The sequence below is a fragment of the Anser cygnoides genome, chromosome 1 (genome assembly GCF_040182565.1).
Source record: "Anser cygnoides isolate HZ-2024a breed goose chromosome 1, Taihu_goose_T2T_genome, whole genome shotgun sequence".
NCBI classification, from domain to species: Eukaryota; Metazoa; Chordata; class Aves; order Anseriformes; family Anatidae; genus Anser; species Anser cygnoides.
The window spans coordinates 112032402-112092696 of NC_089873.1; the positions used below are offsets into that span (position 1 = coordinate 112032402).

At 39.3% G+C, this 60295-nt stretch overlaps 1 protein-coding gene across 4 annotated transcripts; it reads left to right on the plus strand.

The window, feature by feature from the left end:
• The first annotated feature begins 19034 nt into the window (after positions 1-19034).
• Positions 19035-49484, plus strand: BACH1 (BTB domain and CNC homolog 1). Of its 4 annotated transcripts, XM_013192898.3 has the most exons (6): positions 19035-19191; positions 21950-22070; positions 33725-34022; positions 37868-39250; positions 40908-41114; positions 45930-49484. In XM_013192898.3, the coding sequence occupies exons 3-6, from the start codon at positions 33783-33785 to the stop codon at positions 46389-46391; spliced, it is 2292 nt and encodes a 763-aa protein (XP_013048352.2). In that variant the 5' UTR covers positions 19035-19191; positions 21950-22070; positions 33725-33782; the 3' UTR covers positions 46392-49484. The 4 variants fall into 4 exon arrangements, with proteins under 4 accessions (XP_013048352.2, XP_066833979.1, XP_047927379.1 ...); XM_066977878.1 differs by lacking the exon at positions 19035-19191 and having other exon boundaries at positions 21932-22070; XM_048071422.2 differs by lacking the exons at positions 19035-19191; positions 21950-22070 and adding an exon at positions 22338-22492.
• The last annotated feature ends 10811 nt before the right edge of the window (positions 49485-60295 follow it).

Here is a 60295-nt window from a genome sequence, read left to right on the forward strand (position 1 = left end):
AGAACGCAGGGAAAAGCCATGTCTCAGACGGCAGCAGGAGTTTCTAAATGTCTAAAGCTATACAGATGCAGTCTGTTACACAGAGAAAGTACATTTCTTGCTGTTATTCAGGTTAGCAAACGTAACCGTGCCACTACAATGGCAAATGCATTTGCTTCAGACCGCTTAAGAAAACAGTGAAGTAAATGAATTTAAAAAAACAAGACCTGTGCTATCTATTTCCTATTATTACTAACTTCCTTCCATCGTAACAAATGCTGAACAAGCTTAATTTAAGTATTCCAGTTAGCAAGGATATGACTCATGCAGCCTTGAAACAGCCAAATTCTAGGGTAATTCTGCATTTGAAAAGTCTGGAAGATAAGAACCTGCTTTTTTGAGTTTGGCGGCTTGATTTTTTTTTTTTAACATTTCCCTTTCCACAGTTATCTTCATTCCAGCTGTTATTGCGAATTAATCATCTTTGGAAATGTGTCACCTCCCTCGCCCCAAAGGCTTTATTGCCACCTAGGCTTTTGTGAGCATGACACATGGCTCGTTTTTCCCTACCTAACATTCTTTGCTTGCTCAGAGCTCAGGATGGCAGCACACAGATGTCAGTGGTGCTGTCATTTTGGCAGCACCAAGTTGTGCACTGATAGAAGAGGACTGCGGGGAAAGGAGGTTTGCTTCAGGCAGAGACATAGCAGGAGGACCACTGTCCCTGGCCAGCAGGATTATCAGGAAAACTGGCAGAACCCATTATGGCAGGGCTTTTCTCTCCCATGCACATACTTCTACATGTGCACACCCACAGCCCTGAGGGTCTTCTCCCTCCTGTTAGAGTATCCTTGCACATATATACACAGAGAAGAGGGGAGAAGATGCCAAATTGGCATCAAGCTCTGATTTCCCAAATCAATGAGCATTAATACCTGCTGTGAAGTATGCAGAAGTTGTGCTTTCAATACTTAAAGTGCTCCGTGATGCACCACAGTGCATCTAAGGTGCTCTAAATACTCCAGGCTGTGATACTTTGTGTATCTCTGAACAGGCCCCATTAATGCACCTCTTGTATTTTTATCTGTGTGTGCCTCAGTTCCACCTGAAAGAAGAGGGTGGGAGGGGGCATACAAGGAAAATTAATTTATCTTATCACGGCACAATGTAGGAAAAGTAATGCGGGAGACCCACGGATAATACACTGATGAACATCCTTGCAACATCCATGATGAAACTATTGACTGTCTTCTTGACAATCTACCTTGCTTGGACTAGTATCAGCCACCTACAGGTTCTTCAGTGTTCCTCACAAAGAGTGCCTTGCATTAGTCATAGCCGTATGCATGAAAGATGGCAATCATTCACACAATAACTCATCCCAGGCTTTCTAGACTGCACAGTCCAGTGGTTCAAGCTGTAGAAAGCACAAGATTTAGCATGAGTCACTCAGCATTTCTACACGTCAGTCACCAGTTCCCTCTTCTAAACCTCAGTTCCTTTAATTCCCCCATCCTCTTTACCCCTTCCTGAGCAAGCAGCATCAGTCTAGAGCTCAGATCCGGTTGACTGGTGGTCTCATGACGTGGTCTGATGATTGCTGCATCCTTCATACGGTTTCCAAAAGTTACAATCATACAATGTTTTGTGGCTTGGTGCTGGTACACGACAACAAGATCCTCTGCCAGCTTGCAGGTGCTTGCTGTGAGGTATGATTTCTTTCTCTGAACTGCTTAGGAATATTGAGAACAGTTGCTCCATGGATTTAATTATTTGACTGAATTTTATATTAAATTTTAATACAGAAATTAGGGAAATGAAATGAGGATGTGTGTGCTGATGTAACAAACGTGTGGCGAGAGGCAAGGCTATCTTTTGGGTGCTCAGGATTAGTACAGGGATATGAGAACTGCAAGTGACAGAAAGGAACTAGCTACAGCTGAGAAGAGGAACTGGTGAGTGAGCTGTATGCCTTAAGTGCTTTCTTGCTTGCTCTTTATGGCTGGCATCAGTGGGATGTACAGACTGTTACCCTTAGCTCAAAATTAAAAAGCTTTTGTTTGGACGCTTCCCAAGGCTTTTTTACACAAACATTTTATACTGGAATATTTACTTCATTTAGGGTTATGTTTTTGTCTAATATGCCTAGTACCAGCTGACCTACCTGTGGTATAGATGCTTATAGCGCTGTAGGTGGTTCTCATAAAGAAACAGGAATAACCATTATATGGCTCTGTTCTTCTAGTACAGATGAATCCATGCCAAGGGTTGTATTTGCATTAAAAATACTCAAATCATAGCCTTGATAAATAGCCTATGTGTTGTAAAAACTACACTGAAGCTAGAGCACTTTGGCACTGAAATAAATGCATCGCCACTAATCGGCCTTTACTGCTTTTATTGCACAAGCTGAGTTTGTTGCTTTTATTAACTAGATCCGCAGTTACCCACACGAAGGGGCAGTGATGTGATGTTCTGTGATGAAAAACCTCCCACTTCTGTCTTGTGACTGCTCCACAAGCGTATGGCACATCCCGGTGCGCAACCCAGGCTGCCCTGTGCCTACAGACTTCCTCCGCAGCCCTGTGATTGCTTCAGTCCCTCCTGCTTCTTCCTTTGACTCCTGCTTCTCACTCTCCCCTGCTGTGCCTGGGCAGCTTAAGTAAGTCAACCACTCAGAATTGTTAAGAGTAGCCAGAAGCAAAGACATCCTTTGAAAACACCACCTGCTAAAAACCTTACCTGTCTCATGGTCAGACCCTTCTGTATTCATGTCAGTATATAGGTTTACTTGATTAAATATCAGTATTTCCTATACTAAGAAACTATAGTATTTTCTATACTATGCGTTAATATTCATGGGAGACTGGCACATTCATACATACACATACTCATAAATACAGTTCTAAATGTTTGGCTTATCTGGGGAGCTCAGCCCCTTGTTGAGTGCTTAATCAGACAAGAAGCCCACTGCTCCCATATGAAATAATACCTCCTTTTGAATTTATCTGCATTCAAGGAGAATGTGAACACTAATTTGTGAAACAATTTGAAAAAAGGAGGATTCTTTCAAGGAAAAGATAACTACATAAACGTTCCCAGATAAACTAAGTTACATCCAGGTATGCACTAAAATGTGCTAAAAATGTGCCTAAATCTATTTATGACCCTTTGAAAAGCTCTCATTAGTTTAAGTCTGTGGAAGAGGCTCTTACATCTGACTGTGTGAGCTCCCTCTTGTGGGTAACGTGACATCTACCACTACCGTTGCAAGACATACAGATGCCTCAGTAAATATTTTCAGTATACAATCACATTTTTCCAAGTGGAGTTTTTGTTGTTTAAGTGGTTATAGCTACTCATTCTTCACTTTATCTGGTATAGGATGGTTTACCGATTTCTCACCATCTGATCGTATCTGTGTGAAAATACTAAAAGGGTGATATCCAGTGTTTTTAACATACTAGAAAGACTTGTACAAGGGTGTAGTTTCCAGCAAAGCGTTAGACAACAGCTAACATGAACACCTGAGCTGAGTGAGTTCTGGCACCCTAGAGAAGCTAAAAGAGTTCAACATACTTCCATGTCATATAGAAACTTCTTTATCTGTCCAAAGTTTTTCTGCTGGCTTCAGCTGGATTTACATTGATCTCTGTTGATTCCTGCCTGGAAATCTGGCCTAAACAGCTTTACTTTACAAGCATTACCCAGTACTAATTGATTGCAGACTCTTTATATAAAAAAGATTTATATAATAGCAAAAAAACCTAAGAATCAAATATGCTTTAAATAAGAGTACAGAACAGCTCAGAAATGTTTTTCTATTTATTGGTAAATTTTAAGAGGCCTTAAATCTCATACAGCATGGTCTTCATGAATTACGTTTTGAAATACAATAACAATAACAACAACAAAATGAGAATGCAATGCTGTCTTTCTATTTTTCTCTCTGCATTCAGTCAGGTTAAGTAACCTGATTATCCAAAGTGTTGGACTTTGGAAGCGCACGCTAACGCATGGGAAATTTTCCAGACGCAGTTCAAGTTTCAATGACCCAAAGTGGCTGTACTGGAATATTAGGCTTGTTTTGCAAGCCATGAAATCGGTGGCTCTTGCACAGCCCACAATTTATTTGAACAATCATTTTTTTTTGTTGAAAATTTGGATTCATATTACATTTTTGAAGGAAAAAGAGCAAAAAAAGCATGCTAGTAAGTTTTCTTTGCTACTTTATCTGTTTCAGAATTCCCCTTTAGTTCATAAAAAGAAGTTTCTTTCCTCACCTGGCTGAAACCTGGCAAGACACAAAGCTGTAGTTACATGGTTTTAAAAGTGAGACGTGAAAACGAAAGAAAACATAGGCAAGATTTTACCAAAAGTAGTGGACCACATTTTTATCAGCAGTCTGTGATAGCTGTGTATCTCCTAAGCATGACTGTACATGCAGTGTTTTCAGATGTTTGTGAGGGTCTCCTGATCCTGTAGCTTCTATTCAAGAGACTGTTAATTCAAGGTTTGACCATCAGAGTGCTCTGACGTAAAGCTACCAACATATTGTCATCCAGAAGGTAATCATCACTGGATTTTTATCATGAGAAAGGGGCATTTTAAATGTGCTGAACATGGTTTCTGAAATGAAGGAGTCCACACCTAAGTGAGCGAGGCTGCTGGGTAGGTTAATCAGCAACATCAAGAGCACACTGCATGGTAAACTAGATTTAGGCCCTGGTTCAACACAGCACTTAGTGTGGAGCACTGTTGCCATATCAAACAAATCTCTCAAACACGTACCTGACTTGAAGCGATGAGTAGTTCCCACCCATTGGCAGCGGTAGGGTTTTATTCACGTGTTGAAGTGTTTGGTTGGATCAGGGCCAAAGAGACCAGCACCTCAGCTTGAAACCTGACGGCTAAAAGACCATCTGAATGTAATGACGTGCTAGGAGTGTTTAAACACCGTGCTTGGTCAGTACTTTTCCACTGAGCTGTGAGTGAGCTAAACAGGTCGTCACTGAGCCTGGCACTGGGAAGGGCCTTCATGCTGTGAGGTGTGTACAAAACTCGAGCATCCTGCTCCAGTGCTTGGAGCTGGGTCTAGGCCCAGCTTCAGCTTCTGAGAAGCCAGCCCCAGGTGTAAGTCAAAGTAATGAAGAAAACATTCTCTTTTGTCATCCCTATTAAACATATTTGTTCCTACTTGCACAGCTACAGCCATGCCAATGCTCATGGAGTGGCTCTGTGGAGTCATTATATGGAACTATATGACTTTAAAGAAAAGCAAGCAAACATAGAAAAAAGGTCAAATATTTACAAAGAACTATGAAACGCATCTAGAAACTGCTGTTGACTAAAAGATTGACAGTATAATACTGTTAAACAATTTTAGAAATACTCTGCCAGCTTTTCTTTGGAAAAAAATAGCAGAAATACAGGGCTAGGAGGAAAATCCCATGGGTTTCTACGTTAGATACATCCCATTCCTCCTTTCTTCGCCCTTTACATACCCCTTCCAGTTCTTCCAGTAAGAGGAGATCTCAGCTGCTTCAAAGATGTGACAGATAAAAAACGTTTCTTGCAGTTGTGACAGTGGCACCCGTGTCTCTGAGAAGCTCTGCATGCCTTCTGCTTTGGAGGCAGGCATTAGGCAGGGGGGGAGCTCCTGGGTAAAGGCGTGTCCTCTGCCTTCCACATGAGTGCCTGATCAAATCCCAGTGTGTAATAAGCATGGAAAATGTTCAGTTTGCATGTGGTAAGCAGAGACTTGGAGCTAAACTATTTCCTAGTTGAACTTATTCCTTAACCCAAGAGCATTGATGTGTATATGACTGTTCGGCACATGGATTACTCTCCCCTGCAAATGCATACTTCAGACAGGGATATATGACCACTTCCCTTCCCTTCCCACTCAGGAGTATTAAAGCATATGCTCAGAAAAGATAAGCAGTTTAAAGTAGAGTGCCTTTATAAGATAGATAGGCAGTGAGCTCAGACCTACAGTGATATGTACAGCTGAACAAACAAAATGACTATTTCAGCATGATCTTAAGCATTTGGAGCTTTTTGTCTGATGACACACTTTCCTAATTCAAGAGTAAAAATTACTTAATCTCTGTCTGAAGTACCAGAGGATTTATGAAACACACCATCTTCAGCTAGTCTCAGCCTTACTGGAGCATTATTGAGGACTTTTATTTAAAAACAATGAGTAAAAACTTTCAACCCCATTTAATTAGCCATGCTTTTATAAATATCATTTTAGTTACAAGAGTCAATACCAACTGAAGGACGAGATTAGAAGAGGGGGACTAGTCCACAGTGGGCCCAGATTGCTCACTATACAATTTAAGTCAAGTTTTCAAAATTAACTAGTGTTTGGGTAGGCAGCATGCAGCAGTCTCTCAGGGCTTCATTATCAGGAACTAGGCAATAGGACTTCTCGAATGTCAGATTTCTTTAAATAAATCAAAATTGACACATCACAGCAAGCCAGACTTCACCTTTGGCAATTAAGGCTGTATTAAGACCTCCGCTAACATCTGACAAGGCTTTGGACAGCAGAGATAGTGCCCCAGTTCAAAAAAGATGTGAGCAATTCATATTGTGTGTTATCTGGGGCTGGGGCTATTCTGGGAATGCAGTCAATAGCAAGGAGCAGGCATCTATCCAGAGCGTAAGTGCCTCCTGTAGCAGTCTTTTTATTTTCCACTGACTACGTAGGGACCGCGGGGTCCAGTCACCCACCAGCTGGGTCTCCAGGGGGCTCTTATTGCATCTTGAGTCCGTATGAAAGAGCCATTCATTCACTTAAAACTTGGCTCTCACCACTTAAGGCTTCTGGGAATATTGTTGAGAATGAGACTTTTGGTATTCTGAGTCATGCTATGTGGACGTAAAAAGTACCTAAAACTCAGATTCTGAGTAGCCTTAGTGCCTAATTGTTTTGTCTTCACTTGAAAACCCCCTCTCAGAAACCAGACACTTGCAAAAGAAGCTATTCTGCCAGCCCCACAGAGGCAGGTATGGCATGGCTACAAACTGAGCACACGCAAAAGGTAGCTTGAAATACTTATCTGCAGCTACAGTCATTGCTCTCTTGAATTTAGGGGTCTGACGTAAAGCCCTGTTGTGTGCCATGAACATCGTACCCGTTTGGTGTGTCTCCTTCCTTGTGGAGCCACCTCCAAGTTTTACAGGGGAAGGGGGAGCCAAAGGAGCTGTTCCACTCCTTGCCTGGCTCATTCCAGCTGCTGCTCTTCATGCAACTGGCAAAAGGCAGAGAAGCACCATCAGGTGGCAAAGAAGCAGCCAAAAAGTCTTCAGACCTGTAGATCAAATGCTCCTGAAGCTTCATAGAGGCTCTAGAGCACTCCAAGAGGAGATAAAACAAATGAGACAATGGAAACTGTACTGTTAAAAAGTAGTTTTAAAAAATAATACTGTGGAGCTGTGATGAAGATGTGTGAGAGACAAATAGACCACTGAGAGCAGGAGACAACTATATTCAAGAAGTTGAGCTTTTTCAAGGTTCATCCTGAAGATTCTTTGAAGTGGAACAAGATTAACTAGCAAGATTAATTAGTACTTATGTAGTCTGTGAAAGAAAAAGAAGGAAAAAAGAGATAGATGGATAGATGCTGCCTCTGTAATGCTCCTGGTCTGAAGCCTATAATAAGTGGAAATCCTGGAGGCAGACAGCTGGCAAGTGGTATCAGACACTGCTTTTTTAACATACTGAAAGAAGAAATTTCTTGCTGGTTGGAGATTAGAAATACAGGAAATATTACCTAAGACCTTTGCTCATCTGCACTCTTTGACCTTCAGAGGGTTTTGACAGTTTAAAAATAGACTTTTTATTGTGTCTTGTTAGAGTAAAAAAGCTCTGGAAAGAAGGCCAATATTCACTGTAAGACTTGTGGCAGTGTATGTGGGTCTTCGGGGGCTTCCTTGGAAAGCCCTCTGGGACTGTTTCCTTCATGTGTGGAGGACAAGGGGAGAACAGCATGCAGTGATGTCTTAACACCTCACCCTAGGTTTGTGGGACCTAAAAGCCCAGGACATGCCACCTGCAGCCCACTTTGTCCATTCACTCTCAACAGCTGATGAGCTGATCTGGATTGTTCTTTTTTTCTGTAACTATTCCAGGTTATTCCTTCCTAGATCTTGTTATGAATTTTCTTTAAAGCTGCGCTACACATTCTGTGAATTCAGCTCCAATTTTGTCCTTCCTTCTGCCTATTTCTGGAAAGTCAGTGTGCAATTTATCCATATATCGGTAGTGTGAACTAGCAATCCATTTGGATTAAATGAATGAATGTTAAACTGTAGTGGTGTTTGTAAGCATTCTTGTGACTGACCTCTTCTGTTACCTGTTCATCCTGCTAAAAATCTGTCCCTTGTTTCCTTTTGAGAACTGAACCAATTCACTGTATTTTTTGTTAGAACTGCTCCAACCTGCTGTCAGGTGGCTTTTTTTACAAGAGTTTCTTCCTCTCTGTAGAAAAAATAATTTTATGTCCAGACTAAAACTGTTAGAAAAACAGAATTTATTTGTAGCAACATAATAAGAGGCGATTAACTTTTTTGGTTGGTGGCTTTTCCCGATCGTAAGAGTCTAGTTCTTTTATGAATATACTAGTATTTATATATGTATATATGCTAATTGCACAACTAGTGTTATGACATATGTTAGCTGTTTTATGAATAATTCTGCTCTCCAAATTAACGTGCTTCCCTTCATGACTCGTTGATTTCTTTTTCCTCATTGCTCTTTTGAGCCCTTTCTGTACTTCTTTATTCTTTTGAAAGAACAGCAACAACCTTTCTCCCCGGTTTGTTCTTATTTTTCTCTCATTGCCTGTCGGGTAGCATAGCTGCTTCGGCACTGATAGTCAAAGGCACCTTTCCTACCTGGAACCCATTTTCCTAGAAGTTTGCTTCCTGCCCTTATCTGAAAACATAAATGTCTTGCTTTAACAGAAGTTGTTTGCCATGCTCCAGTAAAATCCTAACACAAACACATGGCTGCAGTTACTAAAGCAAGTCTTACATATTGAAATCATTGAAAATACATTAAAAACACAGTCTTAATATGCAAAATACCTTAACTGCTTCTATAAGCAAGATGCCTTTAAGTTCAGCAGGCAGCAAGACAAATTTCCTCAGCAGTTCTGATTTGTTTTCCAGAGGGTTTGTTGGTTAACTAATTCTACTTAATTCTATCAATGATTAAATTTTATGCTTTCATTATAAGGGTTTCCCAGGGCATTATCTACCTAAACAACATTTTTTTTCCTAGCATGAAGCTTCTTTTTTAATATATGTATCCCATAATACTTGCTCAACTATGGTGGTTTTCTAGCCAATAAATGAAGTACATCTCGTTCCCAGCAGTTATTTAGCATATTTGGCAATGTGTCTTATATTGCTGTTTGAAACCTCAACAGTATCTGAACGACTTCAGTTTAGTCCAAGCTAATTTTCACATTTTTAATGGCCTGTTGCCTGTTTTAATAACCCATCAATTGGACGCTTAAAACACTGCAAATAATTGTGATGTGTTCGGGAGAGAAGCTGCTTGAACAACACGAACAGGCTGACATCTTGAGAACTGATGAAAAGAGGATTCCCTGAAAACTGGTGAGGGCACAGTTTTGTTATCCATGACTCTGTAGTAATTTCTGCCAAAATCATTCCAAAAGCGTTCAGAGGAAAGAACCGGAAAGCCTTGGCAGCTTCCAGGCGGTGTCCCCATCGGCAGTCTGGGAGCTGGAGGTCCAGGCAGGGATGAGGCACTACCTTACTCAAGTGCTTGAAAAGCACAGCCAGAGGCACCGAGAGGATGTCCTGGTCAAACAGGGATGCAGGGAGCAAACAGAGACATGTTCAGGAGGAGAAGCAAGGAACATTTGGCTTGGTTCATCATTTTGGACGCAAGTGGACTTCAGTTTTAAATACCTAGGTATATTTACATACCTCGATGTACCCAGGTGTATTTCCAAACACCTCCCACACTCCAGTATTTGCAATTGCAAGCTCATGATTGCTGTTTTAGCTGCTACACCAAATGCAGTGTGTTTAAAGCACGTTAGCTATTTGCTTTGTGAAGCTGCCTCCGTCCCCTCATTCTCCAGTTAATATTTTACTTCTTCAGGCCCTCCAGAAGAAACAGCAAAAAGCAATACTTGTAAGTAGAATACAGTTCTTTCATTTTTAGGATAGTGCTTTGCCTGCCAGGGAGCCCCGCTGCAGGCCTCACGTGGTGAAAATGTTATCCTTCTTGATGAAGAGATGTGTCATCTTTATCACCGTGTGTCTGCCCACCTGGCACGGGGGCATGCTGATGTGTAACCCCAGCAGGGTCATGCCCCAACACACGTCAACATGCACATGTCCTTCTGGGGGTTTCCCTGCCCCTGTAAATCCCGGCGATCTGCAGCGGTGGGTGGCTGCTCTACAGTACTCGCTACGAAACTTCATGTAAGTGTGTAACATACAATGTCATTTAAGGAATGCTATCACAAATAAAATGAGTCATTTAATTTAAGCATCGTTCTAATTTTAATACTGAAAATACCAAGGTACAACTTAGAAAGTAGCTCCTAAGGTAGGTTTCTCTATTCTTAGAAGCATCGGCTGTGTAAAAAACTTGGCAGAAGCTGAATTCAAACAACTGCAGCACTCTAGTTTTGTTTCAAAACCAGAAAGTACCTAGAAAATACAACAGACTCTCCAGTCAGCAGTTTTTTGTGCTGCATCATTTCCACTGCAATTGGCAAATAACGAAAAAAACAAGCAAGCTGCTCACGTCCGGACAGAAACAAGGCCTCTGTGGCACTGTACAACTGAGAACTTTTAAAACAAGACCTACAGTGCAACGTGCAGCTGAGAAGTTTCTAGCAATTCAGAAGTGGTTATCTGACAGTATTTCTTGCTCTATGAAACAGCAAATGTTGGTATGCAACAGCACGTATGGATAACAGGGACAGGCAACTTTGTGTTAATAGAAATGTGAAGCTTAGTCCTTCTGCCCTTACCAGTACAGCTGCCAAGAGCAAAAGCAGTTATACACTTCTGGTTGGTACAAGGACGGACACTGATCCAAATAAACACAATTATGCTGACACACGGCCTCTCTCCATTTGCACAATTAGAGACAGAGCTGCTGCAACCTCAACTAGTATTTTATGTATATATCAGCTTATATTTTAGCTGATCTGAATGAACTTTGACAGGCAGGTTTAGAAAACTTGTGTAGGGACCCGTTGGGAAAAAAGTAGTTTTTCAAAGACTATAAAATTGGTCAATATTGATTATTACACAAGAGCATTTTCTCAAAACATCTAGGTCAGTGTCTGGAAGTTTCCTTCCCATTCTGCTGCATCATTTCAGTCTTCCAAACTACAATGTCCCACCAGTGAAATTGCCAAGCAGTATTTAAATAACACAAATGAAAATGATGGAGAAAAAAGAAAAAGAAAAAAAAAAGAAAACAACACATATTTCTTGATATGTAACATAGCAGTATATGTTTCAAACAGATTTTTAAAGGCTTGCTCATTCAGATTGTAGTGGGTCTACTCATCTGCCTAATGACATGTACTCTGTTAAATGTCTTATCAGATGTGCAGGACTCTATGTGTACTATATTCCATTTTGATCTCTCTGGATTATTTCACAGACAACCCTAGACTTGAGCAATTTTTCATAAACAGTCACACATGCTATACATTCCAATCCCAAAGCCTATGTCCTTACCTAGAGTGGCACTTCATCTGTCATCCTGAATGCTCCGGTTTCATTTATTACTTTGTTCCAAAAACATTTTTAAAAACACCCCTGGACTGTTCATTCTTACCTACACCCGACAGTCTAATATTAAAGCAACAGTAACTACCATGCATTTACATGCAACTTCTGCATGTACTTATTAAGTTCACAGAAAAAATAGCTGGAGTGTATTCTACTTTGCCTGAAAAAATGCTTGTTTTTGTTACTTAAACTACTATGTTAAGATTTCTCCTCCGAGCGCTTTGTCAGCTCTACAGCTTCTGCTCCACTTCTCTGTCTGAAAGGAACGTGCGGTATGATATAGCCCACGGTGTCATACAGTAATCGCTGAACAGCACTGTCGCTGAGTGTCTCATTCAGCACATCCTCCCCATTTTCTGAGAGCTCAGATGAGACGAGACAGGTGGTGTCATTGTTTACAAGGCAGTGATTCAGGAGCATTCCACCGGAACCTTAGCACCGTGTTCTTTCTTAGAAGGACTTAGTGTGAGGTAATTACAACAATCTCTGATTTGCAACATTTGTCATGGCGTGTAAGGCGTTTGCATTTTCTTAGGCGAGAGCTTGCTTTCATGTGGTGGGAATGCTTGCAAACAAGCACCGGGAGCCGCAGGCTCCTATCTTATCAGTACCAAACACTGCTGTGCCCTGCCGGGGCTGCACATGGAGATTTAAGCAGCTTGACTGTGACTTGCAAAACTCCGCCTGAACCCCAGGATCCCAAAGTTTTCCAGGTGACTCCTAAGCAGAGGGAGGTGAGAAATAAGTGACAACACACCCCGGAGAACATGGCTCCTGCGAGCAACACACGAACCTCAACCTGAGCCTGGGTGTCCTGAGAGGTCGGTCAACAGGAGGCTGCTTTGCCAGGTGCTCCCTCTGGAAGCCCCAGCAGGAGCAGCAGGCTTGGCAAAAGCAGGTAGAGAAGGTGTTGCCCCAGAGCTGCTATAAGCTGTCACAGCCCTTAGAAAGGCTGTATGAGTTGTGACCTTCACTGGGGGATCACAGAAAAGAGTCTTGCAGAAAGCCCTACTACAGTCAGCTATGAAGCCTTTCAGATAATAAATATAGCCAGAATTTTCTAGACAGACAAAAAGGTCAGGGTTTTGTATAGAAGAAGAAGAAAAAAATTACTGTGGTGTATGAAACAATATCAGAAAATCTCCTAAGCTAAAAGACAAACAGAAAACACCTTACAAGGAAATTTAAGGTCGTGTTTACAATCCTCCTTGTCAGGAAATAAGTCTATGCAAATAAATACCTGCAGGAATTTGATTTTCTCCTGCCTGTCTGGTAGAGTGGCAACTTCTTCCCTCCCTCCTCTTCCTCACCCCTCCAAATGCTTGTGGGGAGGTAGGGCGGTCAGTGTGGAACCAAACCGGTCCCTTCAGGGGACTGAAGACCCTACGTGAGCTCTGTGGACAGGAGATAGGGGCTTGTTTCAGGAAAGACACAACATGTACAAAAGAACCCATCACCAACACACTCACATGCTGTTTTTCACAACCGTGCCCAAGCCTCAGATACAGTTGTACAGCTTGGATTTTGCAGATGGCACAAGGTATATGGGAATGGTAGGCTGCCATGTGGTCTGGGATGTCTGAGCAAGTATTCACTGACTTTTTTCAGGTGTTTTTGCAGAGTGTTTTGAAAACTGGCTGGGATGGTGTCCAGACTCCACCCAATGCCCAAGATTTGCACTGTCACTGTCACTGTTTGGCTGAGTGAAAGCATGTCTCAAAAAGCATTGTAATCATTAGAAAGTAGCAGGAACAGCACTGCAGGTTTTTGCACTGGGTGTCCCTGCTTGAGCAGGGACCAGGGGTTTGACCAGATGACCTCCAGAGGTCCCTTCCAGCCCCAGCCATGCTGTGATTCTGTGAAGGAAAAGGGGAAAAGAAACAGTGTGCTCCTGAGACAAATTCGTTTTGAAAGTGCGTTCAGGAAGCTCCTACTTTCCAGTGTGAGAAACCCAGCTCCAAAATGTTTCTGGAAAAAGCTGTGAGTTGTGGATCATCAGCTGTCCAAAGAAGGGAGAGGAAAAGCAGAAACAACAGGAAACTATCAAGCAGATTACTGTATCCTAGGCAATACCTCATAAGACAAAAGACTAACGCAGAGCTGAGTTATCAGGAAATGACACTACATAATCAATCCCATCATTTCTATAACCAGTTCCAGGTTTGCAAGTACCCTTTCCAATCTAAACCTGCTGTTTTCAGCAATTTTCATCCTCCCAACAGGAGACAACCGCTACTTTGTGCACCATCTAGTATTTGTGCACCATCTGACATTCTAGTTTTTGGGAAGAAACTCCATCCCAGCCAGACCCAACACAGAGACTTGCAGCTACATTTCTCTCTCTCTATATATATATATTTTTTTTTTTTCCCATGTTGATAGTGATACCTTCTGTATCTTTTATGCATTGGATTACCTTTTGCTGCATGTAGCCGTTCTGGACCCTTTTTGACTTTCACAGAATTAACTAAGCTAGACACAAAATTAAAAGTAGAGTTAAAATTGGCCTCCTTTTCCTTTCAGTATGAGCTGTTCGCTTGAACCATGACTCATCATGGCTCGCAGTCACACCCAAGCGAACGATGAACGGACTGGCCAATCGCTCGGGAACGGGAGGAAATCCAGATAGGCACGGCAGATGGGCTAAGATTGGCTGCCTCCTCTTGCTGGATCACCGCGGTGACATACATGTTTGTAATCACTCCAGCTTCTCGACTGAGGCTCCAGCTTGGTAATCACTACCAGAAACTGAACAGCTTCTGTTGTGGGGCATTTAATTTGCAGTTCTAAACAGAAGCAGGCTCTGAACCAATTTTTGTTCTGTTATGACAAATGGGAAAGCACACAACCTCAGAAAAATAAATCCCTTTTTTTTTTTTTCAGAAAGCTGTAGTAACAGTACAGTTAATATGCTGAACAGTCAAACTCTTTTCCTGGCAAGTCATTCTAGGATCAATATAGAAGCAGTAGGTTACAACAAGAACCTTATGTTGTGAAATTGAAACCTAGCCAAGTATTTGAAAGTATGGTATTCTTTCCTAATTTTGGTATGCTTTCCAGTCTTAGCCAAGCCTTCAAATGCATCATTCACTTTTGCAATCATCCTCTGTAACAAAAGCAAGCTGGGTGATCATAATGAAGAACTTATTTAAGCAAAACAGTACTTAGGTACTTAAAAAAAATGTTATACCATACTGCACAAGATCATATGCTTTCAAGTCTTTTTGCCACTGTTAGACATCTCCAAAAGGAAATGCAATTTCAATGTTCACTGTTCTGCTCCTGACATATTTCTGATAGCCTTCAGATAGCCTAAGTGTATGTCCTTCAAAAGTCTGCCATCAAAATTAATCCTTCTTTAGGCATTAGACTCAAAAGGCAAATATGTTAAGATAGACTGGAATGACAATTCATTTCCATATTTTCTTTCAGAGTCCTTGAAATGTTTCTGTCTGATGCCAGAAAACCTAGCCTTTTGAATCATTTAACCAGTATTTTTGTTGTTCATCTGTCTGTCTTGGTTGTGTCTGACCTCTGTAATGATTGTAATAGAAAAAACATTCAGCTTTTCTTTCCTTTCTTCACTATGACTCAACATCCTTCTCCTCTCAGGGGTATGACTACAGTTTTTAGGGAATCAGTCCAAAGTTTTAATGTTTCAAGTATGGCAGAGATTTTTGAATCTGCTGTGAGAGAGAAGCCACTTCTTTCCTACCTTCAAGGATCTCACCCACAAGTATTTTTGTTAAGAACACTCAGGGTACCTCCTTCCACAGATATAGCGAATGTTTCACAGGTTTTCATCTGAGGGAGAGAGTGTGCATTTCTCTAGAAGAGCAGCAAACCGGTGTTCCAGATATCACCAATAATCTAGCACTAACGAGCAGACTCCTCAGTTAGAGCAGTTTAGAGCAAGAGCAACAGAAGAACCCCAAGCTTGACACAGATGGGGAGAGTGATCTACCAGCTCTTAACCACCACCCCCCCCAAAGTACGAGTGCATGGAGGGACCATCAAAGTTGCTAATTCAGGAGATTATCAATAGAGCGTACTGTGTGTTAAAGGAAGCAGACGGGCTGTTGGGCTGTTCAAGGAAAGGCTGGACCTGGTGCCTAGGGACATGGTTTAATGGATGACGCTGGTGGTAGGATGATGGTTGGAGCAGATGATCTTGAAGGTCTCTTCCAACCCTAATGATTCTACGATTCTATGATTCTTCTTTCCCTAGTACCACTAAGGGTGTTTTTTAAGGTGGTGGCTCCCTTTCCCAGCATAATCTTTTCATATAAAAGGGAACACATAACCAACACAGTGTTTTATGCCTTTAGCTTGTGAAGAAGGACCCCACCACGAGGTGTTTCACCAGGTCTTCCTACATCTTCCCAAATACTCAGCAATTCCACGAATCTGTTAGCAAATCTGTATCTGGCTGAAAACAGCTTCTGCTGTTTTCAGGCTTTGTGGTTTTCTGCTGCACTGAACTAATTCATTTAAAATCCACACAGCTGCTATCCCACAGCATTACTCGAGACTGAAAACGCTCATCAAGCTCTGGACAGCATACACTGGCTTTCCCACAAACACCGAAGTTTCCTCCCATGCTTCAAAAGAGCCACTGTGTGATAATGCATGGCCTGGACAGTCTGACTGCAGCAATCTCACCTCACCTCCCGGACATTTCTGGTCTTTTCTCAGATCCCTCAGATCAGCCATTTCTGCCAGACAAAATTACAACTTTTACCATTTTCTTCTCCAGGTTTCTAGGAAAACAAATCCATTTTTTCATGAATAAATCAATTGTTGTCCTCTTTCAAGCAAAGTACCTGGGTGGGTCTTTTTAGTTGTCCTGCTGCAGTTCTCATTTATTGGTCTCTTCATACACCTCCTTCAGCCTATCTAAGCAGACCTCTGGTGTCCCACAAGTAGAAACTTTTAAATATGTTTCTCATCTTTTTTTGCCATTGTTTACATATGGTTTATAACCCCTTTCATAGAATCCTCTCCCTCCTCCCCAAATCATTCTTTTCAATCAAAACAAAATAACCCCCCACTTTCATTTCCCTGTGGAAATATTACTGTTTAGTTTAATGATGCTGTTTTTAAAAACAATATCTGAAAAAAAAAAAAGAAACAAAAGTTTAAACCGAGAGACCAGTTTTCACTTTAAGAAGCTTTGACAAGAATTTGAACCAAATTTACTTCGAAATGATTGCTTTTATAATTGCATTTTTAAAGGACAGTCTAATAGAATAGGATTCACTTCTAGATGAAAAACATTTTCCTCTCTCTCTTTTTTTTTTTTTTTATAAAGAGGGAATTTAAAAATATTTTCCTGTGAGTAATAGTATGCTTTCCCAGAATGAACAAAAGACTTTTGTAAGCAAGAAAACCATGAAAAATAAGCATGTGTATTCTTAAGAATTAGAACAGTACCTCACACATACAGCAAAAGATGGTATGGAAATAAATTTGCTTTGCTCCTTCGCTTACGTACTTGTAAGAAAATGTAGAAAGTCTTCAAAGGCTTTCTAGAAGAATTTGTTTGACGACTTTAAAAATAATTTTAAAGTAAAAGGCAGATATTCAGCTTATACATATTGACATAGCCCTGAGGTTTAAGTCACTTAAATGTATTACATACTACTTAGCTACTTGATAGCTAGATTTACAGTAAGAAAATGCAATCTAAGTGTAGATTAAAAACCAGGTTTTGCGTCTGCGAGGTCACAGGAGGGAGCAGTTTGGTTTTCATTTACCAGAGTGCAAACGGACTGGTCTGCTGCGTGACGACATGGATGTGTGAGCAGCAGGGTCCCCAGCCTCTGGTCCATGAGGGCCGGGAGGCAGACTCCTGCAGGAGATACTGGAATTGCCGTGCGTGCATCCATATTTTTTACTGCTTATGATAGTACGGCGAGTGCTTCCAGGAAAGCATCGGACCTGCCCCCTCTGTAGCATGTTCAATCTATGCATACAAAACTGTTGTGTCTAGGACAAGTCTTTTACACCTGGTTTACTGTATGCTCATTTGGCTTGTGACCAGAAGTACCAGATTCATTGCATATATCTCATCAGTCTGCTACAGTGTAGGTACGGGGCCAAGGGCAGAAACCCTCTTCTGACAGTAAGTGTCCTGCTCAGCCAGAAAAAGCTGGGCACAAAAGGAAGGAGATGGGGCCTTGGCGTTTACTTTTCTCAACGACTTTTGCTGATGTTTTTGATATATTCTGATCCCAGCATCCCACAGAAGGTGCAGATTCAACTCAACCACAGTCCTCTGAGAGTTATCCACTTAGCCTAACCCAGTTATCTGTTCCCACCACAGACAAAGGAGCGAGACAGGCATCTCCAAAAGGAGTTTCATCACACCTGTCTCAGACACCCACCATAGGAAGGGGAAAATTACCCTGTGGAGATGCCTATCTGGTTCCATTGACTGCACAGGAGCCTAAATAAGTAGCTTAGACTAGACAGCTAATATTTAGATGGGTAAAGATAGGTGGGATGAGTCTCACCTTTAGCATTGGAATATGTTGCAATTCAGCTCTGGAGAATTTATTAGCCAAGTTTCTGCTGTATGAAACCAGCTTCAGCATAGGAACTGAGGACAAGGGCAGAAAAGATCAAACACAGTATTAAAGATGTCCCGAATGTTCCTTGGTTTAGGCTGTGCCCGTTTAACACAAAAATTCTAAACTACACCATATTCATCCGTCTGGGCCATTATCCTCATGCAGACTAGTTGGAGCTCAGTGAAATCCAGCCACAAATTAGTACGAGCTGAGACCGAGCTGAGACCGGTGCACCCAGTGTGTCTGATGCAGTAAATGACACTAAGAAAAAGATAACGATATTCATGCTTCTTAGGGAAATAAAAGCATATGATATAATGGGACTTAAAATCCCATTGTCTTCAATGTATCAGAAAAAAAAAATCTATTGCAAAAAAGGGCATTATTCTTCATTTTCTTCTAATTGCATTCTTTTATTATTATTTCTTCTCATACTCATTAATTCTGTGAGCATTTATAATTCCTGTTTATAAACTGTTTAATCTTTAAAACATTCATTATTCATCTGCAGGAAGATTTACTTCCTTATTTTTCAGCTTAGCTCCCAGATCTCCTTTTTGCTGGTTTTACTTCTCCTTTTTAGGAAAAAAAAATGGACTTTTTTTTTTTTTAATTATTTTTCCCCTCTCCAGTTGTGTCTGATTTCAACGAGGAAAGTACTTACTCAGTTCTTCAGTCTGACTATGAGTGAGAAACAAGCTATTACACCATAATTTCTTTCTCTATTGTGTGGGAAGTCAGCATTGCATCATCCCTAGGACCGAGAACAAGAGATGAAGATCCCTTCTTGGTGGGTGCGGTCCAAGGTCTGGTAGCCAACCTTCAAGCCAAAGTAAGAGTTCTTTTTGTTTTGATTTATTTCTTCTCCCTTCTTTCCCTTGCTTCCGCTACAAAAATCTTAAGTGTGAGATCAGAAAAGAAAAAAAAAAGAAAAAAGAAAAACAAACAAACAAAAAAACCCCAACACTTACCCTAGTGGTATTTTAAATTTTCTGCTTATGCTTAAAAACTGAACTAATTCTCTATTTCTGTAACTCAACTTTTACCATTTAAACATTTTGTTAAGCTGCTTGTTTCATGTCTGAGTACTTGGGCATTGGGAATTGTCAACATGGGTAAAGGCATGAAGTGGTAGAAAACATAAAGAACAGCTATAAAAACTGAAATTCAGGATATGTTATTATTAAAAATGTAAGAACAAGCGTTACCCAAATCTCAAGCATAAAGATACTATTTGGATATCATAACCAAATAGTTGTTCTTATAGATATTTGCCAACAAATTGCTTATGCTATTTTGTAATGAAACCCTGGTTGTGCCCGTGGAGTATATTGGGCAACTAATTAATAACTAAAATAAGAACTAAAAATAACTGAATGCCCTCCTAAGGACATGAAAAGCAGTTATCGAACAGTCAAAGAAGGAAAATTGGTATTAGCCTCTAGCAAAACTGAAAGTCTCAGAATTTTGCTCGATACGCTCTTTGTATGAATGGCAGGGAGAACCACACCCTCCCTTCACGATGTGCGATTTTGCTAAATCCCGCATGAGATCACAAACACTGCATATCTTCATTTTACAATACAGTTGCATTTAGCAAATTGGGGCCACCACCAAATTCTTGCTTACTCAAAATACGGGAGCTGTATAAGCACAGGATTAACAGTTCTGTTACACGTGAAGGGAACTGTTAGAGGAGTTATTTCCATTTACAAAGTATTGGGTATAACTTGTTCCTTTAGCAGAAATACACGAGTGAATTTGTCAAGAGAAATTCCAGGGAAAAGTAGGGAGTGGAGAGGCAATCCGGCAATCCTTCCTCCTATCGGAAGATTTTTCTCACCTAAAAGGTATTGTTCTTCCTTCACGGAATGCTCACAAAGTCAATTTGTAAAACAAACAAACAAAGGCTGTAATTATATATATGCACATATATGCATTATATTAGTAATTGAATATCCAATTTGCTTTTCAGTCAGCAAGTACTTTCATGTCTTCCGCTCGTGGCTCAGTACCATACTTTGCACTGCTGCAGTTCTCTACTCTCTTTCAACCATCTCTTTTGACCCAATACCCTCTGCTTCATTAGCTCCAGTGTAACCCACGTGCAGCATTTTCATCTTGGCCATTAGCGCGGACGAACACATGGGTATATAATTCTGTTTGCTCCAGGCCTTTCAGAGAAAGCCTTGCTTGACTAAATCTCATGTACAGACAACACAGTAGGTTGTTTATTCATGTTCTTTTATTTGTTCTGCATAATTGTCAGTTACAAATGACAACTGTTACCCGTCCCACATTAATGACTCTTAAAGAATCCAGGAACTTGTAAAAGTAAAATGAAAGGTGTGTCGCTTTGGAAGATGTTTAAAGTTTACGTGCCTACAGCAGGCATAACAAAAAGCCAAACCAACTTTCACCTGGTGGAAACCTAGACAAGGTGTTAACATCTATCTCAAATGTTGTCAGCTGAGGAAAAGACAGCTTGCGTTCGGCAGACTTTTCCACCTGAATGCAGAGATTACAAAGTAAGTACAGCAGTTCCTCAGGGGCTGTGGTAATCGGGAACCCTTGAATAAACAACCTGGAACTGCTACTCAGGGTCTGGTTGCAGATCTGCTTTCACAGTGCTTCAGGTTGTTATTTTTATTTTGGGTAGTGTTGAAGATGTCTGACTGAAGAAATACTAACAAAATACACCTTTCAAAGCAGAGACTAAAGGGACTTAAAAAATGATCCAAGGAAACATTGAAGCCTGCCTGTGAAATACAGCCACTCCTCACCTAAAAAAAAAATAAAAAATAAAAAAGTCCCATTCAAAAGCTAACAAAAAACAACAAAAAAGTCAATAAACCAGCAGGGATTTCCTGTCTGTTATCAGTTTTAATTTGGTATAATGACTATTGAAGAAAGCTTTTGAAAAATTCCTTTCTAGGTTGCAGTGGAAGTGAAACTGTTCGGTGTACAAGGGCTCCCCAGTTCACTGGGTGGGGGCTGGAATCAGCTGTAGACCCTTCTGACCTCCCATCTGTGTGATTTCTAGCTGCTTTGCCACTGAAAATAAAAAAGAGTTTCATTATCATCCTAATGGTAACTGAAGAATGAGAGTATTAATACATGTAGGAGTAAAGTAATATATATGTATTTTTTGACACCCAGTGCTTTTCAATAAGCATTTTTTCCCCACGGGTTCATCTGTTTCTGAATTATGCAAGGTCAGTCATTATGCGCAGACACGAGGGGAACTCCCTGCCCTTTCATATACACCTATCACTACTACGCCTCACCAGTAAGATTTTTACTCATACCTTCCCCCAAAATTCCCATGAAGGCCAAAAAGAGGAGTAGAACTTCTACTGTAAAATAGCTTGGGAAAGTTACAGGGCACTTAAATACAGGGTAAGAGCGTGTATTTCAAACTTGCTTTTTTAAAATGTAATTTTTATGGAGCGTAAATGGGATTCTGTAACTTGTATGTAAAGAAAATTGTTGACTTTGTTAGAATGTCACAACAATCATGTTCCCACTAGTTGGTATTACTGACAACGTGCCTTTCACAGTTGCCATCACTGATGTTTTGTTTTATTCAGGATATGCAGCTTCTGGAAGGAGACTGCCCTCCGTGGCATCCTTGAACATACAAGCAGATGGAGTTTCCCCCCCTCCCAAGCGGCCAACAGCATTTCCCCAACCTTTTAATACACTACAGAGGTGAGTTCTTTCTGTGTGACACTAAGTTTCCCTCAGCAGTGCCTTCCGGATGATAACTAGAGATATAACAAACAGCCTTTGGCTATTTATTAGCAGAGGAAAGCTTTAACCCGCGCCACAGCCACCCAACGAGGGTCTCTCCTCAGAGCCCGCGGAGCCCGCACGGCCACCGGCGGCGGCCGCGCGCATGCGCCGTGCGCGGGCGGTCGGCGGGGATCGCGGCGTCCAATGGGCGGGCGGGGTGTGCGCGCGGGGGCGGCCCGTGTTGTCGGGGGTCACCTGACCGCCGCCAAGCCGCCGCAGTCGGGCCGCAGCCGCCGGGGCAGCAGCAGCCGGGGCGGAGCGGCGGGAGGGAAGGAAGGGCGCGCGCAGGCGGTGGCCGCGCTGCTGCTGCCCGCGCCGCGGCGGCGGCAGGCGCTGAGGTGAGGTGCGTTGCGCTGCGCGCGCGCGCGCGTGCGGCCGTTGGGCGCCCCTTGGGCTGGGGGGGGGGGGCGCGAGGGCAGCACCACTTCAGCTGGGGGGGGGGGGGGGGTGAGGCTGAGGCGCGTTGACCGCGCTGCGCTCGGGCAGCCGCAACCCGCCTCGGTTCCCTCCCCCCCCCGCTGCCCCGCGCGGTTTGGGTGCCCGGCAGGGGAGGGGAGGGGAGGGAGGGGAGGGAGGGAGGGGGGCGGCAGCGGGCCGGCCCTCCGGGAGGGCTCGCTGCGGGCCGTAAACAAGGAGCCGCAGTGCCCGTCGTGTCGTTGCAAGGCGCCGGGCGGGCTGTGGGGCGCGGTGGGAGCCCGGTCCTGGAGCCTATAAGCCACCCGGAGCCTCTAAATTTTCGTTAGAATTAAAGAGAATAAAAAGCAGCGTTCCGTTAGTAAAGATAACGCTCTGTGTACAGTTCCGTCACGCAGTGACTTTTGACAGACGCGTTGATTTGAGGCGCTTTCAGGAAGGTGTGTGGAAAAACATGCTTAACTGTAGTGATGGAATAGTTGCCATCTGGAAAGAAATACCATAAGTTAGTTGCATAGCTCCACAAATCCTTTATAGTCCTTTAAAGTCACACTGAAGGAAAAAGAAATGGGAATCTCCTTATCAAGCATGAGTGAATTGAAGCAGTTAAGATACGACGTCTTATTTTGTGGGTCGAGTTTCCCCTTTAAAGGTGACTTGCGTGGCATAATTCCTCTTGCGTGTCCTGACACATGAGTAAGCGGCGTGCGCGTTTCCAAGCGGTGAGGCCCAAAGGTAGCAGATGTGCAGAGAGAAACAGCTGCTGAGGGCAGAGTATCCACACTGCATGCCTTTCATAAGGATCGTTTTGAGATGATTCTGCTAGATCCCTTAGTATTTGGACTTCTTTAGGTGTACTTCTAGAGTATATCTTAATATAAAAGGAATCTGCTTTTGTAGGCTGGATCTGTCTTGTGAGGTGAATGGAGGCACAGTAGGTGAGATGTTTGGGAATTCTGCTTCACTGGCGTATGAAGTAACCGAAATGCTAAAATGAGCACTTTAACTTACGTCTGCTGTGTTATTGAGTGTCTTATACTCAAAAACGTCCAAGAACTTAGTGTAATAGGATCTTAGTATCTTAAGGATATTTGAACAATAGCAATTTGATGTTTATGTGAGAATTGTCTGGTATTTGAGGCCATGCTCTTCACCTGATCACTTTGATCAGTTAGCACTATCATTGGGCATAGAAAAAAGGTATTGTTGGGGGTAGAACAGAGACATCTTTGTACTTGAGTGGTAATTTGAGTCCCAAATAACTGCCCAATGGTTTGGGCCCAAGTCTTCTGTTATTTCCTCCCCTCTTCCCCCACCTGATCGGGTGAGAAAAGGTGTTCAGATAAATTTCTCATGTTTCCATTCAGTCATCAACCTGGCTTTCTCCCTTCACTGGGCTGACTGGTGTGAAGGGAAGGATTGGTAGGCCAGTTGAAGGACTTGTGTCTGAGTGCTGGTGTTTCAGTTGCCCCTTTGGGTTTTGACACTGAAAGTTTCATGAGGGAGGTTTTAGGGGCTGAAAAAAACTTGGGGGTATTTATAGCATAAGTCTTGTTTATATGCAGTCCATAGTTAAACAGCGGTAACATGTTGGTTAACGCAAATGTGGGTAGGAACAAAACCTTTAGTGAGCAAAAAATAACTGCTGAAACAACCATGAAGTTGTGTGAATTCAGCTAAGTATGCCCAAACTGGGGATAATTTGTGAGGACTTCCTGCAGCTTTCCCTGTCTTTGTTTCAGAAGTTAACAGTGGGGTGATGTTGGGAGGGAGTGCTCACTGTGATGAAATAAGTCATAGGCTGTGTCGCAAAAGCAACTTCCATCTCCAGCAGCATGCTGTATTTTTCAGTTAAGGCCCTTTTTGTGGTGGGGAGAGGTTTTGTTCTTTGGTAATGTGAAGGGAAAATAGTGTTCTTCAGTGTCTTGTGTAAATGTGAAGTAGCAGGTCAGAGTAAAGCTCAGCTGACCTGTCAGCTACTGAAACTTTGCAAAGAAGGGTGAAGTGTGTTATGGAGGGCAAACTGGCTTTAGAAGCACTAGTGAAACACAAATTCAGTTTAACCATTAGACGTACACTGAAGAGTGGAAGACATAGCATAGGGTCTGCTTAAATGCCTTTAGATGGACTGCATCTTAAAGAATATCCAAGTAATCTTCAGAACCTTGTCCAGATAGTGTTTGTGAGTGACTTCATTTTAACTGTCAAGATAACGCTTAGATTCCAGTCTTGGCCCATTAGCTAATACTTTCATAAGAAATTAAATAACACTTGCTATTCCTAGTACCGTTTGAAGTCTGGTATTCTGTGTTTTCTTCTCTAAACAGAAATATAAATATTGCGAATTCTGATCAAATTTCCATATGCTTTTGTGTTTCTGTAGCAGTGTGTCTGAAGTTCTTCCTGATTCATGCCTAAAATTTCAAAATTTTGTTTGTTTCACGTGCTGTGAAAAAAGGTTGTGGAAGCAAATCAGAAGAGCTAAAAAGCTACCACAAACAATGTTACTTTCAAGATCACTTCCAAAAAAATAGTTACTTTGAATTGCCAATATATTTGCTTCTCAGTTCTTTCTGGGTTGTTTCTTGGATCCTTTGTAAGTTAGGGTAAGATGCATTAGAACTACAGATGGTTAACTTACTATTTGTTATAAATATTTTGACATACATACTTATGAATGGATTCTGACTGTTGTTTAAATGTAATTCATGTGGTTTAACTGTGGCAAGGAGTAGAAATATGTAGATACAAATGCGAAGGTATTTGTCCTTTAAGGCAAGAGTTGACAGTAAGTACTTGTTGAGCAGGCTTTGTTATTCCCTTTACCTTTCATCCTAAATGAATATTTTCAGTCAAGGCATAGGCAACTTCCCAGAGTAACTGTTGAATACCAGCAGAATAGAAGGATTGTAAATGGTGGGATTTTGCTGCAAAAGAGTCTCTGAAATCTCTTCAGTCCTATTTGTTTTTAGCACTGGAACAAACCAAATCCCACAAAGAGATTTTTTTTTTATGCCTGATACAAAATTTTAGTGGTGTAAGGTAATATTAAACTGCAAATCAAAACACTTTTTTTTTTTTTTCTGGCTTTGATACGGAGTGCTTTATATCACCTTCTCAGGGAAGCTGTTCAAACCTTTACTCTGGTGAAAGTTCTGTGTTTATACAATATCCGTGTCTTCTTTTTTCTTTAAAAATCCCAGCCTCTGGAGTATAATGTCTAGTAGGATTCTTAATTCTCTTTCCTTTTCTCCTCTCTGAGTTCTCATACAGACTGCAAATATTTAAAAAAGTGAATCTCTAGGCTTAAAACCTGGAAAACAAATTGCGACTATGAGACTTGTCAGTGGCCTGACTTTCCATGAGTCTTTTTAATTCTCACTTGCGACTTGACAAGAGTCCAAATGCTGCGGTAAGAATTATGCAGAAATGCAGCCTAGTCATTTTTTAAAAGCTCGTTTTGTAATTAAGCTGTGAACAAATACCATCCAGGTGTTTTGACTAATAAAGGATAGCTTAGAATTTCAATTATGAATGTGCTAATCATCTGAAGATGAGACCTACTTTCTTTATAGGAGAAAGCATTGTTTTTATGATCAATGCCAGTTTGCTGTAACCAAAAGGGTTTTTTAATCACTTTGTTCTTTTAAAGTATCGTCGGACTGATGATGGAGAAGCAGTAAACATGAACACTAAAATGCTTGTTCATCCCTTGTCAGCATAACGTGAATCAGCAGCTATTAACTGCTGTAGGCATTCATCTGTAACATAACTTCATTTCCTTAAAAGGCGAGGAAGTTGGGGGCAAGGACAGCTACAAAGCCTTAGAAAAAAGCATTTGCCATGCATTTCGAATAAACTGTCTCTCACCCAAACAGTCTCGTTTTAGCAGTAGTAAACAATAGTTGTCCCTTTGTGCTTTATATTTGTGGATGAGAGGTTTTTTACAGAATGAAATAAATGTGTCTACTCTAAGGGAACTGAGAGGGAGATAAGTGACACGCTTAAAGTTACTTGATACATCAGCATAAGAGGCAGGAATAGCACTTGGTTTTACTTTTCAGGTTATTTTCTTGTCTATAATACCTTTTTTCAACTGCTCAGGTATTTAAGGGGTTTTAAGAGTACAGATAAGTTATGAGCATTGTGATTGCTGAGCAGATGTTTTCTGGCTGCTGCATGAGAAATAGATCTTGCCAGTTTGGTTGTGATGATGATCACAACAGAAAGCTCATCTGGATGTCCAAGTTCAGGTTGTGGATTCAGGAGCGGTGGCCTGCCTGAGCTTTGGAGCTGCTGAAGATGAACTGCACTTGCTGCTTCCTTGTATTTCAGGAACTTTACCCGTGTACTACTGGAAATTACTGCGATTACTACTGGGTATAGATATCCAGCATGCCTTTGGAGGATGGTTGTTCACTAACTAAAGAATAAGGAACAGGTTTTTGTTTACTTTTTCAGTAAATTGAGTAACTCTTTGGTTGGATAATTTACAGGAAATGTATTGTAGCAGAAGGTCTGGGGGGGGAAAACAAAACAAACCCTGTAATTGCTGACAGATTGGTGGTAGAGCAACATAACTGATACCTGAGTCTAGGAATAGATTAGCTCCTTTCAGGAATTTCTGAAATGGAGTTATTGACCGATGGAAAATGAGAGGCTGTTGCTCTTGAGAAGAAAGCATTGACTTGGTAGGTTGTAACTTGTATAGCAGTCTTTTTTTTCCTTGGCTCTTGCTAGTACCGTTACTCTCTTTGTAGAGCTTAAGACCTAAGAACCACGTCAGTTTGAGCTGGTTTATTACCCCTCTTGCTATTGAGTGTATTACAGTTGATCGTAGCGAAGTACAGTCCTGTGTTTTATTTGACAGTCTTTCACAGGTGATCATTAAGCTAGGATGCTCACTAGATTTGCTCAAATGCATGTGCCTGTGGGTTCCCATTGATCTTGCTGAGAATTAGATACTGGAGTTTCTCTTCTGGGTCTTTAGATTTGCCCCGCAGAGTTTAAATTGTCAGTTTGGCAAATCAGCCATCTCTGTTCTGAAAGTGCAAGCCTCCTGAGTAGGAAAGGTCTGACCGTTGTTGGTTTCCATGGATTTGTATGCTCTGATTTGGTATTTTTAAGGACACTTGAAACACTTGGCTCAGAATGTTCAAAAAGTATTTTAGTAAACGTGTACACAAATCATAGGTGTATCCTTCTGTCATTTCTGCTTTTATTTGCATTAGTTTCCATTCTCAAACGTCTTCCTCCGTTCTAAGTGCCATTTTAGTATTTTTTGGCTGTTTTTCCTTTAGGAGTCTGAGAGCCTATGGAGCTGCCTTCTATGACTCATTCATTTTTTCTGGTTGTGAGTTTTCTTCTAATGCTGCCAGTGGATCTTTCCAGCTTCAGCTGGTCTCACATGCAAAAACACTTGCTTCAGCTGTAAAGCATGCCCCTTTGTATGCTGAAATCTCTCACCTTTTTCTTTTTAGTGTTTGTGGTGTTTGAAAGCAAACTGAAGGATGCTGAATTTATTCACCAGTGTGAGAGCTGTCATGCTGTTGTTTTAAGTTACTTAGTAGTGAAGTTCTTGGCAGCTCTTGTAGGCAGGCGAGGACATTTCCAGCTGTTGTTTTTGTCTTCTCTGGTTAGAAAGAATGATGGAAGTATACAATAAACAGCTATAAGCGTACATAACTGGTGTTATTTGATTGTTTCTGAGTCAATGAAAAGCTTTGTGGTAAACTATATGACTTGGGGGGATTTTCCAACATAGATGCAAAATGCAGGCTATTCTGTTTAAAGCTTCAGAGTCCAAAGAAGTTCTTAATATTAAATAGTATGTTTCATTTATTTAGTCAGTTCGGTTGACTTTTATGATCCTGTATGTTTGGCATTCATTATAAATAAAATATTTTGGGCAGAGCATGGAAGTTCTAGAAATTCTCAGTAGGAAAGATGGATTTTTTTGGTAGTTGTTCAGCGGGCATCTAGATGGGCGTTGAGGCGATGACTTGAGGTAATTGCTGCTGATGTTAAAACTTGCAATGAGCTGTTGGGTGATATTTTATTGTTTTAAGGTTTCAAATGCTTTCTTAACATCCACATCTTAGTGCTGTTGCTTTCGGTTAGCAATAGCACTTTCGCTTTGGAACAGGATTTCTGTTTATCTTCCTTGTGCGACTGTAAAGGGCTTGATCATTGGAGCATATCGTGAAGTTTGTGCTGAATGATGCAAGAAAGGTGGATACTCCTTTTGAGTGTACATAAACTGTGTTTTACTATCCTTTGCATAGTGGAAAAGTTACTCCTTAGCATTAAATATTTCAGCTTCATTGATAACTTGATGCTTCAGAGCTTCCTTCACCTCTGGCATAAGGTTCTCCTGTCAAAATGTTCATTTGCGTGTGGGCTTCTACCTGCTGTAGTGGTGCTGCTGAGCGTGAAAGTTACAGTTAATTTACCTTGGGCCAGATTTCTGAATGTGGAGGAGAATTGTATCATGTGCGCTGTTACAAGGTTTTATCCGGGTAATATGTTCCCGCTCTTATGCTATCTGTTCCAAGATAATATTATCTATTATGTTCCTTCTGTAACTTAGCAACTGCAGTTCCTTATAGCTTGACATGGACTCGACCAGAGTGATCATCATCTTTGGAACACATGTAATTAGAGTCAAATGGGGACGACTTAAGGTTTTCCTGAACATCAGCACTGAAGTGACTCTTTACTTCCCTCCCTACCAGTACCTGCTCTGGAGGATTACTTAACCTGCTTTATTCTGCCATCAACAAGCAGTTAAGGAGAAGTTACTTTTACCAATTGTAATCTATCAGATGAGCATACCTCAAGTCTGTTTTAATTTTACTCAAAGTAACTTACACTTTCTATACTGTGCAGTTACCTCCATGTTAGTAATATAAATTAATGAATAACTTCAGTCATGTGAAGAAAAGGAGTCCTGGTGAGATCTCTTATTTCCGGATAAATCTGGACAGGCATCTTGCTCCAAGCTCTACACTGTATCCAAAGAAACTTCTTTCTTAACATTGTTGGCAGTGCTAATTTTCATTAAGATAACAAGTATTTTGTATGTCCTTTGAAAATAAATATGTATATATGAAGTCAATTAAAGCAGAGATGTCTAAATCTCCTGAAGACATAGTAATTTTACAGGTACCTGTTATTCATAATTTTCCTGTTGAGCCCTATGGTAGAAGGGAAGAAAGAAATCAGTATAACTTCGCTTAAAAGGCAGAAAAGCAGAAAAGGGTTTTATAGCCAGTATTTAAGAGATAATAATTTTGCCCTTAAGCAGAATGTTCTTGATCACAGTAGCTGCCTGATAAAGAATGGCAGCTTTACGGTCACATGCTTTGCTGTGTTTTCAAAGTAGAGCTCGATTCATTCAGCTGCAAGTGTTCCTCCAGGTAGCTCTTATACTAGCACTCGTGTTAGTTTCTTTCCTCTCCCCTCAAGCCTCTGAGGTTATTTGGTGCCCAGAATTTCACAAGAGGAATTTAAGGAATGCCTTTGTACTGACAGTACTAGTTTTCTTCCACTGACAGAGGATTCATACTTAGTGACATACGGTTTCTTCTTTAATCCTTTCAACCTGCATTATAAGGACTATTTTAAGTTTGAGATCTCTTTGGATTCTTCTTATTTTTGATGGTGACTGCTCTGTTGAATACCTTAAGCAGTGTTCTTGCCTGTTCTTGTTTCTTAGCTTCTTTTGCATTTAGCAAAATGATTGTTAGGTTATACTGACTGAGTAAACGGGGATTTAGATATAGCCATAGGCTGACTTAGAGTATTTCTACAAGTTTTCTGTGCCTACCTCTAGTTTTCTTTCCTTAAGTGTTCACTTGAAAACAAAGATAGCATGGTAGAATAGGAGACTGATAACTTTCAAGGAAGTAGTTTATCACTGTTTTGAGTGTCCTGCTTCCTTTTTTTAGTTATTTGCATCTGAATTGTCTGAGGGGCGGAAATCTGACAGGTGTTTGTAGTAAATGAAGAGGTGCAAGCTGCACAGCTGTATTGGGGCAGGGAAAGCTTGTGAAGGGCTGTGCTAGAGGAACAGTTGCAGCTTGAGTTTGCAAGTTACACACCTTCTTAAAAAGTACCATCAAATTGCTTTGTCTGCTTCAAACCTCTTACCCCCTTTGGCCATCCATAAGTAGTATTAATTGGAAATAATTTGTGGGTGCTCCAGAAGAATAGTTAGAGTAGGAGGGACACAAAACAGTGTAGAAAAGATTTTTTTTTTTCCCTATTGGAAACAAGAATACAGAGTTTCTGCTAGCGTTGTGTTTGTGGATGTGTATATAATGACACTTTTATGGCCAACAGTATTCTGAACATAGAGTGGAAAATCAAGTTGGCTGTCATGACGTGTTATAATAAATGTGTGGCCTTGCCTTTATTACACAACTGGAAAACAGAATTAAGACACAGATTTGACCTTTGTTAGTACTTCTCTTAAGTATGACAGATTTCTTACAGTGCTTACATTTTTCCTTTCCTGTTTGATACTTAGTTTTCATGAGCATTTTCAGTCTTTTGGTTGTTTTCCTTTTGGTTTCTCTTTGCCATATATGAAGGTTATTAGATTTTTACAAAGACGACAGATTTAGTGCTTTGGTATCTGGTTTTTGCTTTTTAAAGGTTCTTTTAAATTTTGGAATGTTTAATGAAATGCCACATCTTGTATTTTGGACATCTCAAACTTGTCTCCTGTTTAAAAAAAAAAAGTGGGGGCTTAGTTCTTTTGAAATCTTTACATTAGGAAGTACAATATTCTGTCAGATTAAAAATACTAAATCAGGTTATACTCAAATAAAATGCTTTCACCCTTGAAGAAACAGGAGGTGGTGTTTCCATGTAGAAACCTTTTTTTTTTTTTTGGCAGCAACAACATTGGAAATTCGTTATCAGTGCTTTAAGTAGGCTGCACAGGGTTTTGAAAGCACGTTGTGTGCCTTGTAGAGATGAAGTGGAACAGGTTCAGCTGTCCTCCACGCATATATATGCTACTGTTCCTCTTAACCTTCCATGCTGTGAAAGTGTAATGAGCTGGACAGGATATTGGAATGGATTGTTTTATAAGGGAGAACCCAAGGGCAGCACGTTTGCACGGGCTGTCTGAGGGTTGGGAGGACTTGAGGAAAAATAAAGAACCCCTAACTTGTTGCAACTAATCTTCTTATGCATTGTGCCTAGGTGCTCAGCCTAAAATAGGCCCTTATCTTTAATACTGCTCTGTGCTCCCCACCTCCTTGGATTTAGTCTTCCATTTTGTCCTTAGTTCCTCATGTCATTGGTTGTTAGACCTTCTGGTAACAAACAATGCGTGCTGTAATATCTGAGGAATATGGTAAGGATATTGACTTTCACAGTTAAGCTGTGATGTTTATTTAAACAAAAGTTTGTAGTCATTCATTAGGTATATGGAAGAAAGATTTAAAGTGTGTTTTTTTCTTCCAAAAATAAGCTTTTCTGGATTAACTACTCAAGATATAGCTATTGCTTAGTGGGAAAGCTCTGGTTTGTGTAACTCTGTCTTGGAACTCAGATTTCCACTAAACAAAATTTTGTAGTTTTAAGCAAACACCCCAAAATAGACTTACTTTCTTGGTCAAGTCGTGAACTGTAGTTTTGTTAGTGAAGTTGAGCGTGCAGTATTCCATTAGGGAGTGGAAGGTGTGAATAATGTTGACACTGCTTTACTGGAGTCTGGACATTTCAAAAGATCACTAAAAATGCCTGTATCCTGTGAAAATAACTGGAGTCATGAGTAACTAGAAGTATAGCTTGGCAGGGTAGCTGTTTTTTTCTCCCCACTGTGCTGAAAAATGCTCCTGCCCTCTTCCCTCCTTGACTTGTGAAAGCTTCCCATATCTGAAAACTGAGGATTCATATTGGCTACAATTTTATTGTTGTTGGGAGCTGGCATATCATAACAAACCATGTTGTGCAATACGATGGTTGAGTAGTTTTTGTCAGCAACTGTCTACAGTTACAGTAACCCTTGCGTAGAGTAGTCCAGTGTAATGGAAGTGCTTAGTTTGTTAATGTAACGCTATTCCCAGTGACATATTTTCCTTGTAGATCACCAGCTAGTTCCAAATCTGACTTTGTAGCTTCTCGATCTAGCTTTAGGTGTGAAGATGCTTTCTATTATGCCTTTTTTCTATCTTTTTGAAAGAAGGCTCGATCCAAAGAAAGTAGGAAGTTAGAAATGCAGTGTAAAGATTGGACTTGGAAACAGTGTTAAACTTTGCACTCTGTAGGAGGGCTGACTTTTCCTGGCTCTTTATTTCTCAAACTCTGTGAGTTCAGGAATAGCTTCAGGACACTTAAGAGTTTATTTCTGAGATTTTGATATTATATCACGTAGTGTTATTATCCAATAAATACTGTTATTTCAGAACTTTGTTCTATCACACCATTGCCAGGTGATCTGAATCAGTGTACTATTATGAAAGAAAACTCTTGACAAGCATGATCCAAATAGCAATGAGCAAAAGGGCAGGAGGAAGGCTGCATTGGGGAATTAATGCAAGTGGAAAATAAGAGAACTAATGTGCTTAAAAAGTGAAGTATTTGCTAGAGAGAAAATGAAAGTTTTTTTTTTTTTGACTGCTAAAACAGTAAGAATTGTTAAACTACTTTTTAAAGAAGATAGAAAAAAAAATTCCCTCTGTAGTGGATGAATCAGTAAACAAGTAGTTTATGTAGCATCTTGGTGGATTTTAGCTTAACAGGTCTGGGGTTTATTTCTCTTTACATTTTCATAGTGTTGGAGTTACTAACTCTATAACTAAAAATTAATGCTTAAATAATTTCTAGGCATTACAGTTAAGTTATTATTAATGACTTGCTGAGGAAAAACTGTTCTATATCACTGAAGTCAAGGGAAAATGCTTTTTTCAGTCTGTTCAACTATTAAACCAATACCGAAGATGTACATACCAAGGTTTAGATATGTTAAATGCTCATAATCGTGTATTTGTGGTGTCATGAATGAAATATTAGGCGTTAAGCTTAGTCTTCGAGTCAGAACAGGCAATGCCTGTTTAATGCTTTCCTTTTTATGTTCTAGTATCATCAGTATGTTCCTGCTGGGTATGATTTTTATGTACACTATTTTTTTCTCTCTCCAGATTGGAAGAATAGAAGCATGCTTTCCACTGAGACTTACACCAACATTTGTGATACAGAATGTCTCTAAGTGAGAAGAATAGTGTGGTTTTTGCATATGAGTCTTCAGTACATAGTACCAATGTACTTCTCAGTCTTGATGATCAGAGAAAGCAAGATATTCTTTGTGATGTTACTATTTTAGTGGAAGACCAACGATTTCGGGCTCACAAAGCTGTGCTTGCAGCTTGCAGTAGTTACTTCCTTTCAAGAATTGTGGGCCAGTTGGATGCTGATCTTATCATCACTTTACCAGAGGAGGTGAGTGTCGCTTCTGTATTTTACCAGTCCGTTCTTCTGATCTGTTCTGTTCAAATCTGTTTTACAGTAGGCTGGTGCTTAACTGAGATTAGAAGTTAAGGGAAGAGGACTGAGGGGGAAGGAACTTCTGAGTTGTAAAGCTGCCATTGATTTGACGTAAAGGCTAGACAGATCAGAGGGTATGTCACAGATTGAAGATAAGTAAATACTGTGCTGGGGAATGTGTAGGGTAGAGCTGTTCAATTAAGCATATATTACTTTTAAAATTGTGCACCAGATTCAAAGCATATGAGCTTGTCAAAAAACTGTTTAACATAGACTTCAATTGTTGAAGAGGCACTGCAGAACTAGTCATCCTGTACGAAAAGGGAATGCTTCTGGAATAGTAAACAACAAATGAATGGTATTACTGTTTAAAGCTTTACACCAGCATCATCGAGGTTTTGTTTAAGAAGGTTTGAGAAATACAACCATGCTTATATTCATTGCTTGCAGCTTACCATTGTTTTTCTTCTGTTCAGTTCTCCATCTTTTTTGCACACATAATTAGCAGCTCGATCTTTTTTCTACTGTATTTTTGTACTTTTAAGACTGAGAAAATGTATTACAAAAACTTGCTTTCTTTTTTCAGTTGAAATCTATACTCTTAAATCAGACTGAATTCAAAGGCATGCAGTGGAAATGAGCCAGAACCTGTCATCCATTGGAAAGAAAATTGATTATTAGATACCTGAAGCATCCAAGACATTTAAAGATTTCAGTTGGTATTTAGTTAAAAGCATTCAAGACACTTAAAGATTTCAGATGGCATTTGCTTAATAGCATTCAAGGCACTTAAAGATTTCAGATGGTATTTATTTAAGAGGCATGAGGCAAACAAATGATTGGATTTTATATTAACCACTGTGCTTGTAAATGAAAAGTCAAGAGCCTCCAAGTGCTCTGTGCCCGGAAGTAGCAGTAAGCTTAAGAGTTGGTTGGTGCATGATCAATGGCTTTCCAGGAGGAGGGTTTTGGTAATCAACTTGGTGAGGGGGATAGAAATAACACGCCAGTTGTTGGCATGTCAACTGAAATCATTAAAGCAGGAGGAAAGGTGCATGCGAATGAATATTTATAGTGACACAACATTAGTGACTTGTTCACGTAAAAGAGTAAATTGAGTGCTAAATGTAATGTATTAATACATTCACAGTAAGCCTGTATCTCATTAAAATAACCCCTTCACTGTATCCAGAATCTTTCTGATTTGATTAAAAAAAAAAAAGGATCAGATGGTTTCTTTAAAGAGTTTCCGTGATCTTTGCTATTCTCTGATCAATGACTTTGTAACAAACCTATACCATATCATAATACCACTACGTCACTTTTACTCAACTTCCTTACCATGCCTGTGTGTTCTTTTTCCCCTTTTTATTTTTGATAGCCTATCGTCTCTATTAAAAGAAAAGTAATGAAAGGAGCTGATAAGGAAGGGAATTAGGGTGATGGGGACACAAAGTCGTCATTTGGAGTAAAAGAGAAGGGTTAGTGACATGTCAAACTTTTGAAATGATGAAAAATAGGATATTAGAAGAATAAGAAATGTACATCAAAGTTGGAGGGGGGGAGTAGTCTGTTGTAAAGCACTGGTGTTCATTCCCATGGACCTGTGAACTCAACCTGAGTTAAAAGGGAACCAGAGTTTGTAAACAAAATGGAAGAATTTAATAATCCTGATACCATGAGTGAGATGAGTCCTCATAAGTCTACAGCTTAAGAGTATCATTTAGCATTACTGATGTAAGAACTGAATATGCTGAAGTAAGAAGCAAAAATACCACTGATTAAGAGATAAGATTCACTGTTAGATCTCATCATTTACTTGATAAGTTGCTGAATCTGAAAATGTTTTTGAGCTTGTCTTCTGGGAACTGCTGAATACTTTGAAATGAGTCAATTTATGAAGCTGCATATATGAGAGAGACAAATACTAATCACGTGGTTTGGTTAAAAAAATTCTTAACCTTTTTAATCATCCAAAGTACCTGAAATTTAAAAGGAAAGACACCAGTCCATAATCCAAAATGCCAAAATATTTTTGGCTTTAGATTGGTTCATATACATTATATTGTCAAAACAAACCACTGACATGTTGCTGTCTGTTCGTTCTGTTGTTTTCCTACTAATGTTTTTACTAAGAATTGGAATTTGAGCCAAAATGCAAATGAAATTTAATGGCTTCTGCAAGACTTGCTTTTTAGGGTCAATCAGTCCAAGAGTCATTCTAGTCTATCTTGTTTGAGGATAGACATCTAGAAATGTCTAAGAGAAAGTGTAAGGGGTATAGTGTTTTTTTCTCTTACTATTTCATTTTTTAGTGATAAACATATCTACCTTCTGTAGGAAAAACAGTTCTGAAATATCATTGTCCTTGTTTTGTTTGGTTATGTGCATGAGTGCAATTTGTTTGTAAACCTACTATAATGATTTGTTGGCTGTACTAGGTTTCAATACTTGACAACATATGGATGAACTGTCTTTTCCCTGTCCATATTGTTAGGGATGAATTAATGTGATAGTGTAATCAGTATTCTTGTCTCCAGAGAATACTTGAAACACTATTTTAAGTATTCTTTACAATAAGGTCATGAGATTTTTATTTCAGAATGTTTTTTTGCTGAACTGTCTCTGTGCAGATCCCTTCAGCTGCCTTTCATGTGGTATTTATGTTTTTTTAAAAAACGAACTCAACTGATTCCTAAATCAAACTGTATTGTATAGTAAATTTTCTTGCTGGCAGAAGAATTCAGTATAGTTCGTGCATTAATATGGCACTTTATTCAGCATAAAGCCCTGTTCTTTAAAATAAAGAAGGGTACCAGAGTGTGGGCTTGAGTTTGAGTAGTAATAATGAACATACTGCTTCATCTTGTCTTTGCAGAGAGGCTAGTGAAAGTGTCATGTAACTTGTAATATGATGGTCTGTTTACGCTTTCCTACTTGATTCCTTAGTAATTTTTTCTTGTGTAGATCTTGTTCAGTTTGTGATGATACAGTTTCGGTCATCTTTGAGTTCCCTTTTTAGGTAACTGTTCTGCAGTAGAAACTGAGATGATAATGATGGAACTGTTCCAGTAAACCTACGTACTCCAAAGAGGCTTTAAACTGAGAATAACTGCTGTTGGTGTAGGGTTTTGGGTACCGCTCTTTTACATCCATGGGAAGAAGAAAGGAGTAGGATGGATACAGTAACAAATAATATGTGGTCGAATTCCATTGTTTCAAAAACTCTTATATCAGTGATGCATTAAACTGAACAAATAGCAGTAATTGCTTTTCAAAGGAATGATTAATGCCAGCAGCATCTTGATCTTATTGTAGGGTAACTCATGCGTAACTTCAGTTTGAAAGATATTTTTGCAAAACTGGAGTTTGGTTACTGGTTTTCAGTGTACAGCAATATTTTTCACTTGTTAGTACTATTTAAAAGATTCATCATAGTGAAGAAGATAATCACCATAAAATACACAGGATAAAATTGTGTCAGAAGATTTGTTTTACAATGAGTGTGGCCAGATTTCCCCTGCGGAACAAATCTGTTGCATTTTTCTTGTTCTCTGTCTTGATGGCATGGTTTGCTCACTGGTAAATGTGAGTTCTGCGTGTTTAAACCCATTTACAACATTGGAGCTGTAACTGGAAACTTGGCAACTGAACTGTCTGGTGTACTGGAATTGGAAACACGGAACCTTGTTCTCTTTCATACTGTATGTCCTGGTTGAGAGGAGGCAAGTGAGATTTGGTTGTGGTTTCACCAAGAAGGAAGTTGGCCTTACTAATATTCTCTTTTTTCTTTTTAATAGGTAACACTTAAAGGATTTAGTCCCTTGCTTCAGTTTGCATACACAGCTAAACTTATTTTAAATAAAGACAATGTGTCTGAAGTTTGCAAGTGTGCTGAATTCTTGGGCGTACACAACATTGAAGAGTCCTGCTTCCAGTTTCTCAAATTCAAATTTTTGGACTGTAAATCGGATCAGCAGGAATGTCCTAGGAAGAAATGTTGTACGCAACATTGTAAGAAAGCAAATCCTAAAATTGGCAACGTGGATGATGGAGACCTAGAAATAGATGATGAAGCAGAAGAACTTATAGAAAAAGAATATATTCAAACATCTCACACAAAGCTCTGTAAAGATGAAGAAAATCCTAAAACATCACCTGCTCTCCAAGATAACACCAATCAAACGTGTGATCCATCACATTTAGAAAAGGGTAGCGTCTCCAGCTCATCTTCCCAATGTCCAAAGTATAGGAAATTCCAGAAAGCTTTTGGAAATGACAAGGTTCATACTACAGAGTCCAATTCCAGTATTAAAGACACTCAGGTGCCACCTTTTCTTGAGAAGGAAGTATCTGATAATGATGGCACACGAAAAGCTCAGGAGTGTGTACCTATGCAGCTGGTCTCCAAATGTGAAGAGACTCAGGTAAAAATGGAAGAAGGGGAGGAAGACACTGAGAAAAAGGAAGAGTCGAAGAAGGATTCTGTGACTCAGAGTGTTTCATGTCCTGTGGAGAAAATTGATGTTGCTGCTTTCCCTCAAAACACTGCTGCACCTCATGGACTTAATTCTGTGTCTTTTTTGCATACATGTGAGCAATATGGTAACTTGAATTTCAGTGGTGTGCAAAACAACACAGTCTTAGCTGAAAAAACTGTAACAAGTACTGGAGTTGGGAATGACAAAATTGAAGGTCAAGATGATGCACCTTTAAAGGTTGATTTGTGCACTAGAGAAGCCATTAACATTACATCAGCTGGTGATCGAAGCAGTGTGGAGAGAGAGATAGCAGAACATCTAGCAAAAGGGTTCTGGAGCGATATTTACAGTACAGAGCCCTGCCAAATACATTTACAGTCTGCAGTTCTGAAAGAATGCTCGGAGCCTGTATATTCGGGGAAGAAATCAGAGTGTCCATGGCTGGGTATCAGGATCAGTGAAAGCCCTGAACCTTGCTCTCAGCGAACTTTTACAACATTGAATTCTGTCAACTGCCCCTTCATAAGTAACCTTAGTACCGAAGGATGCTCCAACAGCTCTGAAATAAGCAGTGGAGATTATGTTCAGGGACAACAGCAAGAACAATGTCCCTATAATTATGTGATAAGTTTAGGAGAGGATTCGGAAACTGACACTGAGGGAGACAGTGAATCCTGTTCAGCAAGAGAACAAGAATGTGAGGTAAGAACATCCTTGTGTATCCTTTGCTTCCATGTCTTTTAAGGCCCTACTCAGAAGCCCGAGTCCTGTTATTTTGTTGTGGTTGCTTGTTTTAAAAACTTGGGGAATTAAATTTAAAATAACCATTTGAAGATCTGTATGGGAAATCACTATTAATTCAGGGAGACATAAAAGTTTCTAAGTGATAGATGCTTAGGTATTAGATCTCTTCAGATATTTCTCTGGAACAACTTGATCAAAAGATGTTAGAAGTATTTTAAACCACAGCATGTGGATTCTCTTTTTTTGTCTACTTCAGTTGAACACAACTAAATTTCGTGGTCTGTTTTATAGAAACTTAAAAAGTTCTTGTTTTTGTTTTGAGGTGAGAAGGTGGGAGGGAGATAGTACTTCAGTTTTCCTGCAAAACAAAAATCAAGTTTTCAAGCTGCCTACAGTAGCTGTGCATTTAAGACCGCTTTAATAGCGTCACCTTCTCCAAAACTTTGGCTATACTTGTTCCCTTGAAATGCAGAAACTATTTTGTGATTCTTTCCGACATGTCACTGCTTTGGTAGCATTGTAGACAGATGCTGTAAGTAGTCAAATCTCAAAAGGATTTACAGTGTACATAGAATGACTTCTGTCACAGTTCCTAGAATTGTAGAATTGCAATGCAACTCTGTGTATGGTGGGACCTTACTGAGACTTAAAATAAGTGAAAGCTGCCATTCCTGTAGAAGGTTGACAGACCAAAAAGGGCCAGAAATGGCTTAAAAACATTCCTCATCTTTACATTACAAAGAAGAAAATGGCATCATAGCTTAAGGTAATACTTCGCCCATTTGCTTGTCTGCTTATTAACCAGTGATAGCCAAACATAAAAAGGGTGGTGGTTTTTTATTTGCTATTTAAATGAATTCCAGATCTTTAACCACAGCAAGATAACGTTCTACTGTTTAATGTACTCAAATAGAGGGATTAAAATAGTGTCTTTAGTTGTGTGCTTAATAAAACCTGACACTTACTTTGTGAAGATGGTTTTCAGTATTTATCAGGACTGTATGATCTGTGTGTTTCTGATACCTGCTTCCGTATGTAGCTCAGGTGTACATACTGTGTACATAGACTTGACTTAGTAGCAAGAGCCTGATTTTTCTCTCTTCTCCAGCATTAAGAGTTATAAAACAAACACTAACTGCCAGTAACTGCTCTACTTTAAGTAGATGCCTGTTTCATACTAACTTTTCCTACAGTAAAATACAAAAATGGATACAGAATACACTCTTAGTAGCAGGTTAGAGGAAACTTTAGACTGCATAATGATTCTTGACACCTATTTTATGCACAACCTAACCATAACTTAGTTTTAGAATGTATCGCCTAGGTGATTTGCTGTACACAGGGATGAATTTTTGGTCCTCCTCTCTTCATTCTTTTGAAGATCTAGTGTAAATGTGCTCAATTATTTTTCCTGTTCTTGAGCTCATCTGTTTGAAACCCCTGGATTTTATCCACCTCATCTGATGGCTATATTACTTTGCTCTTGCTTCTGAGATTAAGGAAGAAAGATAAGTGTTGTGATAAAGAACGCTTATAATTAAAGACTTGAATTGACCTGTTGGAGTATGTGTAAACCAGTTTCACCTTTGACTTACAAATGTATCTTACATTCTAGGTAAAACTGCCATTTAATGCACAAAGGATTATCTCACTTTCCAGAAATGACTTCCAGTCATTTCTGAAAATGCATAAATTAACTCCTGAACAGTTGGACTGTATTCATGATATCCGAAGGCGAAGTAAAAATAGAATCGCAGCACAGCGATGTCGTAAGAGAAAACTTGACTGCATACAGAATCTTGAATCTGAAATCGAAAAACTGGTATGTATAAATACTCATTACTAATATTGACTTGAGTCTGTCTTTAAATGTCTTCTTTGGATATCTGCCAGTAGCTTGAGGTGGCTTATTATTTTATCCACTTAAGCTCAGAGAACTTTCAGTCTTAAACAGATGACTTCTTGATAACAGTTCTAGATTTTTCTGTGCCTACTCTAAAATGCACGCTTTTCCTCTGTGTTTTTCTGTGGTAAAATTTTATCACAGCATAATTCTTGGTGAAGGCTGTTTCAGAACTGCCATCAGTATTGAGCTTAATTATACAGAATGATTCCCACACTGTCATCTCATCCTGCCAAGTTCTCTACCTCTCTGTACTTTCCTGCTTTGCTTTTTTTTTTTCCTTTGGCTCATATAGTTCATGATCAAGTTTACTGTTACAGTATTGTTGGTATTTGTTCTTGTAACATATCAGCACAGGCTGGTAAACAGTTTCTTGAGTCTTGAATCTTAAAAATGAGACACATGCAGAAAGGCAGAAGATACAGCAGAACTCAGGAAGCTGCTTGCAGTTTTATCAGTTTTATCACGATTGTAGCTGAGGAATTAATGCATCCAAATTTCTCTACAGGCATCTGTTTACATATTTGCTACTCATTTAAAGTGATAAATGTGTAGCTTCAGACAGCTGTGCATGATCTGAAGTTCTTCTGGCAAGAAAGTTATTGTGAATGGCTTTTTTCTAATGTTTTTCTGACCCTCTCATCTCAGTTTTGTTGTTGATTACACCAGATGAACTAAATAGTTAGGTTTACTGTACTTTAATTTGTCTGGTGATTAAGACTTTGTGCTCCATGTAGGTGAACTTAGTATCTGCATCAGGAGCATATGTAGTCATGTAAACACGTCTTTTCCTTCTGACCTTGAAGTGAAAAAGAAAATAAAACCAGAGCAAAGGACCACAGGCTAGAAACTTAGTTTCCAGAAATGCTTCATCTTTCACAAAATGAGATTTTTTTTTCTGCAGTAAATGAGAGACTTTAAGGGAAGGCTGAGAGTGCCATACAACCCTGATGAGTTGACAGAGCAAGTCCATTCAGTGTGCTGAATGAAGATATTCGAGTGGGGAGGGAAATCAGGTGGTTGTGCTAATAAAAAAAAAATTATATTACTCAGGCAAAGCAAGAAGCTGTTTCTGACATTTCAGAACTTTCTGTTTGTTTCTGTTGTCTTATGCGATTTCTGTTTGTTTTGTAACTTTGTCAATATTGTGCAACAGTTTGGGGAGAAAAATTTAAAGACATGATTCATCTGCAAGATTAGACCTGTAGTTGACTAAACGATAATTATAGTGTAATATCCTTTTTTTCTGTGGACCTACACTAGAACAGAATGAATGTCTGCTGTTTGACAGAGATCATTGTGCGAGTGCTAGACAATGAGCATTGAGAATTGTGAGGTAAGGCCTGAGTTCTGAATTGTGCTCTAGGCACAAATGTTTCCTGTCACTTTTTTTTACCCGAGCGGGTAAGTTTCTTCAGAACTTCTTGAGAAAACGTTGTTTGGAGCTGTTGAGAGTGTCTTAGGGCAGCTGATGCTGTGCGCCGTCAAACTTGTGTAAGTTGTGCACAAATACAGAAACTGAGACTTGTCTAGGCATAATTTTTGGGTGGCTGGAAGAAGAGACATCTGAAGAGTGTATGGTACACACCCAGGCTGCTTTGTGCATGGCGACTCCTGCCTCCTTTCTGCTTTTCTGGGTCAGTCTTGGGTCTCAGAAGCAGGTTGCTCTTCTCACGGTATTCTCTGTGATGTGGCTCAGAGAGGATAATGCGGTATAGCTATAGTTGGAAAACTTTGGACAGGTAGATAATACTGTGTACTGTTAGGAAATATTATTTGGCAAAACTACTCATACTGGTTTCCAGTATGTACAGCGTGTTGTCTTGTATTGATGTCTGAGTTGTTGCTTATCAGGTTTTTGTTTTTCTCAGAGTAAAACATAATATTTGTGGTGCATTCTTGAGAAACCACTCTATCTGGCGCAGACATTAACCCCTTGCATGAGTAGAGGCTGGAGACTGGCTGGGGAGTAGCTTTGCTGAAAGGGCCCTGGGGGGTTGTTCTGGGCATGAGCATGAGTCAACAGCTGAGCATGAGTCAACAGCTTGTCCGGGCTGAAAAAAGGCTGTCAGCATCCTGGGTTGTATTAACAGGAGCACAGCCAGTGGTTTGAGGGCAGCGATTGCACTCCTATACATAGTACTTGTAAGACTGAATCCAGAATATGGTGCCCAGTTTCACCACCGCCCTCCCTGTGCTGGAAGGATCTCGACAAATGAATAAGGTTAGGAGAGAGGTCCCCAGGACAGTCAGGGTTGAAGTACTTACATGAGGAGAGGCAGATGAAATGGGGCCTCTTCTGCTCGGGGAGAGATGGCTGTGGGGAGAGCTAATAGCCACCTGCCCACATCTGTGGGGAAGTCATCAAGATGATGTTGGGAATGGGAGTACTCCTGCCTCCTAGCAGGTAGCGTTATTCACAGCAGAATAGCTGGAGACCCTGTCATAAACAGAATTAGGAGGTTTCAACTGGATATATGGAAACCCTTTTACCAAGGGGGATGGGCAGGCAATGGAGGAGGTTACTCATAGAGGTTGTGTGGGCTCTGTCCTAGGAGGTTTTCATGACGCCACTGGACAAACCCCTGAGCAGACTGGTCTTACCCAGAGGTGACTGCTCAGACTGCAGACCTCCTGAGGTGTACCGTCCTATCCAAGTGATCTGAAAGTCTTAAGCTCCACTTACATGCGAACAAGAGTAGTACTCTGTGTTGAATCGAACTGCTCTCTGAGAGAATTAGGTTGAGTCGTTTCTCTTGACCAGCTCTGTACAGAAGATCATCTTTGACCCTAAGTCAGGCAGGGGTGGAGTTAACTTCCACACAGCAGCCCACGTGGTGTTGTGTTCCGCAACTGCAGCTAGAACAGCCCTGGTATCGCACCAGTGTTTTGTCTTTTGCTGAGCAGGGTTGGCACAGCATCAAGACTCTCCTCCCTTTTTTCTTTTTCCTTTAAACGATCCTTATCTCAACCTGCAAGCTTTTGTTTGCAGTCATATTTTCTCCTCCCCCTACCTCTTCCTTTGAGGACTTCAGTTGGCCATTGGTGTGAAACCACCACAGACCCCCCTCGTATAGTCCATATAGTCTTTGCTTATTGACCTTCCGGGTGAGCCTTTGTGTTCCTGTTGTTCACTCCTGTTCTGTATGTGGGAATACATGTGGGCCTCTCAGGGAAAGGTTAGCTTCATAGAAACAGCTCTTTCAGAACACCTGTGTATGCATATCCACCTAACTTGTACTTTTCTCACATCAAAGTTTTAGACTGAGGGTATTTGTGAGGGGGAGCAGAGTAAAGGACAGCTGGCCTCAAGAAACACTACTTCCTTGGAGATCCCGTGGCTCAGGAGGAGGATGTGTCACTGCGTGACAGGCTGTAGCTGTGATCTAAAATGCAATTGAGATCTTGTTATATATGCTATAGCAAGGAGAAATGCATGACCTAAATAGATTCTTCACCAGAAGTGAGAGTTCTTAATGTGATGATAATTTTGACCTCAACTAGTTAGCATTTCTTTGCAGTATTAATATAATGCGGCTAAAATTGAAATGCATTAACTTTTTAACAACTTAAATTCCCCACCCCCATCTTACACACTGGGAAAAAATATTTCTGAGTGTTGAAGTTTGTGTTAAGCAACAGTCCAGATTATTTCATCAGTCCATGCTGCACAGCTGAGTGACTCTGCATACCCAAAATGTACGTTTCAGATTAGGAGATCTGGCAAAGCTGCACTCTTTCTAATCGCTTTCGGCAAAAGAGGCTGGCAAAAACTGCTTCCCTTGCAAAGTGCCGCTTAACACTAATGAATTCTTTCAGAACGAAATTGTAGAGGTTGCAGTATGAGTTTCTCCTGCAAGAAGGAATGTGAGAAGAAATAAAAGTAATATTTCTAAGAATGAATTGATGTAACCCATGATGATTTATTTCTCAAAAGCTATTTAAAACTTTGTGCAGAAACTGAAATGTATGTCTTCAAAACTCTGCCTTTTAAAATTAACTGTAGAACTAAAAATGTGTTTTTTTCTTTCAGCTACTTCATTTGGGTCTTATTTCCTGTCCTTCGTTTCCTCATTTTCTTTTCCTCCAGACATTGCTTGTTTACATCATTAGACTAACCCCCCTCAGTTTTCCATGTCCTTGCATCTTCAACCAGTTATACCAGAAGTCTCAGAAAAGATTGATGTTGAAGTAAAATAAATTTTCCTATTCTACTTTAGAAACAATTCTGGAGTCTATTGTTTTTTCTGTGGTGGACTTAGCACTTCTTGAGAATTTAATGTATTTTCATCTAACAGAGTAGTATCAATACTGAAAATGTGATGTCTAGTTTTTTACACTTAAATTTTCAATGTAAAATCTCCATGGAAACCGTTCTGCTTAATGTTTGGTCGACCTAACGGGTGGTAACAGTTTAGATGCGTTATGCTGTAGAATTAGTGTTTTGGGAATATTTATAGTAAGTGGAGCTAGGTTTCATTCAATAAGTAAGCGTTATTCTTTTCTTTGTCAGCATTAGTTTTGAAAAAGCTTTATGTTTTGAAAAGTCACTTCAAATAGCTGAGTTGACACTTCAAGACAGGGTAGGATTGTGCTTTTAGTAGGCATTTGGTTGTGTCATTGTTGATCTTACAGTCTGCTGAAACAGAAGGAATTTGGCAATGTTATTTACAGACTTGTTTTATTTTTTTGTGTGTTAAAATGTACGCTAAAAAGCTATTTCTCTTTTTGCAGCAAAATGAGAAAGAAAACTTGCTGAAGGAGAGAAATCACATTTTGTCAACTCTGGGTGAGACAAAGCAGAATTTGACTGGACTTTGCCAGCAGGTGTGTAAGGAAGCAGCCTTGAGTCATGAGCAAATACAAATACTTGCGAAATATTCTTCCTCAGATTGTCCGCTTTCATTTTTATTCCCGGAGAGAGAACGAACAGCGCCATCTGATAGCGAGCTTGCAATACCAACGGGTCTAGAACTAGCAGATGGCCTTTCAGGTGTTACGTCTACAAACGAGCAGAGTTCCTGTTATCAGTGTGTGAAAGGTGTATGTGATGCACCATATGATCAAGTACAAGAACTGCATCCAGCTTCTGTAAGAACATTGGAGAAAACTTCACTCGTGGAGCAGTGTGGACAGAGTGGTGCTATCACAGACTTCTGTCAGCAAATGACTGATAAATGCACTACAGATGAGTAAATCTATTCTCTTCCTATTGCCAGCCTCTCAACATTGCGATTTAAAGCGAGATTGAGCATTATCCTAAAGTAACTTCAAAGTGAAAGTAAAGAGGAAACTTTCTTTAAAAGCTACATTGACAATTACATGGTCATTATATTACCTGGCAAGCTTTGGGTTTGCTCTGTGTAGTTCTAAAGTGTAATTTGTATGTGTCAGCCTTAGAGCTTTTTCTGTGTGGTGATGGCAAGGGATGTTCAATTAAGTTTTTTGAAAGTATAAACTTTGTGCACAGATGTGTATTTGTGAGGAAGCTTTCATTCAGGTATCAAGTAGCCTTCACTCTGGTTTATGCCACAGTACCTAATGCCACTCTACATCTCAAGATTCCTAACATATATTTATGCACAGTGACTTCCGTACGTGGAGTGCTTATCTGTTTAAGATGTCTTTTTTCTCCTGGCAGACAAACTTTAAGAAGCATATATAGCTTTATAAATGTTTATAGATGGGTTAGGATAACATGACATTATGAGGAGATTCTGGCAAATACTCTCTGGAACAGCTAACTGCTTCCTGCTGTTCACATCCCTGTACCAGAGCCACCTTTTATTAAATATTTGCCTTTGTCTTAGCTTTCCCATGTGTAGTTAAGGTGATGGGAACAGCAGAGGTGCTGCAGCATACTGCTCTTCCTCTGTTTATTTTTTGTGGGAGAAATAACATATTGGAAAGGCAGAAGCTTGAAACTGATACAGTTCTTTGCTTGTACAGTGTGCATTGGATCCTCTGGCATCTGAATCCCAGGTGCTTGTTAAAATTCATTGATGTACAGTAACTTACTATCCTAGCACCTTTGAGCTTGCTGCTGTTTGTGATGAGTTGGAATTGAAGTATTGTGAAAGTTTATGGACAAGTGGCTTTGTTTTTTTAATTATGATATTCAGGCACCAAATTCTTCATAACTTCAGTGCCTAATTGCATTTTAAGTAATCTCTAAGTCTATAATCTCTAAGTCTAATTGCCCTCTGATCACTGGGACCAGTAAAGATCTATTTCAGAATTTTAATCTTCAGGATAATTTTATGGCTAAACCTGTAGTGCATTTTCAATGGCTTGTGTTATAAGTATAGATGTATAAAAAGTATAATAAGGAAAAGAGCTGGAGGGATTTCTTTTATTTACTTTATGAAGGAGAAATTCAGCCACTAAAATAAGAGAAATGGAAAGTAATCCCCCCCCTTTTTAAGAAAGACTTTTATGTGGAAGAAGATGCATATTGTGTACTGATGATTGCTTTGTTATTTAGATGTTATTCTCACACCAGAACTAAGTATTGAACCTCACCACAGAAAACTTTGGTTTTGCTGGTTTACAAAACATGAAGAATCTTGTACAAGCCAGTGGAATTCTTCATTTCCTACCTCAGAGTGTATATTAGCTGTTTGTGTCTTTGTGTGCATGTACAGTAGGCAGCAACTAGAGCAAAGGACTATTGTAAATACTACTTTGCAGTTTTTTCTTGCAGTGAGACAAAACTTGCTAAAGAAACTGTTTGGCAAGGATCTTTTTTTTTAATTCTCTTCCTCTTAGCAGGTAACATAGCATTAATAAATAAAGACTATTAGGCCACTTATTTAAAACAAAATTGACAGATTTCAACAGTACTTCTCGTAACCAGCACCTAATACAAGTGACTACACTACCTCACTTACGCGATTGAAAGTTAATTCAAATCTCTAGTGATATCCTTGGATTTTCATCATATATCATATTTTAAGGGGAAAAATTATGTTAATGGAGCATAGCTTGTATAAATCAGTGCTTGCCGTAACTGAAGTTCAGAAATAAATACTATATTGCAGACATCATGAGAGTTCTGCTGCTTCAGAAATATTTTCAGATAATCAAATTGAAATTCTTTTAAATTACTAGGATTTATGTGTGTTGATCCTGTATATGTATAACTCGTGAAGCTCTCTGTCTGTTCTCCAGCATCTGTATATTCCTGGTTAATTTAATCCTGCCTCCCTCATGTACTGCCATCATGGGCAGTATATTATCTTAAGTGTCCATTTTAATTAGTAAGCAAGCCAACAGAAACAGTAAAAATAAAAACAAAGTCCCAAACCCTCTACTGTCTATCACTTTTTAAAGTTGTTGATATTTGAAACGACATGGATAATGACATTAAAGCATTGTCCTATAATACATGTACTCTAAAATGGAATTTCTTGGGTTAAATATGTTTTGTTATAAACTGGTGGAGCACGTATATAGAGAATGACTGGCTGGGAACTTAAATATATCCAGTGGCCTATACCCTGACTCACCTGGCTGTGAATGAAACAAAGTCTGTGATGACCAGGTCCAGAGGCTAGAATATCCACCGAAAAGAGTTGTGCTCCACTGCCATGGTCTGATCAGCCACATCTGAATTCCATCTAGCAAATGTCGCAGGGCTTCCAGTGCAGAAGTTATGTCTGTCGTTTCACGTTGGGTTAGGATAAAATTCATGTCATGTATTTAAATCTATGATGAACTTGTTGAGGTTTGAGGGTAGGCTTTTGCCTAACCAGCTGCATCAAATAATTTTTAAAATATTTATTTAATACAGTAGACATACAAGTTGCATGTTGACTTCTGTAGGCTATATCATTAACTTTAAGAATGAATGACAATTTTATGATACCGAATTCTCAGGTAAATGTTTTGGAGTTTTTCCAGTAAAGAAATAGTCAATTTTGAAATTGTAAAATACTTTGTTAAAGCATGTTTTAAAATACTTTGGACAGAATATCTAAAAGCCATAAGAGTATGGTGGCATACAGATTGTAAAATAAACAGATAATTACAACAGTTGATTTTGTATCTTTCATAATTCAATATTTTCTAAGACTACAATAAAAACCACTATCCTTTCTACAAAGGCTTTTCTTTTTTTTGTACAAATCTTTTGCAGTGACAATGTTTATTGGTGTATTATTAACTTCTGTAGTACTACTAAAACATTTCTGAAAGTAGTAGCAAAATAATTTATATGGTCTATAAATTCCTGAATAATACACACAATAGCAAATATTACTAAGTTGGAATAAATTTCCTGTAAGTTTATTTGATGTTTATTGTGTCCTGTTCTGTTTGAGTGGGTTTTCTTCTCGGGGAAACTGAGTTTTTGATTTGGAGAGAGAAAAGAGGGAAATAGCTGGTTAATGGGATACTGTATAGGTTTGTTGGTTCAAGAAAAAACACAAATGACTGTGCGTATAGTCCAGATAAGTGCATGAGATAGAGGTAGAAGCATCTTTGCAACTGTAGATAAGGTAGGTCCTGTTAAGTAATTAGGATTGCAGAAGAGCTCTCCTTTGAGAAACTACAGTTATCCTATCTCCCTCTGTACCTCCTAAACAGTTAACTGTAATATGGGATCTGACCTTTCAGTACTGTGACTCACCTTATTCAGAAAGCTTTTCTTTAGAAGTTTTTGTAACTTGTGCATTTGGCACTGAAGTCCGAAGTTGTTTGATCCTACAGCAGATGCGTCATTAAAAGTGAAAGCAGTCATTTTAGGAGAAAAAGCTGGAAAGTAATATGATGGATTATAAGACTTAACTTGCTGCTTGGTATGGCAGCAGACTGTTTTTCTCAAGGGTAGTTTTGTCCTTGAAATTCATAGTCACTTGGATTTAGTCTGTAGGTGTTTCGTGCATTTCTTGGCTTTAAGAGTCAAGATGTCATCTTTCACAAAAAGGTTACTGTGGTTCCTCTTTGAGGAAACTAAAATCTCAGTGCAAGGTTCTGTGCTGTTTAAAACTCCTCTTAATATTCAGAAAGAAACAACAACTGCAATGAAAGCTAAAGAGTACATGCACCAGAGATCAGGACTGTACATTTAGTTCTGCCTCTGGATCATTTTTTAGGAAGTAAGAAATGAGGAACTGCTGATAACTGGTACTCTAAGTAGCACTTTGGTTTTTGTCTGAGTATGACAGCAAGTCAAATTAGTAAGAAATTTGTTTGAAGCAGCAAAAAATCTTCCAATGTTGAAATAGTGAAAACGTACCCACTCTAACTAGCAGTTTTGGAACAAATTTCTTTAATCTTATTCTGATAAAGGTTTCAGGATAAACGAAGTAGTTGATCTATACCAAACAAAGTGAATTTTATCCCTTTTTGGCACAGAAATAGAAGCTGGACAAGCTGGACCTTTATGGTGGTTTGCTGTTACATTGTTTGCACATTGATTTCCTCTTCCATTTTTTTCAAAAAAAAAAATGCACACAGTTGGGATTTAGTAACATGGATCATAGGGATTTTTAATACCAGACTTCATGTCAGTTGAATTTTTGTGGACAGGACTTAAGGGAAAAGGGAAGAACAAACCTTTTTTAAAAAGAGGTTTAAGCAAAGTATTTAAGCATGCATTATACTCCTGTGGCCTCTTAAATTTGTATACACTATACAAGCTTTTTATTACTATTTTTAATCTTTTTGATTTGCAAATGGTAATCTGACAATATGTGGATGCAAATCTTGCTATCAGAGCAATCTTTTTTTTTTCCAGTTCTAGGTAACCGGCATGGGGCAGGGAAAGCACTGTTCACCTCAGATTTAAGCTTTAGAAATGAGCAGGATGTTTAAACAAACACTTCTGGGAATGGTTGTGTATGAAGGTCCAGGTAATGGCATTTGTTGCTGAGAAGCGTTTTTCCATTTCATGGGTTCAAAACCAAATGTTTATTTTTCTATTGAGCCAAGAAAGATTCAGGTGAAATTTCTGATGCCAGAACCCATTTTTTTTTCTGGTTAAGAGAAGGTGAGTTACAGAAAGGTCAGGTTGACTTTTCTATCCCTTTTCCACTGTTTCAAAGAAAAGTGGAAGAAATAAAACCATTTACAGTAATGCTTATTTAGTATATAGTATAGTTTTCTAAGGATGCTGTTTATATATATATATATAAAAAATATATATAAAGCTTTTGTACCTACTAGGTGTTGTAGGCACACATACGAATAGTCCCTATTCAAAGAGATATTGGTTAAGAGATGAGAACCTAATAATACAATCAAAGCCCAAGATAAACTAAAATCTCAGTTCTAGGACAGTGTTTCAGCTTGCTACCTACAAAACTTCTAGGACTTCTAGGACTTCTAGGCTTTCTGGGCTCTGAGAAGAGAAGATATGGTATGACTGCAGGAGGGTAAAAATAGCTTTAGACTATGAATGAACGTGAATTTGTTCTGTGGAGGGTTATATTAGGCTTCTATAATATATTGCTAATGTTGACTCGTATGTTCTTACTACAGGCTGGTTTACTGAGTAGTAAATATATAGTAAATGTGCATGTACATATAAAAAATTCCCTGAACTCATCAGAAATGTGAATACCTGTTAGCTGGACTGACAAATGTCTTGGAGAACCTGGAGCTGTTTGGGCCACACGGTCTGTAGAGTAACTTGTGGACAGAACATGTGCCATCCATTTCCTTCCTGTATTTGGATCTGCATTTGAGAGGAAACAGAGGTGTGGGGCGCCTCATACAATACTTCATTCTGGCAATGTCAGGCAGAGCAAACTGCATAGTACGGTCAGTATTCACTAGGAAGCCTTAAGGTTGTTTATAACGTTCAGTAGAAGCTGAATGCTCGATCGTAGATGGTCTGAAACTGCAGTTATCATCAGGTAAGAGTACTCTTCGTGTGCACGTAGTGGCTTCTTCCCTTTTCAGTTCATGAGAAGCATTTTCTGAGCACTATAGCTGGCGAAAAACTTCCAGCTTTCTATGTATCCACAGACATAGAAAAGAATGAGGATACAGATAAAAAAAAAAATAGCAAGCTTTTATGTTTTAGTAGTAATTTAGTACCACTTATAACTTGTACATTTTTGATTACCAAAAAAAAAAAAAATCAGCAGTGATTTGGTTGTGTTACAAAACTAGAAGGTCGAAATGAACATGTTTGTAATGATTAGAGAGACAATCAGAATATGGTCATCTGCTTTTGGAATTTCAGTCACTCAAATTAAATAAGGAACTTTGTTTTCTTAGTTCATGATTTTAGAAGAAATACAAAAATCAAAGGAAATAAAGCCAGGTGTCAGATTCTGCAAGACAAACTGGTAACTTGCAGGATTTCCACATCAACAAGACTTCCATTGTTTTCTTAACAAGAAAATGGGTTTCTTTATTTTCATGGAAATACTCTTTAAAAAAAAAAAAAAAAAACTTTCTGCAAAGGCATATAATTTTATGAAGAGCCACCCTGAGAACAGAAAAATATCTATGGTGTCCAAATATTTTGGAATGTGAAGTTTTCATAACTATTTCCAAGCTGCTAATACCTACTTTGAAAGTAAGTGCTAGTAGGTGATCTCACATTTGTAACCAAGATTCCTAAATCTGTATTTCATACAATTGATTGAAATATTATTTTTTTTTTCGGTGCTAATGTACTGTCATTTTTTATTCTAGTCCAAGCTAGGACTCCTCAAGGATGTCTTGCTGATGCTTTCAGTAAGGCCTCAAGTCTTGCTTACTGGGCTAGAATGTAAGCACAAAAATGTCTGTGCATCTTGATTGCTCATTTCTTGAGAAGCTCAGATTTTTATTTTATAAATGCTACTTAATCCAGCGGTTTATATTATAATTTGAACTGTGCAGTCTGTTTTCTTCTTTAAACTGTAGATGGCAGCATAATACTGCTTACTGCATGCATCACTAGGTGTATCAGTGAGGGCGAAGTGTTTGTTGGTTAAAAAAAAATCTACTGGAAGAGTGAATTTAGATTATTTAAAAAAAAAAACTTAGAATATGAACTTCAATATCTAGCACTTCATCCTGTAAACTATGCTTACTACTTATTCATTTCAGCAGATCAGTGATGTGAATGCAGCCTACTGGTTACTGATATTGTACTCGGGTGTGAATTGCAACAGCATCTATTTTGCTTGCAACTTTTCATTCCTCAAGTGTATAGTATCTCATTGGCTTGATTTCCGGATAAAAATTAGAACAACAGTAAAAAAAAATAATAATAAAACACTTCCCACTGCTTTCCTCTTTGTGAATTTAACTAAGTGGCAGAGTACATTACAGTTTGCCTTGGGGCCTGACATAACCTGTGTACCTTTTTAGTGCTATTATTACTGCTGTTAGTACAAAGGACTTTATATTACTCATTTTCTAAGAAAGGAAAGGTCTTTAAATTGTGCTAGCATTGAGTCTTCTAAATATAAATAGGGACAGACGTAGATTTTGGTTTAAAAATGAAGATACAGCTTTCGAATTATTTTGTTGTCAAACTATCACTGATAGCATCAGTCTGTGGTCTAAGAAAATATGATCTTGCCACTTTGTGTGTACTGTGCAGTAAGAGGAGGTAATTCCCACAAAGCTGAGGATGTTTGTTCCCCTTTTCCACCTTCCTGGTAAAACACCTTCTTCCTGGACTATCTTCTTGGATGCTGCTGAAGAAGACAAATGCTGCTTTCTGGCAGTCTGAAGGGTACCAGTTGATACCAAGTGTTTGGTTTGAACACACAGAACAAACCATGCTTTGGAAGCACATATTGGCTGACACAGGCTTTACCTAGCACAAGCTGTAGCTCTCAGCTGATGCCACCTAACACGGGCCTGTGAAGGAGAAGGAATTAGCTGAGATAAAATAGATGCCTGCATTTAGTTCTGCTGAGAAACTGTAGTGTCCTACATACTGATGTCAGATGTTGCCAGATCAAGCCTTAGGGTGTATGTAAAAGAAGAATGAATTTGAAAAATGGTGTTTCAATCATAGGCTAAAACTTTATGTAATTCTTAATTGCGTAGCTAGATAAAACACTTAATACAAATATCCTAGCAGTTAACTTCTCAAATTTCCCTTTTTCCCTCATCAGCTTAAAAAATAAAAAGGTAGATCCATGTGCATATGGCAAAATTTTCTACCATAACACTGAAAATAAAATTCTTATTATGTAAATCTTAGAGACAGTCATAAAAGTGCCTTTAGGGATATTATTAATTTGCTTGAAAAATGACAAGCTTAACCAGAAAACAGCTTTTTGTTGTAACAATGTGATGACAAAGACTTCTCTAATGTATTGGAATGCAAATGTTAAAAGCAAAAATGTACAGATGTCATAAAATGAAAATCCCCATTTTTCAAGCTGGTACATTCCCTTTTGTTTTGCAGTTATGAAAACTTTCCAAATACTTCAAGTGGTTTTGTTAGTGACAGAAGATGACCTGCGTATAATTCCCATCTCAAAAATAATTAAAATAAGTAAATAAAAAAAATCCTTTGTCTGAGCTGTCAAAAATTATTTCTGCCCTATCTTATAATCAAATGGTTATTTCAGCTCAATATTTCTTTTAACACTGGACTCTGAAGCTCTGAAAATACAGGCTTACAATGAAGCATTGAAGAAATTAAGCAATAAAATACAGCAGCATTAATCCTTCTTTACTCTTTTCCTCTTCCTCTGATGTTGATCTGAAGATCTAGCATCTGATCCTAGAAATATTCTTTGACTGGATTACATTATGGAGTTCTTAATAGGGGAAAAAGTAAACTGAGGGGAGGAAGACTGCTGCAACTGAGGCACTTGCCCTGCAGTCATTCCAGTGGTTTTTGGAGATGTTCTTATGGCTGAAATCTTGTTTGCATGCTCACAAATTTAGGAAATCTATCAATCAAACTGTTATGCCAAGAAGCCAGCAGCTGTGTGTTGTTGGATGTTTTGCTTTGTTTCCCAAAGGAGCTGTGATTTTGGGCTGGGGGCTTAGACATCCAACAGCTGATGTTTGTTTGGGGTTGGCACTCTGGTGCTACAACTTTCTAATGTGCAAATTCCTCCAGTGAAAATACCTCGGAGAAATGTGATTTGCTATACAGTTGCAGGAGGAATTGCATTGAAAGTTTTTCATAGCAATTTTCGTAGCAATTTTCTATAGGTGGCTTATTGCCTGAAAATAGCCATACTAGTGCTGCATGCACTGCAGTTATGTATGTTGTTTATATCTCAAGAATTATTGGATTTTTCTGCCAGTATAGAACAAGTTGTAGCAATCGGGGAGAGTCACTCCAACAGCTACTTTCATGAATGTTTAAAAAAATATTTTAAGTCAATCAAGTCTTAAGCAATATTAGTTTTAACTTTCCCTTTAAATCTCAAATCAGACTGAGCAATACTGATGAATAAATTTGATGTTCGTCAGCATCACACCATCCTGTATGTTCAGAATTGCTCACTGGATACTGACAGAAGTCAGCCAGAACAGAAATCTTGCTTCAGTGTCATTAGCTAGCTAACGAAGGGAAAAAAAGTCATTTGCAAAGGCTTCCTGTTTTTAATAATGTCCTCTTTGCCTTTCCATTCCTCCCAGTTTGTGACTTGTTGTAAAGTATAGGAATTGTAACTCTGCATGTGCTGTGTGACCGTCACACTGCATCGTCACCAGTCAAGTCCATGAAATAGTAGGACCCAAGACTCTGTTTTCCTCACTGTTCATTTGAGTGTGATTTATGATTTGGCTATTTCGAGAATCAGAAAATTGTGTAAGACTTGAGAGAAGTCCTGCTGTTGCTGATTTTCTTCCTCTAACTTCTATCCCCTCCAGAAGCTACTGTGCGCTATTCAGATAGGAAGTAAAGCACATGAAAGTGAGATGTAAGATTAGTCATGACTCTTCCCACACAGTTTTTAAAATGAAGGTTTAATCGTTGTAGGTTTTTACAACTGTAACCCAAAGCTGTAAATTAGCCCTTATTTTTACAAAATGCTGTTATCAAACTAAGTGCCTGTGTGTTACATAGCATTACTCCTACTGTCTTCAACATTAGCCCTGAGAAGTCAGGGATCTAAATGAGTAAACTACTGTGAGAGGGGGAATATGAAGTATAGCTCTAGAGCTACACTTTCTTTCAATATGGATCCCCAGCCTTCAGCTCCTTAGTGGCAAGGCTTGCAGGTGATCTGAAATTGTCCACAGCAATCAATACTGGCTTTCCTAAATTTATGGGCTATTTTATAGTCTGTCTGTGTGTCAAGGCCAGATCTGCTCTGTAACGACAGCTGTTGTCACCTCTTATCTGGTTCTTCAGTGCATGTGATGTGTGAGTTTTAGCTCTGTTTTGTAGGAGGATGCCAGCATGTAAATCACAAGGCCAGGAACTTTCTTTAGCTCTGCTCTGAGGCTGGGGCTGTCTCATGGCGATGTGCTGTAAGGTATCTGAAACTTTGGCAAATCTGGCAGGGGAACACAAAAATGTAGGTTATAACAAGGCTTTGTAATGAAACTGCAGAAGAAGTATTGAGACAAATTGAAGTATTTTGCTAACTGACAAGGATTTCTGTTGTTGAGATGTACTGAATGAGCTGAGGCTAGCTTAAAAAGCTCAGTGGATATGCTTTCCAATTCTGTGTTCTTCCAAGAATGAAGAAGCTCAGGGGAATGGGGCCCACTGCAATAGTGGTAATTGCAATAAATTGTTTCATTGCTGCACAGAAATATTCCTATCTGGCTAGATAAACTCCAAGGCAAAGTAAAGTATCAGTGATTGTGATTAATTTTGCTACTGTCATTGCTGACACTGGTAGAGGAATTGGGTTGCCTAAAAATAGGTGATTAGTGCCATTTCAGATGTGTGGATCTCCCATAAGTTATCTGTTAGGCTCATGTGATGTCTTGTATGCTTAATAGCACTTTCTATTATACTTGAAGCGGATGTGTGATCAAAAGAAGGGTTTTTATAACACTGGACGTCAAGACACACATTGGACATCATAATGGAAAGCCACTAGTCAACCAAAATTGGGAAAGATAACTTTAAATGATGATACTGAAAGCTTTGGCAGCTCTCCAACCTGTGGTATAACCTTGCTGGCAGCTAAGCACCACATAGCTGTTTGCTCACCCTCCCCCCCAGTGCAATGGGGGGGGAGAGAATTGAGGGGGAAAAAATGTAAAAGCTTGTGGGTTGAGATAAAGACAGTTTATTAGGACAGAAAATAAGGAAAAATAATAATGATAATAGTAAAAATAATGTGTACAAAAGAAGTGATGCACAAAGCAATTGCTTACCACCTGCTGACTGATGCCCATCCCATCCCTGAGCAATGGTCTCCCCACCCTGGCCAGCCACCCCATATAAATTGTTCATTATGTCGTCATATGGTATGGGAGATCCGTATCTGTCCCCTCCCAGCTCCTGCTACACCCCAGCCTCCTCACTGGCAGGGTGGTATGAGAAGCTGGAAAGTCCTTGGCTTAGTGTAAACACTGCTCAGCAATGGCAACAATATTGGTGTGTTACTGGTATTATTCTAATACTAAATCCAAAACACAGCACCGTAGCAGCTCCCAGGAGGAAGGTCAGCTCTATCCTAGCCAAAACCAGGACGCAACTTCACTCAGGGAAGAAGTTTGAAAAGTGGATGTAGTTTAGTGAATGTATAGTTTAAGGCTTGGTAGTGGTTTTTCACAGAAGGCTTTTCATTCCAGGAATCAGGGTGACTTAGGCAATGGGAACTTCCCAGTTTAGGTGTATGACTAAACAAAGCATTTTAAAGCACTGGATGATAAAGCACCTTTTATGTTTTAAGAGAAAGCCAGCAGCTAACCAAGCAAAATTGGGAATTATAATACTAGTGAAGAGGATAGGCAGGAAACAATATTGTAGTCTGTAAATAAACTAGAAGAATCAAAACAAGTTTGTGAAGGGAAACAAGAATCCTTAATTCAGAAGACAAAAAGGGAATTAAAAAAAAAAAAAGAAAAGGGGGGTGTAAATTAGGGGAGCCTACAAATTACTAAAAACAAGTAGTTCTTCATGTGTTGTATAATATTCTATGGACTGTTTTGGTGTTGCATTTAAAAGGTTATTTTAATGCTGTCTTTGAGGTGAGACTTCTTGCAGGTCAATCCAGGAGATGAGGGTGGAAACAGGTCTCAGTAGATAGTGGATGGTGACTTCTGCAGTGCTTTCATCCAAGTGTACATCCACAGGTATGATCGGTTACTACACTGATAGTTCAGCACCAGACGAAGTGGAAATATTAGGTATGTCCAGCCAGCCCATGGACGTCTGTATTAGTTGGATGAGGTGAATGGACAGGAAGTCTGCTGAGCTTAAGGTCACCCCGAGTCCTTCAAAAGCAGGCCTTCTTGGCACAGGTACGACGACAAAAATAAATAAATAAATAAAAAATCATAGGGAGATATTTTAGTTAAAGCTTTATACGTGATAGCAACCATTAGTGTCAAATATTTTGACATTTTTTTTGGTATTAGATAATGAGATAAACCCTAATGTGAAGATCAGCTGTCTCCTGCTTTTATATTTCTTAGATGTTCTACACTGAATTAAAAATTAAAAAAAAAAAAAGTCTTGTTCCAACTGGGGATTTTGGACAGCAACTTATCAAAAAATTATTTTAATGTTACTAGCTGTATACATTTCAAATGTTAGTAAATAGATTTTAACAGTATCGCAGAAGCAGTATTAGCTCTGTTGTATGTCTTAATAGTAGGCTGATTGAGTGGTTGAGGCTGCTGTAGTGTCTAGATAGTGTTCACATATCCAATATACCTTAATGATTGCCAGCTGAGTCTAGATGCTGTGCTGAAGCTCTAAGTTTGATCCCTTGCCACCCACATCTACAACCTATTTGGTTGAATTTGAGCATAGCAAGACTCTGGGAAGCAAGGGGAGCAATCCCATAGTTCAGTGTTCTTAACTTCCTTCTACACGTTATTAGCTGTGTGTAATATCATCTGGAGGAAGAGACAAAGTTATACAAATACAAGCAAAAAAAAAAATCACCAAAATGGTGATTATGATTTGATGTTTCAGCACAGGCTTTCAGATAAGAAACAGATGGAAGGAAGGAAACCTCATGCAGTTGTTTAAAATGGATGAGTAAAGGATTGGAGGCTAACTGTAAATATCACTGGAAGACTAATTCCAATTGTTATTTGATTTGCAGGGAATAAAGGATTAAGAGGGAATAAAAGAAAGATCTGGCTTCTCACTCATTCCTCCCTCCTCTTTTGCAAAGGCAGCTACTTAGTAAAACAAGATCCTCAAGAGGGAGTGCCAGGGGTAATGTAGAAGTGTAGATGACAGCCAGGAAGAATCACTGGCTATTGAAAATGTTTGTAATAGCAGAACTTGAATACAAGAGAACGTCTTGCTTCGGAAATCAAGTGAAAGAACCCTGCTAACTCTGACTGTGGAGGGAGGATGGGGATGGCTAGTAATACGCTGGTTTCCTGTTGAGTGGGCACCTTCTTGTTCTCCAGAAATTTCCCGCTGGCTGGTCTGTTTTGCTGCAGAACACTGTAGCTATTGCATGTGTTTGCATCAACTTGTGTTTGTACAGCAACTGATTTTTTTTATGCAATAGTACTTTGTGCAAGGATAATGGTGCTGAGAAAACGTACTAAAATTTGGCATGACAAGCTATACTTTTCATCTGAATTCATGGGGAAAAAAACAAAGAAAATAATGACATTCAAACAGCTAATAAATGCATACTTTTAGTACTAGCTGTTGTTTGGTCCTATTTCTGACTGTCTGATCACATGGTGATTCACTGACTTCACTAATAATGCTTTCAGAAATCACAAGGAAGATGTGAGAACACTTCTAAATATTTACAGACCACTTCAACTTCTTCATTTCTGACACAGTCAAACAGCAACTGTAACTTCCACAAAGCTGAAGGACCAACTTCTGTTTCACCGAATTCCTTTTCCATTTCAAGAGAAAACTTGAGGATTGGAGATCTTCCTTTTTATTCACACCAGTTTTTCTTGTGCCTTTCAAAGACCATGAGCAATAAGACAGTAGCAGCTGCAAGAAAAAGTTTCTTCCATTTTTGATGACAATGACAGACGTCTTGCTAAATTTAGAGATTATTAGG

Excerpts from the sequence above, each read along its gene's own strand:
- BACH1 (XM_013192898.3), top strand. The coding sequence starts at position 33,783 with ATGTCTCTAAGTGAGAAGAATAGTGTGGTTTTTGCATATGAGTCTTCA. Across the intron at positions 34,023-37,867 it reads TCATCACTTTACCAGAGGAG|GTAACACTTAAAGGATTTAG; the intron begins GTGAGTGTCGCT and ends TCTTTTTAATAG. Across the intron at positions 39,251-40,907 it reads CAAGAGAACAAGAATGTGAG|GTAAAACTGCCATTTAATGC; the intron begins GTAAGAACATCC and ends CTTACATTCTAG.